The sequence below is a fragment of the Aquarana catesbeiana genome, linkage group LG03 (assembly GCF_042186555.1).
Source record: "Aquarana catesbeiana isolate 2022-GZ linkage group LG03, ASM4218655v1, whole genome shotgun sequence".
Lineage (NCBI taxonomy): Eukaryota > Metazoa > Chordata > Amphibia > Anura > Ranidae > Aquarana > Aquarana catesbeiana.
The window spans coordinates 701,260,282-701,332,370 of NC_133326.1; the positions used below are offsets into that span (position 1 = coordinate 701,260,282).

The 72,089-nt window shown below is 44.9% G+C and overlaps 1 protein-coding gene across 1 annotated transcript; it reads right to left on the reverse strand.

Annotated features, from left to right (window-relative positions):
* Positions 1 to 23,938: 23,938 nt before the first annotated feature.
* On the reverse strand, positions 23,939 to 39,898 carry LOC141134338 (proteinase-activated receptor 1-like). The gene is made up of 4 exons (XM_073623911.1): positions 39,552 to 39,898; positions 39,283 to 39,456; positions 37,001 to 37,140; positions 23,939 to 25,333 (listed from the first exon to the last, which is right to left on the reverse strand). Exons 1-4 carry the CDS (start codon positions 39,896 to 39,898, stop codon positions 24,297 to 24,299), a joined length of 1,698 nt encoding a protein of 565 aa, XP_073480012.1. The 3' UTR covers positions 23,939 to 24,296.
* Positions 39,899 to 72,089: the final 32,191 nt, after the last annotated feature.

Here is a 72,089-nt window from a genome sequence, read left to right on the forward strand (position 1 = left end):
TGCAATTAGCGGACCTCCAGCTGTTGCAAAACTACAAGTCCCATCATGCCTCTGACTCTGGGTGTCATGCTTTTGGCTGTCAGAGTCTTGCTATGCCTCATGGGACTTGTAGTTCTACAACAGCTGGAGGTCCGCTAATTGCATATCCCTGGTCTACAGCCTTGTTCATTAACTTCTTTACGAAAGGTAGAATACAACATACAATCAGGGCTAAAAGAACTAGGATTATTAATACCGTTACCCCTATCTGGGGAGCACCTTCTGCCACCCACCCATCCAGCTAAAATATTGATCCCACGGGTCTGTAATACCTGAGTTTTTCTTTAACTCCAGTGACAGATCTTCTAATTTCTTTATAGCTAGAGTAACTTTACCATTTGGGCCAGTATTATCAGGAATGTAGGTGCAACAGGTTTCCATTTTTACTATGATTTTACAGACACCTCCTTTCTCTGCTAACACCATGTCTAAGGCCATCCGGTTCTGGAATGTCATGTAGGAAGTGGGGGGCTAACTGGTCAGCAATTCCCTGGAGGGCATCTTTAGTGTAATTTACGAATCTCTGTTGGTTATAGTATATGTAGTTAATCCAATCTACATCCTTGTTGACAGTTATTATGGGGTTTAAAGACTCAAAACCAGCTTTTACCTGGTCCTTGGCTTTAAATTCATCAGGGACCCCCCTTGGAACCCCTATGGCATCTATGTACACATGAGGGTCAAAGCTTCCAGAGAGAACGGCTCGCTTCCTCTTCTGACTAGGTGCTGGGTCAGTGTATGTATCAGGGGTATCTTCTGTTAGGATATGGAGGGGCATAATGACCTTTGCAAGGGCACATTTATTTGTCTAGGTTCTTTTCAATCTGGTCCTGATTTTTAGGTCCCCGCAAATCCAATACACTTTATTAAGGGATTAGACCTTGTTTTATACCTGTTTTCTGCAAAGTCATTCTGCTTATCAGGGGCTTTCCATTTTCATCTTGTCTAATGCACTCTATGGTCGCTCAGTCTGGCCCCGTGTTCCAACCCACTGCCCCCCCAGGAACCACAACTCTGTCCCCAGTAACTGTCTGTGATACATACATATATGTCCTTACCGCCAGGCATGTCACTGTATCAATGGCATTGCCATGAAGGGTCAAACGGATAAGGTACTATGTCACAGTAATCTAAGGTAAAGGTGGTCACATGTGTACCCGAAGAGTTATACCAAAACGTAATTATGTTATCTTTTTTGTGATGGCCACCTCCTAGGCCCCTCCCCCCCTAGATCAAACAGAAAAAGGATATGCAGCACCCGAATACATGCCCCCTGCAGTAGTAAGCGTGCATTCAGGTGTTCTTCCCGGCCAACTTGACTGAGGTGGCTGTGGTCAGCAAAACTTGGAATGGACCATCATATCTTGGCTCAAGGATCTCCAGACAGTAGTTGGTGTGTTCCTGTATCTAATTCAGGATCTGTAATGGAAGAAAACACCTGGGCATGCATTCAGGTTAATTCTCGTGATAATGTGGTTACATAATTAGTCAGCACATCAGATTGCAACTGTAACTGTTGTGGAAAGTAACAGCCAAGTCTGGGGGCTGAACCAAACAAAATTTCATAAGGGGATAGGGCATGTTTCCCCCGGGGGTGTGTCTGACACTGAAAAGGGCAATGGGCAAACTATCTGGCCAACTCATGTTAGTCTCTTGGCCATCTTTAATATCCTGTTTTTTAGTGTCCCATTCATCCTTTCTACCTTCCCACTACTTTGAGGGTGGTATGGGGTGTGTAGTGCCAACTGAACCCCCAGTGCTGCCCAAATCTCTTTTGTAAGGGTTGCTGTTAAGGCTGGGCCCTGATCTCTCAATATCACCTCTGGGACTCCAAATCTACATACTATCTCACTCAGTAGTTTCTTAGCTGTGGTCCTGGCAGTCATGACCACTTCCACTAGGGCATATTCGAATCTGCCACTTCTTGGCACTTGAGAATGATCAATTTGTATCCTCTGGAAAGGGGTATAGATAATGCATGATCTGCAGAAGTTGTTGGCCAGTGGAGTAATGCCCTGTACACACGATAGGATTTTCCGATGGAAAATGTGTGATAGGAACTTGTTGTCGGAAATTCCGACCGTGTGTAGGCTCCATCACACTTTTTCCATCGGAATTTCCGACACACAAAGTTTGAGCAGGCTATAAACTTTTCCGACAACAAAATCTATTGTCGGAAATTCCGATCGTGTGTACACAAATCTGACGCACAAAGTGCCACACATGCTCAGAATAAATGAAGAAACGAAAGCTATTGGCTACTGCCCCATTTATAGTCCAGATGTACGTGTTTTACGTCACCGCGTTCAGAGCGATCAGATTTTCCGTCAACTTTGTGTGACCGTGTGTATGCAAGACAAGTTTGAGCCAACATCCGTCGGAAAAAGTCCATGGATTTTGTTGTCAGAATGTCTGATCAATGTCCGACCGTGTGTACGGGGCATAACTCTTGGTGCAACACTTGTTGATAAGAGAGTTTATAAAAGTCTTTCTCAAGTGGGCAGCTCCATGTGCCCATTGCACCACGGCTGGGTACATACTCCTGGGTAGACAAGGCTTCTTGTTGCACTCAAATAGTCCATCTCTGAGAGTTGCTCCTCTCCATTTCCAGCTTTCCTTCTCATCCGGATTTGCTGTTTCCTGTAATTCTTTTAGATAAACTCTGTCCACTGGGAGAGTCTGTAGGGTAAGCACTGGGTGGTCTTCTTCTACCACCCTGCTGTCCACTTCCCGTGGACCACTGGCTGTCTGTTTGGCAGCTGAATCGGCTAGATGATTGCCTTGAGCTTCCTTTGAGTTCAGTTTGTCGTGTGCTTTTACTCAGAATAGTCGCTTGGGTTGGGAGAAGCAAGGCATCCATCAAGTTTTTTATAGCTCAACTGTGTTTCACAGGTGTTCCTGCAGCCGTCAGGAATCCCCTGTCCTTTCAGATAACACCATAATCATGGGCAACGCTAAAAGCATATTTTGAGTCCATATGAATGTTGGCTCTTTTTCCCTCTGCCAATTTACATGCTGTAGTAAGTGCTTGCAGCTCTGCCCCCTTTGCAGACATCACCGGTGGTAAGAATTCAGCTTGTAGAACCGTGTTTTCAGTGGTGACCGCGTGTCCTGTGTGGTATTTGCCTCGTTCGTCAGCAAACAAAAATTGTTAAGTCTGGATTCTGCAGGGGTATTTCACTCACGGTGTGGAAATGCATGGTTTCCAGCCGTATTAGTTCGATGCAGTCATGGGGTGACAAGTCAAGACTCTACTCTTGCTCCTTCCCCCCCCCCGAGAAGTGGAAGAAGGGTGGTAGGGTTTGACAACCTAATAGAGTAATGCTGTCCAGTAGGAGGGAACACTGGAGTCTCAAGTGTCTGGTAGTGGACAAGTGTTTCGGCTGGATCTTGGTTGAATATTGCAGCAATGTCATGGGGAGCAAGCAGAATGAGGCAGTGTCCGAGGACCAAGTCCAAAGTTTTGTCAAGCAAGGCTTGTGCAGCAAAGCCAGCTCGCAGACACAATAGGCCTCCTCTTGCTACCGCATCCAGCAGACAGAAATAATATCCTATGGGGCGTAGGCGGATACCGTGTGATTGGGTGAGTACACCTGCAGCATGTCCCAGACGTTCGGATACAAAGAGCTCAAACGTTTTGTCGTAGTCTGGGAGCCCTAGCGCTGGGGATGGCGCACTTGAGGGCCTCAAAGTTAGATATTACTTCGGGAGACATCTGGAAGGGGTCTGATTGCAGAGCATCAGTAGGGAGGCTTCTGGAATCCATGCTCCGCACTAGGAAATTAGTCCAAGGAAGGCATGAAGGGATTTATGGCCTTGTGGCAGTGGGATGTCAGAGATTACTTTCACCCTGTCTTCAGTGAGGTGTCTTGTCCCATGGGACAAACAGTGTCCAAGGAAAATGACAGATGTTGAGCACCACTGCAATTTGGGCTTTGAGGCTTTGCAACCCTGGTTGGCAAGATAGCACAACAGGCTTTCTGAGGTGACTGCAACAGGGGGTAAGTCAGCTGCACAGAGGAGAAGGTCATCAACATATTGGAGGAGAGTCACTTCCGGTTGATCCTCTTGTCATATGTCAAGGATGATAGCCATAGCTTTTACAAACTGGCTTGGAGAGTTCTGTGCCCCTTGTGGCACAACTGTATAGGTACGTTGCCATTTCTTTCCGTGGATGAATGCAAAAAGGTACCAGCAGGAGGGGTGAGGGTGGACACCCGATCGACGTAGCACAGGGTAGACCAGAACTCCTGGACTCAAGCAATCTGATAGCCTCAGCCTCCCAAGCAGCTGGGATTAGAGACGCACGCCACCGCAGGTAGCTGGTTCTCTTTTAGGGGTTCTCTTCATCCTAGAGAACAGAGGTGTGTTGCATGGAGATGTACAGGGTATCGGGGCTCCATTTGACACAAGGGCCTTGACATGCTTCCAAATAGCTGCAGATTGGGCTAACTTTAGGGGGTATTGAGGTTTCTGGGGCAATGATGTGCCCTCTTTGAGCTTAACTGAAACTGGTGGCACCTTTAAATGACCGTTGTCTTCCAGTCCTGTGGACCATAGGCACGCAGGGATTCTGTCAAGTACTTCCTGCGGTATGGAACTTGAAGTTATTGCTTCATGAAGTGTCATCAGGAGAGGCAGAGAACACAAAGCAGATGAGTCTTTTAAGGATAGGGGGAGTATGTAACTTCATCCCCCCTTCAGGCGTGTACATGATTGAGGCCTGTAGTCTGGACAACACATCAGCTCCTAGTAGATTCAAGGGACATGTAGAGGACTCCACGAATCTGTCAAGGAAAATGTCCCCACTTGGAGTGGTTCAGTAAGTGGACTGGAGCGGGGCACCCCATCCACTCCCATGCAGAAAACATGTGTGTGTGCCTTTTCATAGTGGGAGAAGCTCAGATCATCAAAGGCCTGTATGAGTCTAGCATGATACTTCTTCACAGACTCCCCTTTATCTTGGATTGTGGTGATCTGATCCGCCAATTTCTCCTTTGCCCAGTCGCGGAGTTGTGCACAGAACTCCATGCCTGAGGTGTAGGAAGTGGCACTTGTCAGGCAGACATCATTGAAGGCCGCCTGCATGACCGGCCAAAAGACATGTCCTGCTTTGATTTGGCATAGACTGATCAAGTCTCTCCAGGCAGCTGAGTACATTTCTTGTATCTGCACTATCCTGCGGTAGAAGGGCATTGGCTGCTTCTCTGAGTCAGGCAGACCTGTCCCTAAGGTCGCTGCTTGTGATGGGGTAAAAGCGACATACATCACTGGTGCCCCTTCCGGTAACTGAGACTGTTGTTGTTGTGGGGGCTGAGAAGGGACCCTGTTCCTTATGGTTGCCAGCATGTGTTTGAGATCCTCTCGGAACTGTGAGTCCGGAACCGGATTGGGGGTTAAATCAGTGGGTGGCCTTGCTGCCTGTTGTTGGTCTTCCCACTCAGAAGCTTCTTCATCATTATTATATCCGGCCTGTGAATGTGATGCTTCCTTATTGGGGAAGACAGGTGTGTGGTAGGAACCATCCTGGTTTAAAACAGGGAGGACTGGGTATAGGCTGTGTTTGAGCCTCCTGGGTGTAGCAAGATGGCTGCCGGCAGGAAGTGCACTGGGCTGGGCAGGAAGTGAAGGCATGGGTGCACTAAGATGGCCGCCAGGCAGAGTTGTCACAGTGGGTTGTGCTTGGGCTGGGGTGGTGTGACGGGAGTGGTTGTCAGGCGGGGGGCAGGGTTATTCCTCCCCTCCTCTGTTTCAGGTCTTTGCATAGCGCGGTGGTTCCAACATATCATCAACTCTGTGATACATAATACAATTGCCAGCTTTCTTAACTTCCTTTATCCAATTTTCTTTATCACACAGGATCTTTCTCCCTGTTTCTTTAGCAACATAACTTTCGCCACTTCGTACAACTTTGTTAACTATTTCAACATCTTCTCTCCTCTTTACAATATCACATTCTAACATTCCTTTCTCTCTCTCTATTCTGTTTCTTGGCTGACGGCTTGAGAGAAGAATACGAACAACAAATGGGTTAATATTCCTCTTTCACTGTTTTCTTATCAACAAATTCCTACGGTGGGGGCACATAACGCTGTTCCTAGCTGTTACTGTCTGCTCTACCTCTGTAATGTACGGTTAATCTCAGAACAAGCAATTCAGGGGTGTTGGGGAGCAACGGGTCTTTGGGTAGCCACCTTCTCTCACCTTTCCCAGTCCCCAACCCCTCTCGTGTATAGCAAACAGTAAACCACAAATACACTCAGGACAGAACATTACACCTGCCACTCTTTGAACTGCAAAGTTTCAGCAGACTAAGATAAACAACAGGGGCAGACAACTCCCCTGAAAAACCCGTTTATAGATGTTTGCTGCAGGATAACATCTCACTCCAGAGGCCGACAGCTCATCTGGGGATGACAACACACACACATCTGCAACACTTTCAGACTGCGAAGACAGCAGCTGAGATAAACCCTCAGAGGTCCTACAAACTTCGAGTAACCCATCTATAAGTGCTTGCTGCAGGATAACATCTCACTCCAGAGGCCGACATCTCATCTGGGGATGAGATCACACACACACATCTGCAGCACTTTCAGTCTGCTGAGTTGCAGTTTTTCAGAATGACAGATAGTGAACAGATAATACAGACAGCAGAAACCCATCAGCAGGTTCGTTAAAACAGCCCCAGGCGAGGAAATTATTTTACCTGCCTCTAAAACAGTCTCAGAGTACCGACAGAATCCAGCGGCCAACCAAGAGACAAGAAAGTTGTACAGTGGTAAGAATATATTTGCTTACTGTACTGTTAGGGCTGCGCAGACCCCTTCCTTCTCTCTCAGTTTAGCCGCTCGAATCCTTATCACGGTCTTGCTTCGACTGTATATAATGAGAAAAACTAGTTGCGCTGACCCCAAAAATATACAAATGTGAACAAGTGAAAAATAGCAGCTAGCACACAAACAAACCAAGTTCCATAAATATAAAGAGCATAAGTGCAGCGCTAAAAAGTGGGTGAATCTTAGCATACAGTCAGGTGACTAAAACCAAATATGAAGTGAGATAAAACTATATATTAATAAACACTGGTGAGGTGCATGTAAATGTCCAAACAAAAAAGTGAAAAATATAAAAAATGTCCAATAACACTATGTTGTGCTCCACGGACTGCAGTCAAAGGCTGAAGTCAGTGCATACAGAAAGTCTTCTCATATAGCTGAAGTGCTTGGACCCATGGTGTAGACTAGAGACTTGGAAAGTACATCAATCATGGACAGCACGGCAAAACATCTAGAGTGAAATACTCTTACCAGAGCGAGTGGGACATGTCAGCCTTATAGCTGTACGTCTATCAGGGCTTGTGGAGGTAGCCTCCCATATAGTCTTCTCCAAGAGTTCTCCCTTCGGTCACGATCTCCGATCGACCAGGTTGTTCCTAGAGTCGCGCTCACTGGTAGCCAATACAGTCAAATGTGGGGGTGGACCGTCCTCTCACACGTTCTCAGGTTCCTGCTCCTAAACTTCAGTTGAACAGCTGTAGTGTACATGAGGCCGTACTGGGACGCAAGAAGAAAATGACCACTTCAGCCTCGGAAGGATTTACCTGACCAAGCCCTTTTTGTGATACGACACTGTGTCGCTTTAACTGAGAATTGCGCGGTCGTCCAACGCTGTACCCAAACAAAATGTACGTCTTTTTCCCACAAATGGAGCTTTCTTTTGGTGGTATTTGATCACCTCTGCGGGTTTTTAATTTTTGTGCTGATATCTGGAAGATGTATGCCGGTTTGACAGCGATGAGAAGAGATGACAGGAGCCGTGCAGTGCAGCCTATGGATGTGCTGAGAGTGGAGAAGAAGAGGCATTTTCAGAATGACAGATAGTGAACAGATAATACAGACAGCAGAAACCCATCAGCAGGTTCGTTAAAACAGCCCCAGGCGAGGAAATTATTTTACCTGCCTCTAAAACAGTCTCAGAGTACCGACAGAATCCAGCAGCCAACCAAGAGACAAGAAAGTCGTACAGTGGTAAGAATATATTTGCTTACCGTACTGTTAGGGCTGCGCAGACCCCTTCCTTCTCTCTCAGTTTAGCCGCTCGAATCCTTATCACGGTCTTGCTTCGACTGTAGCCTGAAGCTCCCGGGTTTCGGCACCAGCTGTTAAGTAGGGATGAGCCGAACACCCCCCGGTTCGGTTCGCACCAGAACCCGCGAACGGACCGAAAGTTCGCACGAACGTTAGAACCCCATTGACGTCTATGGGACTCGAACGTTCGAAATCAAAAGTGCTCATTTTAAAGGCTAATTTGCATGGTATTGTCCTAAAAAGGGTTTGGGGACCCGGGTCCTACCCCAGGGGACATGTATCAATGCAAAAAAAACTTTTAAAAACGGCCGTTTTTTCGGGAGCAGTGATTTTAATGATGCTTAAAGTAAAAAAAAAAAGTGAAATATTCCTTTAAATATCGTACCTGGGGGGTGTCTATAGTATGCCTGTAAAGTGACGCGTGTTTCCCATGTTTAGAACAGTCCCTGCACCAAATGTAATTTTTAAAGGAAAAAATCTCATTTAAAACTGCTTGCGGGTTTAATGTCATGTCGGGTCATGGCAATATGGATGAAAATCAGTGAGACAAACGGCATGGGTACCCCCCAGTCCATTACCAGGCCCTTTGGGTCTTGTATGGATATTAAGGGGAACCCCAAATTAAAATAAGGAAAGGTGTGGGGCCACCAGGCCCTATATACTCTGAACAGCAGTATACAGGCGGTGCAAACAAGACAGGGACTGTAGGTTTGTTGTTAAGTAGAATCTGTTTGTAATTTTGAACATTTTTAACGTGTTTAGCTCCAGCCAAAAAATCTTTTCTAAGCTTTTTGGAAAACATAGGGAAGGGTTATCACCCCTGTGACATTTGTTTTGCTGTCTTTCCTCCTCTTCAGAAGATTTCACCTCACTTTTTTGTCCCAATGAAAAATGTTTTTTGAAAATTTGGGTTTTTTTGTGGAACAAGGATTGGAAAGCATCAGTGGAAAGGAGAAATTGTTTTCCCATATTAACTCTTACAGGAGAGAATTTCCCTTCCTAGGGGTAGATTTCATCTCACTTCCTGTTGTCTCCTTCCGTTTGCAAGTAGGAGTCGTTTGTAAGTTAGATGTTTGAAAGTAGGGTCCTGCCCTATATACTCAGCAGAAATTTGGGCCTTAGGTGTTGCTGTGGCCACAACACTGTAAGCCCTCACAGGGCCCTGCTGTGAAATATTAGATCAAGAATTGTAATTACATGCCCCTGTTGAACAGGAGCTGAAAAATTAGGCCTTAGGCACTGGTGCTGGTGCCACAACACTGCAACCCCTCACAGACACTCTAGTTGGAACGCAGGAACGAGCCCTGCTGCAAATTATTGCTTCAAAAATTGTAATTACACGCCCCTGTTAGACAGGGGCAGAAAAATTGGGCCTTAGGCACTGGTGCTGGTGCCACAACACTGCAACCCCTCACAGACACTCTAGTTGGAACGCAGGAACGAGCCCTGCTGCAAAGTATTGCATCAAAAATTGTAATTACACGCCCCTGTTAGACAGGGGCAGAAAAATTGGGCCTTAGGCACTGGTGCTGGTGCCACAACACTGCAACCCCTCACAGACACTCTAGTTGGAACGCAGGAACGAGCCCTGCTGCAAAGTATTTCATCAAAAATTGTAATTACACGCCCCTGTTAGACAGGGGCAGAAAAATTGGGCCCTAGGCACTGGTGCTGGTGCCACAACACTGCAACCCCTCACAGACACTCTAGTTGGAATGCAGGAACGAGCCCTGCTGCAAAGTATTACATCAAAAATTGTAATTACACGCCCCTGTTAAACAGGGGCTGAAAAATTGTGCCTTAGGCACTGGTGGTGGCGCCCAGAACCAAAAATGTTCTTACAAGCTATCAGCGTGATGATTGAGGAGGAAGAGGATAATTACTCAGGGATAGTCACTCAGCATCAGCATAGGCAGTCTTTGAAGGGATCTGAGATTTCAAAAAAAATTATTCGGTTACATCAGCATCAGGTGCTTGGTAGCTGGTGGTGATCCAAGACTCATTCATTTTTATGAAGGTCAGCCGATCGACCGAGTCGGTGGACAGACGCACCCTGTGATCGGTTACCACGCCTCCAGCAGCACTGAATGTGCGTTCCGAAAGAACGCTGGATGCAGGACAGGCCAGTAGCTCAATTGCATACTGTGCAAGCTCTGGCCAGTGATCCATCCTCAAGACCCAGTAACCCAGAGGATTTTCGGTGGGAAAGGTGTCCAAGTCTGATCTTGCCCCTAGGTATTCCTGCACCATGTAAAACAGACGCTGGCGATGGTTGCTGGAACCGATCATACCTTGGGGCTGCGGACCAAAAAATTGTCTGAACGCATCCTTCAGACGGCCACCTTCTCCACCGCTCCTTCTTTGACTGACCGAAGCCTCAGCAACACGTTGTCCAGAAACAGGAGTTTGTAACCTCCCAGTCTCTGGGAACGCGTTGCACAGACCTTTCTGCAAGGCCTCCCGAAGATGTTTCATCCTCTGCTCCCTCTGCGATGGCAAGATAAGGTCTGCAACCTTACCCTTGTAACGTGGATCAAGGAGGGTTGCCAGCCAGTATTGGTCCTTCTCCTTGATACCACGAATACGAGGATCCTTACGCAGGCTTTGCAGGATCAGGGAGGCCATGCAGCGTAGGTTTGCTGAGGCATTCGGTCCGGAGTCCTCTGGGTCACTAAGAACGACATGGTCCGCAGCCACCTCCTCCCAGCCACGTACAAGTCCATGTGTTTCTTGGGACTGATCCCTTAAAGACTGCTGCTGATGCTGAGTGCCAGGCTCCACCTCCATACTGACACAATCTTCCTCCTCCTCCTCTTCCTCCTCGTCCTCTTCCTGTGTGATCGGCGGGCACGCAGGAACACTGTCTGGATAAAGGGGGCCTTGAGAGCTAAGGAAGTCCTCCTCTTCCTGCCTCTGTTCTGCCTCAAGTGCCCTGTCCATTATTCCACGCAGCGTGTGCTCCAACAGGTGGACAAGGGGGACAGTGTCACTGATGCATGCACTGTCACTGCTCACCATCCTCGTGGCCTCCTCGAATGGTGACAGGACAGTGCATGCATCCCTGATCATGGCCCACTGGCGTGGGGAAAAAAAACCAAGCTCCCCTGACCCTGTCCTGGTGCCATAGTCGCACAGGTACTCATTGATGGCCCTCTGCTGCGTGTGCAGCCGCTGCAGCATGGCCAACGTTGAGTTCCACCTGGTGGGCATGTCACAGATTAGGCGGTTCTTGGGCAGGTTAAACTCCTTTTGGAGGTCCGTCAGCCGAGCACTGGCATTATATGACCGGCGGAAATGCACACAGACTTTCCTGGCCTGCCTCAGGACATCCTGTAAGCCCGGGTACCTGCCCAAGAACCGCTGCACCACCAAGTTAAGGACGTGAGCCAAACAGGGCACATGGGTCATTTGTCCCTGTCGGAGGGCAGAGAGGAGGTTGGTGCCATTGTCGCAAACCACCATTCCTGCCTTAAGTTGGCGTGGCGTCAACCACCTCTGAACCTGCCCCTGCAGAGCTGACAGAACCTCTGCCCCAGTGTGGCTCCTGTCCCCCAAGCACACCAGCTCAAGCACCGCATGGCATCTTTTGGCCTGCGTACTTGCGTAGCCCCTTGAACGCCTACGGAGCACCGCTGGTTCCGAGGAAGAGGCCATGGAGGAAGAAGAAGAGGAGGGGGTGGAGGAGAGAGGTGTGTCACAATCAGCATTTTGGAGGCGTGGTGGCGGAACAACCTCCAACACTACTGCACCTTGTCCTGCATCCTTCCCAGCTGCCAGCAGAGTCACCCAATGCGCCGTGAAACTTAGGTAACGTCCCTGTCCATGCCTGCTGGACCATGAGTCAGCGGTAATATGCACCTTACCGCTGACCGCCCTGTCCAGCGAGGCATGGACATTGCCTTCCACATGCCGGTAGAGAGCCGGAATCGCCTTCCGTGAGAAAAAGTGGCGTTTGGGTACCTGCCACTGAGGAACCGCACATTCCACAAACTCACGGAAGGGGGCAGAGTCTACCAACTGAAAAGGCAGCAGTTGAAGTGCTAGCAATTTTGCCAAGCTAGCATTCAACCGCTGGGCATGTGGATGGCTGGGAGCAAACTTCTTTCGGCGGTGCAGCAGCTGGGGCAGGGAAATTTGCCTGGTACAATCTGACGTCGGTGTACCAAAAGCAGATTGCCCACAAGTACTTGGCTGTGACACACCTAATTTTACACCTTCATTCCTCTCACTGCAGGTCTCAGAGAGGACTGAAAGTCTAGTGGGGTTGGAAATCTCAGCTGATGAGGAGCAAGGAGAGATCCTCTTTGTTCTTTGGTGTGGGTCTTTTAGATACGCTTGCCAACGAACTGCATGGCAGGTCAACATATGTCTGGTCAAGCATGTGGTACCCAAGCGGGAGATATTTTGGCCACGCGAGATACGCTTGAGACATATGTTGCAAATAGCAGCGGTGCGATCTGATGCACTCGTCTCAAAAAAGGCCCACACCAAAGAACTTTTTGAATAACGCGCAGAGACTGCAGCGCCCTGCACATGTGGAGCTTTGGGGTGTGATGCAGTCAATGTGCTGCCCTTAGGCTGGCCCCTGGAGGGCATCCTGCCTCGTTGGTGATGTGCTGCCGCCTCCTCCTCCTCCTCCTCCTCCTCTCTCCTATCAGGCACCCACGTTGAGTCAGTGACCTCATCATCCCCTCCCTCCTCATCACTGGAGCAAACCTGGCAGTATGCTGCAGCAGGGGGAGCATGACTGCCAGATTGCTGTCCTTCTTGGGCACCCCCTCTGTCCGCGCTCATGTTACTGCCTTCATCGAGCTCAGTATCGTCATCAGAGCCTTCCAAATGCTGGGCATCCTCCTGGAGCATGTACCCAACACTGTGGTCAAACAGTTCGAGGGAATCCTCATGAGGACATGGTGGAGCTAGGGAAGGAGTCACTGATGACATTGAGCTGAGGGAAGAGGCCGCTGCTTTGCCAGACAAAGCACCCTGGGCATGGGTGAGAGAGGATGAGGAGGATGAGGACGGCTTGGTCATCCACTCGACCAAGTCTTCCGCATGTTGCGGCTCAACATGGCCAGCTGCCGAAAAAAAGGCCAAGCGTGTCCCATGGCCACGTGCTGATGAGGATGCACCGTCTCCACGACCAGCACTAGACACAGAGCCTGCTTGCCCTCTCTTATTGGCTTGTGACTGTCTGCCTCTCCTTCTTGGCCTTCCAGACATACTAATGGCCTGTAGCTGCACTAAGCTGGGATAGAACACCTGTAATTTTCTTCAAGTAGCTTTATATACTGTAACCAGACAAGCCTGCCTGTCAGTAGGAAGATAACAGGAACGGATCTAGCTGAACACTGTGAGCAGGACGCACTGTACTAAATGTAAATAGTCTAGCTGCCTGACCGTGGTACTAATAGGATCAAATAGAACACCTGTAATTTTCTTCAGGTAGCTTTATATACTGTAACCAGACAAGCCTGCCGGTCAGTAGGAATTTAACAGGAACGGATCTAGCTGAACACTGTGAGCAGGACGCACTGCACTAAATGTAAATAGCAGGAACGGATCTAGCTGAACACTGTGAGCAGGACGCACTGCACTAAATGTAAATAGTCTAGAAGATAACAGGAACGGATCTAGCTGAACACTGTGAGCAGGACGCACTGCACTAAATGTAAATAGTCTAGAAGATAACAGGAACGGATCTAGCTGAACACTGTGAGCAGGACGCACTGCACTAAATGTAAATAGCAGGAACGGATCTAGCTGAACACTGTGAGCAGGACGCACTGCACTAAATGTAAATAGTCTAGAAGATAACAGGAACGGATCTAGCTGAACACTGTGAGCAGGACGCACTGCACTAAATGTAAATAGCAGGAACGGCTCTAGCTGAACACTGTGCGCAGGACGCACTGCACTAAATGTAAATAGCAGGAACGGATCTAGCTGAACACTGTGAGCAGGACGCACTGCACTAAATGTAAATAGCAGGAACGGATCTAGCTGAACACTGTGAGCAGGACGCACTGCACTAAATGTAAATAGCAGGAACGGATCTAGCTGAACACTGTGAGCAGGACGCACTGCACTAAATGTAAATAGCAGGAACGGATCTAGCTGAACACTGTGAGCAGGACGCACTGCACTAAATGTAAATTGCAGGAACGGATCTAGCTGAACACTGTGAGCAGGACGCACTGCACTAAATGTAAATAGTCTAGAAGATAACAGGAACGGATCTAGCTGAACACTGTGAGCAGGATGCACTGCACTAAATGTAAATAGCAGGAACGGATCTAGCTGAACACTGTGAGCAGGACGCACTGCACTAAATGTAAATAGCAGGAACGGATCTAGCTGAACACTGTGAGCAGGACGCACTGCACTAAATGTAAATTGCAGGAACGGATCTAGCTGAACACTGTGAGCAGGACGCACTGCACTAAATGTAAATAGTCTAGAAGATAACAGGAACGGATCTAGCTGAACACTGTGAGCAGGACGCACTGCACTAAATGTAAATAGCAGGAACGGATCTAGCTGAACACTGTGAGCAGGACGCACTGCATTAAATGTAAATAGTCTAGATAGAAGATAACAGGAACGGATCTAGCTAAACTGAATACAGTGTATATATATATATGCAACACCTGGGATGCATATATATACACAATACACTGTAAGTGCAGCTAACTGACTGACTGTTCTGCCTAATCTATCTAACTCAAATCAAATGACACTCTCTCTCTCTCTCTCTATCTCTCAGCACACCGGAACACACACTACACAGGGCCGCCGTGCAGGCGGCCTTATATAGTGTGGGGTGTGTACTAAATCCCCTGAGCCATAATTGGCCAAAGCCACCCTGGCTTTGGCCAATTACAGCTCTCTCTACTGACGGCGCTGTGATTGGCCAAGCATGCGGGTCATAGTGCATGCTTGGCCAATCATCAGCCAGCAATGCACTGCGATGCCGCAGTGAATTATGGGCCGTGACGCGCCACACGAATTTAGCGCGAACGGCCCATAACGTTCGCAATTCGGCGAACGATCGAACAGCCGATGTTCGAGTCGAACATGGGTTCGACTCGAACACGAAGCTCATCCCTAACTGTTAAGGTTAAGAGCTTCAATCGAGCTCAAGGTTATCTGCTGCTGTTTCTAATTGAAAAGTGTGGATATGCATGCATATAAAAGTAAACACTCTGAGACACCCTCAGCTCGATTACTTGTTACACCTCTAATTTATTCAAGGGTGGTGCTAATGCTTTATACACAAAAATACGTAATTGGTATGTTAGTCTAATAGGTACATCTCATTGGTTAAAATAGAAGAAAGAGAGACTTCATGTCGAGGTTTGGTTGTTGCTGGTTCTGTCTCCAGTTCCGCATTCTTCTGATGTGTGGGATGCAGGGTGTATCATTTTGAGAAGATAAAGAAACAGAGCAAATCTGTATACTTATATAATTGAGTAAGGAGAAAAACATGTATACACATAAGAAAATAGACATTTTCAGATTATTATTATTATCTACATTACATTCCTTCACAGTGTTATGAATGCTTCCCAAAATGAATTCCAATGTTAATTTTTCATGCTGCTCAATTTATTGAGGTATAAATGCAGGATCAACTCTAACCTTAGTCCAATCAACTCTAGTAGGAAGGGCCCTTCCGAAGTGGCCATTGGTTATTTGAACCAGATGATTCTGATGGCTGGGTCGGTCTTATGGCTCGTCAGTGCATCAGCCATATTGAAACAAGTCCACACACCTCATGGCTGCCACGATCAGTTCATATAACCTTTTTTGTAAGACCCTGGATGGTTCTGCTATGACAGGACATATAATTTTGACCCACACAAAAGGGGTGAGTAATAACCTCCGGACACACACCGTCAGCATACAGGATATCGACATATGTAAATGATCTCCACATGTAAACAAAAAAAGTGCTCCAATAGTGTAATACCGTACTGAAAATTTATTAAAACCACAGCAAACTCTTCCACCATTGCACATACATAATAAAAAATCACATCAAGCAGAGAAAATTCCACAGCGAAAACACTCCAAGCAGTATAACCCGGTGTAAGACGGTCGCGGCGGACCCAAGGTGTATAGCAGTTGGTTTACAGCCTCACCTGCTCCTCGGAGCTGATCCCCCACATCCTGGTGCGGTGTTACTACGTATTGCATCACACGTAGATAATTGCCGTACAGCCACGCCCCGACATGTTTCGTCACAAGGACTTAATCATGGGATTTGCTGCACGGATAGGCAATCTATTTCTATATACTCTCCGTTCACATTACGAGCGAACATGGCTCCATTGTGCCTGCACACTCCCTGTGTCCCCGCTACCTACAAGAAACATAATCCCTCTGATCCAAGAAAGGGAGAAAAGTTTTTCCGACAACGTGGAGCCCCGTGTGTACACATTTTTTTCTTCTCTGCTGGATTTGTTTAGCCAACAAGTCTAAAGTTGTCCACCCTTTTCTGCACACAAGCCTGTAGGACCAGGGGGTTGTTAGTAGCTGGGTGTTTGTTCCTTCAATCTCCAGGCTAAAAAACTCTATATTCATATTTTAAATTGTGGACATCTATCTATTCTGTTAACATAAATATCTTTAATACCAATGATTGAAAGGACAATATCTATGAAATAATCACATTCTATATTTTAATGTCACACCCCCCTCTTCTAGATGACAGATGTCTGAGATTTAATAGGTCTTCCAGTGAGTTTGCATCATAGCTTTTCATGGCCAAGATACACCAAAATATTATATTTTTCATGGGGCCTTCAGCTGAGGAGTTGTCACTCCAGGAGAGCGCCCCCCCCCCCCCCCAACAGGGAAGGCGGATTAAATTATCCCATCCAGTGGAGAGCTGAAGTCAAGAGACAAAACTTATCTTGAAACAGAGTAACCTGAACAATGGTGCCACCTTACACAAAACCGGCTGACAATGGTCAAATTTGTGTTTTAAGATACAAATAACAAAGCATTTGAATAAAGGAAAAGCTAGGGTAAATAACCCCATTGTTTCAAAGGGTGAGATCACCGCCCTAAAAAGAAACTAATGTTGACTCAGCTTTGCTTCAGACAATGACTGAGATGCGAGGTTAATGATACATCAAAACAACAACAGTCTCAAGTATATGAACAGTCGATAATAAATATGTGTCTAAAAATGCCTAAAAGGAGGAATTGTTTGTACAGCTAAACCCTTATCTAAATCTTCATTGAGCCTGTCCAAGGTTCATTTTAAATGCTTTAGGAAAACATTTAAATTCTGTATACATGTGGTATTTTAAATATATGTTATTATAAATAATGCAAATTCTATATTAGATTCCAGCCTATAGATACAACTATGATTTTAGTATCCACTGACCCAATGAATACTCTGCTATAAGGTGGAAATATGATATTTTGATATAGAACAAATTAAGAATTATGTTAAGATACCCATCATCATTGTCATAAAGACATAGAAATCGTGACCACATCTGCATAAAAATACCCATATAGCATGTGTTGTCCCAAGATAAATAGGTCTTCACAGGATAGGCAGGAGTTATGCATTTATCCATATAGACAATCATTTTGTGTGATATTGATTAATTAGAATTATACTGAGTGCATTGTATATTGTGCAGGTTGCCGGAGTCCCTGAATAATATAGATATATATTCTTCAGCCCCAATATATAGGTAAATGCCTGTAACGAAACATCCCACACTCCGCTTAAGTGCTTTCGTCATACACCGCTTCCTCCCAGTCTGAATATAGATATCAGATGTTCCAACCGCTCACAAGCACAAAACAAGACGATACTTGTTTAGTTGCTGAACATGGACTCTTTATTAGAACCAAAATACAAGTCTTAAATACAGAAGAAGAGGAGGTCCCCCCTCCTGCTCATATTACTCTAACAATACACCTGTAACCAGAAACCTATTTAACATGAGCTAATTAACTAATCCCCTAAAGCAGCCGATGTGACTCCGTAACTACACTACACATTATCATACATCTCAACGCAGAACTCCTTCATACAATTGCAGGGTTAATTAGCACAAACAACAATGGGTGAAAGACTCTTAGAAGCTGTGGCAAGCCAGTCTAGACTCATTTACATTATAGAGGACAACAGACCAACAGGTGACTGGAGTTGATGACATTAGCATCTAACAGTATGTGTCCCAACAGTATGAATCAGTCACTATTTCTAATATGGCATATACAGGGTTCCCAGAGTCTGTGTGCCTTGGGGGGATATGAACCTGAATCCAAAGTAACACCACCTCAAGGGTCCCCAGGCATACAGCTCACAAAGAGCACCGTTCCCCCAAATGCCAGGGCCCATGATCGATAGGCAGGAGGCTAGCAGTCAGTCCCCACCAAAAGCCTCTGTCCCGGCTAGGTCTGTCGGAATGCCCATTATGAAAGAAAACATATTTTCTTTTAACAAATAGTTAAGAACACATTTTTCTGCCCTCAGACACACCTAGTGGCTGAAGATGATATTACATGAGCTCACCAGGTAAATCATTAGAGTTCTCCAACCAATGGAGAATAAGCCAAACCTTCTGGGCTGAGCTTATGATAATTTTATGAGCTTATTGTCCCAGATGGTATAAAGTATGTGTGGGCCATAGAGAGAGGATCACAGACCCACACGCCGGATACACCCCCTAGACGATCAAGAAGCTTGCTGATAATTGACCACTCCCCATCTTGCTGGACTTTGTTGCTGGAACTACTCGAAGTACTTATAATTTGTCGGATATCTTCCCCTTTTAAACTGTGGTAAGATACAGATCATATTAATACTAATTAATCTTTTCCTCTCAAAATTGTAGGGATTGTATTTTACAGTTTATGTGATAACCTTATCATGTACAGTGTGTAGGGTAGTTTTATAATTAATCATTTTCCCATATTGATTGTCTAGGTTGTGTGTATTGTAGCCGTGTTTGGGGGAATTCAGATATAGACCTGTATTACAACAATTTAAATTACTGTGATCCCAGGGAAAGTATTTATCGCCCCATTCAATTTAGTAGCTCTGTTAGATTAATATTTCTTTCAAATTGACAATATCTATCTGTTGACTCCGCGAGACATACTTTGTATTCCTTCTGGCCGGAGAAATTCAGAGGTCCATTTCCCCGAGCGACAAGGGATATTGTGTTCTTGAACGTAAGGCGCAATTACCGCAAATATTTTTCTAGCAGAACCATTTGGGGTCCCCTGAGTTATCTGTAATGTATTAAGAAATATAGTTTTATTGCCGTGTTGATGTTTTTGATAATGTGTGTGAAATATTAATCACCAGAAATCCCGGTTCTGTATGAAATTGTGTAACTATACTTGTAAATTAATAAAAAACTAATTATTTACTTATTAATTGTATTGGGAGATATTTATACTTTGGTAAGAATTCCCCATAGATTGACAAACTCAGGAAATTATTGTGGTATGTACTGATTATCTGAACAAGATTCACAACTTTACCGTAAGGTTGGAGGCACTGAAAAAAAACAAAACACTGAGATCTTAATTTGAATTCCCCATATGTATTATTAAGATTTCATACCACACTCACAACAAGCTTTTGCCTGGCAAGACAGACCATCAGCATTCCCATGCTTGCTCCCTTTCTTGTGTTGAATGGTAAATCTGTATGGGCTCCAAGGCAACAATTTTCAATTGTCCCTTGCAACTGTGTAACTTGCTAATGGGGGTTGTGGTCACTGATTACCATGAAAGTGGGACCATAGAGGTGGTGCTGCAGCTTTTGTAGGTCCTATACAATTGTCAAGCATTCCTTCTCCATGGTGGCATATAGTGGTGTCTTCTCCAGGCAGCAGCATCCAGCTAAGGTACAGCTCCTCTCCAGCTGGGTTCACCTGGCTCAGCAATGTGGCCAGACTATAGGCCACATTGTTAGTCTAGACTACAAACCTATAGTATATGTTTGAGGCCTGCAGCACTGGAGAGTTGACCAGGACATTCCTAAGGGCTATGCATGACTGTTAACAGTTGGGTGTCCAGAAGACTTGCTTTGGCAGCTTCTTCTTAGTCAGGTCCATCAAGGATTTAGTCAGGGCACTATAGAGAGTGTCATGTATCAGATAAGACCAGAACTGTGTGGACTACAACAGAGGAAACCCAAAGGTGTATAAGTGAAATATAATGATTTATTAAGATAAGTGAATAAACACAACCACCTCCAATATAATACAATGTGCAACCAACCAACCACAAACAGAAACCCACCAATAATAATAGTAACAGATAAATATATACATATAAAGGGGAATGCCAGAATCATAAACAGAGCCAGGCCAGGGTCGTCAACGGAAGGTCAGCAGCTGGGGATAGGGAACAAACAGGACAAGGAGAGGATGGATGAATCACAGGAGGGACGGGTACAGGTACAAGGCTCAGGGTTCAGGTACAGGGATCAGGTTCAGAGACGGGATCAGGATTCAGAGCTCACAGGATCAGGTCAGGGCACAAGGAAGATACCAAGGCAAAGTGTGTGTGTACTTGCCGGGTATTTATAGATATCTCCTGAAATCAGGCTCAGGTGATGCCTGATCGCAGGAGATGATGTCAGCTCCACACTGCCAGGAACCATCGGCTGGTGAGTGCCAGTACTGCGGCCCAAAGATCAAATAATACCACCAGCAGGAGAGAGCTCCCCTGACTGTCTGGAACTGTCAGGAGACACCAGCTGGTGGACATCAGTACTGCACGCCAAATGCCCGACAGAGACATCAGCGGATGGAACCTTTCCTGACAGGTGGGTATGAAGGAAGTCCTAAGTATAAAACCGGGCGGGCTGAGTCACATCAAGCTGGGCATATGGAAGGTCCATTGCTTTAAACCAGGCAATGGGCAGAGGCACCTCAGGCTGGGCAGCGGGCAGTGACACATCAAGCTGGGCAGCGAGCAGTGGTACATCAAGCCGAGCAGCGGGCACATCGATCTGAGCAGTGGGCACAGACACATCAGGCTGGGCATCGGGCACCTCAACCTGGGCAGCAGGCATGGACATAACAAGCTTGGCAGCGGGCACCGACACATCAATCTGGGCAGTAGGCAGGTCAAACTGGGTAGCAAGCACAGGAACCTCAAGCTGGACAGCAGGCACAGGCACCTCAAGCTGGGCAGCGGGCACATCAAGCTGGGCAGCAGGCACATCGAGCTGGGCAGCAGGCACAGCAAGCTGGGCAACAGGCACATCAAGCTGGGCAACAGGCACGGGCACATCAAGCTGGGCAACAGGCATGGGCACATCAAGCTGGGCAGCAGACAGAGGCACATCAAGCTGGGCAGCAGACAGAGGCACATCAGGCTGGGCAGCAGACAGAGGCACATCAGGCTGGGCAGCAGACAGGGGCACATCAGGTTGGGTAGCAGGCTCCGGGTCATCTGGCAGGGCAGCAGGCTCTGGATAATCTGGCAGGGCAGAAGTCTCCGGGTCGTCTGGCAGGGCAGCAGGCTCTGGGTCGTCTGGCAGGGCAACAGGCTCCTCAGACCGTGAAACTGGCACCGGAACCTCAGACCAGGAAACTGGCACCGGAACCTCAGAACGGGAAACTGGCACCAGAACCTCAGGCCGGAACACTGTTACCGGAACCTCAGGCCGGTGCCACTGGCATGGAACCTCAGGCCGGAACGCTGGCACTGGAACCTCAGGCCGAAACACTGGCACCGGGACTTCAGGCTGGAACACTGGCACCGGGACTTCAGGCCGGAACACTGGCACCGGGACTTCAGGCCAGAACACTGGCACCGGGACTTCAGGCCAGGACACAGGCACCGGGACTTCAGGCTGGGACACAGGCACCTGGACTTAAGGCTGGGACGCAGGCACCGGGACTTCAGGCTGTAGCAGGTTGGCTGGTATGGAGGCAGGCTGGGTTACTGGCAGGATCAAATGGGTTGAAAAGGACTTCCATCTCTTGTTTGGTTTAGCTACTAAAGTCCTGTAGGTAACTGCAGGACTATAAGTAAGGGGTGAAGCAGACTGGAGAGGAGGGTTGGAATATGGCAGGGAAGAGGTAACAGTAGCTGGGGATGTTCTTGTGGGATTGGCAGCCAAGAAGAGGCAGGTGGGTTAAAGGCAGGATAGGTGCAGGGAGTAGAAACTGGGTATTGGTATTTGGTGAGAAGCAGGGTATACTGAGCTGCGACTGAGGTTGCCATGGGTAAAGGGGAAAAAGGCATTTGGGTAGGCAGGTGTCTGATGGCAGAGGTGGTTTGTTGTGGGTTGGCTGGGGCTGATTGCAGCATATCAGACCATGCTAAGAGTAGTGGTTGCACAAACTGCAGTTTACATTCTGCCTGTGTGACAAGGGCCTGTACAGAGTCAATGCACTCTGTTATCACCTGTTGGGAACAGGCTGAGTAGTGTTCAAAAAAGTACGTGGGATCATCTTCCAAAAGCCATACCAGAGAAACAGCCGGATTCATACTGAAAGGGGGAGAAAAATCATCATGGCCCTTTGGAATACAGGGCAGGGCCAGCTCTGTACATATTTGTAACTAAAAGCTGTGCATCTCTAAACAGCATACAGCCATGATCAACCAAGGAGTGAGCCAAACAAATGATCTCTAGCAGCTGATCACTGCTCCACTCCTTCGGTATCTGGCAGAGATATTCACCACTCACTGACGCCAACAGAGCATAGTAAACAATTACATCAGAATTTATCTCACAAACGTAAACAGAACCGAGATGGTTCATCTGTGCAGCCACTTCTGGTCAGGGATGGCTTTGGTATACTGTCACATATCAGATAAGACCAGAACTGTGTGGACTGCAACAGAGGAAACCCAAAGGTGTATAAGTGAAATATAATGATTTATTAAGATAAGTGAATAAACACAACCACCTCCAATATAATACAATGTGCAACCAACCAACCACAAACAGAAACCCACCAATAATAATAGTAACAGATAAATATATACATATAAAGGGGAATACCGGAATAATAAACGGAGCCAGGCCAGGGTCGTCAACGGAAGGTCAGCAGCTGGGGATAGGGAACAAACAGGACAAGAAGAGGATGGATGGATCATGGGAGGGACGGGTACAGGTACAAGGCTCAGGGTTCAGGTACAGGGATCAGGTTCAGAGACGGGATCAGAATTCAAAGCTCACAGAATCAGGTCAGGGCACAAGGAATATACCAAGGCAAGGTGTGTGTGTGCTTGCTGGGTATTTATACATATCTCCTGCAATCAGGCTCAGGTGATGCGCCAGTACTGCGGCCCAAAGATCAAATAATACCACCAGCAGGTGAGAGCTCCCCTCTCTGTCTGGAACTGTCAGGAGAAACCCGCTGGTGTACTGCACGCCAAATGCCTGACAGAGAGATCAGCGGATGGAACCTTTCCTGACAGTGAGGAACACACTTCCAATAGGACTTTAATTTCCTTTTCTCTTTATTGCAGTTGCTGCAGATCCCAATCCTACGTCACCATACAGGTATCAGGTAGACAGATTGGCTTGTCATAGTTTTGGAAAGCAGGTTCCATTTCCTGCCTGTGCACTTCCTTTGTTGAGAAGGTAGAGGTAGAGCTGGCTTTTAAGATAGAGGAGGCATATTGTGAAATAAGGACCTTCTCTTCTGTCCATTTTACAATTTCAAATGAAATTTTCACTTCTAATAAACAGTTCTTAAATAAGGCACTTTTATAATTGATGACTTAAGCATACCCCTTTATGTTTGAAAATAAAGTGTCCTTGTTAGCCATAGAAATTAATCAACTGCCATATATTTGTTTCTTGCTAAGTGCATAGGTACATGATATCTCATTTCTGTACCATGTCTGCTTGGTGTTGCCTACTCCAAAAGAGGGCTAAGCATGCTCTTGAATGGAGGAAACAGGTTGGTGAACCAAGGCTGAAGCAGACTTTCTGGATGTAGACCACGGTCATTGGTTGCACAGGCTCAAGGTTCTTTGTAGTTGTCATTTTAAAAAAGGGTGTCTGTGCCTTATAAAGGAAACAGAGACACTTTGGTCTTTTAGCAGCTTGACAAGCAAGTTTGTTGGTGCACTTTGTACCAATATATACCTTTACTTTGTGACTATGGTCAGAAACTCTGGCTGGCTGGATATTATGGAACATTTGCCTTATTGAACTTGTTGTAATGGACATGTTTTCAAGTTTAACGCTGGGGCTACCTTATTCCTTCTATTTCTGTTTGCTCTCTTACAACATAATAAGTTGTGGATATATGTTTGACTTTGGGAAGATGCATAATAGTAGATAATAGGATTAAGACAACAGCTCATGCTACTCATACTGGCGGACAGAATGTAAGCGAAATTCAGAGAGTCATCATTGTACCTAAAAATCAGCAGGTAGGAAGTTAAAAAGAGGATATTGGTTGGGCCAAAGCAAAGGGCAAATACAAAAAGGACAACCGCTGTCAAGTAGATGGCTCGAGATCTCCGATGTCTGCATTCAACATGTGGTAGACAGAGACTGCATATGGTTCCAATGTAACATAAAGTTGTAACAATTAAAGGTATGACAAAGAAAACTATGAGATAAGGAATAAAATAGTAAAAAAAAAGGCCTTTTAAATCTTTTGAGTCCAGCACATCATAACAAGTTGTAATATTTAGTGCACTTAGCATATAGGTTTGCCTGGCAATGAGAAGAGGCACAATGCTGACCAATGAGATGATCCAGATAATACCACACACCAGCCAGGCTCGGTTCACTGTACGCCAGGCAAGAGACCGCACCGGGAACACTACTGCAATAAATCGGTCAATGCTGATACTTGTCATGAGCAGGATGGAGCAGTACATGTTGCAGAATAATACTGCCATGACAAAGCGACACATTCCTTCTCCAATGATCCAGTTGTTTCCAGAGAATCGGTAAACAATGCGAAAAGGCAAGATACAAACAAAGATGATATCTGTAGCAGCAAGGTTCAACATGTATACAATTGATGGCTTCTTCACCTTCATCTTAACGACAAAAATAAAGATTGCCACGATATTGAGAGGAAGAGCCAAAAGGACCACAACAGTATAAAATGATGGTACGAATCTGGTCAGCCACCAACTACTAGGGGAGATTATAAAGTCTTTTGAAGAAATGTTATATTCCACAGATGCATTATGGACATTTATGGTCCATACATGGTTCACACCTGGAAAGAGAAGAAAAAAAACCCATAAGGAATAACACACAAAAAAAAAATCCTGGCACTCTAATATGCAACAAAAGATACTGTATATTGCATGAAAGTTTTGGAGTTGTGAAAAATAAGAATTGGAAACAGGTGGTCTTCAACCACCTAGAACACAAGAATGACAAATGTTTAATGCCCATTGGCAGGGGTAACCAAAGGAATCCTCATACATAGGGTTGAGCTTTGGGTCAAGGCTGGGGTTCTACCAACCCATTCACAGTTCGAATGTAGCCATTTGCCATCATAGCAACCAAGTACCAATAATACACTTTCTGGATTCTGAACGTACAGTAGGTCCAAAGGCTTAGAATGCCCAATGATGGGGCATTTTTTTTTATGTGCACGAACCTTACTATAAAAAGGCAATATTACTAGCATCATATTGACTATGTGAGGGAAAGCATAGAGAGTGGTTGCTGATAAAGTGCATAGGTACAGATTAGTAGGGATGGGCAAACGGTTCGGCTCGAGCATGAGTTTGGGCCGAACATTTGTCTGTTCGGCTTTTCGCCAAACACTCAAATTTGTGTGGGCATTGCACAGTGCATTCTGCGCCTTGATTGGGCAAAGCTTTGCCCAATCAGGGCGCAGTGTAAGCTGGTTATTAAGGAGCGGGGCTGTGAAGCTGGCTGCTGCCTCCTTAACAACCGATGAGTCACAAGGGGGCCCCCAAATCCCACCCCCCCATGTGAATGGGTATCGAGTACATCGTACCCCTACCCATTCACCAAAAATGTGTACAAATGTAATAACCATAAGAAACAGTTTTTGACAAGTCCTTTATTAAAAAATAAAAAAATAGTGTCTCTCGATGTACATCCATTGTCAATCACGTCACCCTCCAGACCCAAACAATAAAAAATTAAAAACGTTCTCGCCTCTTGGGAGGCCTCCCGCCGTATGCTCGCTCTGTGGTTTGACAGTTCTTATATGGGCAAGGGGCGGGGCCACCCGGTGGCAACACCCCCTTTTGACATCACGTGACGTCATGTAATGTCCGAAGGGGGCAGTGCCACCTGGTGACGTAGCCAGGTGACCCTGTCCCTTGCCTATATAAGAACTGTCAAAGCGCATGGTGAATGGGTAGGGGTATAATGTACCCGATACCCATTCACATGGGGGGGCGGGATCTGGGGGCCCCCTTGGTAAAGGGGGCTTCCAAATTCTGATAAGCCCCCTCCAGCAGACCCAGACAATCACAGCCCAGGGTTGTCAGGAAAAGGCCCTTGTTCCCATCAACATGGGGACATGGTGCTTTAGGATGGGAGGGCAGAGCCAAGCACCCACCCCCCATGTTGAGGGCATGTGGCCTGGTATGGATTTTTTTGGGGGGGGGGCACGCTGTTTTTTTCCAGCACTTTTTTTTAATTCAGCTGTCAGCGGGGATACCCATTGATAGCCGATGACTCATCCGTTGTTAAGGACGTGGCGGCCAGCTCCTTAACAACCAGCTTACACTGCGCCCTGATTGGGCAAAGCTTTGCCCAATCGTGGCGCAGAATGTAATGTGCAGCACCACAGGGTGTTTATCAGGGGGAAAAACACCCGGTGAACACCCTGAAAATTTGGGTGTTTGACGAACGGCTTAACAGGCAAATGTTCGGCCCAAATTAATGCGCGGTGTAGGGCCTGTGTCTTACTGTAAATGTAGACCCCTACTGAATGCCCTTTGGGTAGCAAAATGCTATATATCTTAAGCCTCGTACACACAATTAGAATATCGGACAGATGATCGTCCATTTTTTTTGCATGCTAGTCTCATATCGAAAAGGAAGAGGTTACCAAATTTGCGAAAATTCTGCGACAGAATACAACTTCGGAAGTGATGTAATGTGTTATTGTATTATAATGTATTCTTTCGTTTCCGAGCATGCGTGGTCTTGCTCTTCCAACTTTTTTCGGATGAATATTGTACTGATTAAATGAAAATCGTACGATCTGGTATCGTAGGAGAACGTTTTTTGTGTTTGTCCCTTCGGATAATATCGGACGAAGTGTCGTGATTGGCTCTCGAAGCTGTGTACTAATGATTAGATTTTCGTACGATCGCTTCAAAAGAGGTATTTTTCATTCGATTTTCTGATTGTGTGTACTAAGGTTTAAGGAATTTGGGAGTGGGGGAACAGAAGGATTTTTACATCTTAATGTTGCTGACTGTTGATGTTTATCCTGCTGGTACTTTACAGCCTCTCCACATGCACTATTTACTGCCATTACAGTCTGAACGTTTGGTTTTTAAAGGGCATATTTCCTAATTGTTGCTGACTGCAATTTTTTAACGTGTCCTTCTCAAGGGCCTTTTTTTGAAAAAAAGAAAAAACAACAAAACAGTGTAATATTTCTGCACAAAACCTTAAATTTTACTTTGGAAAGGCATAGTTTCACAAATTATGCATGAATTGTTTGGATTGCAGTAATGGTGTACATTTTTCTATGTGCCTTGCCTGTGTGCACTGATATGAACACCATAAAATTCTTTTGTTGACCAATACAGTGCCTTGAAAAAGTATTCATACCCCTTGACATTTTCCAGATTTTGTCATGTTAAAACCAAAAAGGTAAATGTATTTTATTGGGATTTTATGTGATGGACCAACACAAAAGGGCACATAATTGTGAAGTGGAAGGAAATGATAAATGTTTAAAAAAAAACAAAAAAAAACAAATATGTGCAAAGTGCGGCGTGCATTTGTATGGCGCCCCCCTGAGTCAATACTTTGTATAACCACCTTTTGCTGCAATTACAGCTGCAAGTCTTTTTGGGGATGTCTCTACCAGCTTTGCACATCTAGAGAGCATAAATTTTGCCCATTCTGCCATTCTGCAAAATAGCTCAAGCTCTGTCAGATTGGATGGAGAGCGTCTGTGAACAGCAATTTTCCAGTCTTGCCACAGATTCTCAATTGCATTTAGGTCTGGACTTTGACTGGGCCATTCTAACACATGAATATGCTTTTGATCTAAACCATTCCATTGTAGCTCTGGCTGTATGTTTAGAGTTGTTGTCCTGTTGGAAGGTGAACCTCCGCCCCAGTCTCAAGTCTTTTGCAGTCTCTAACAGGTTTTCTTCTAAGATTGCCCTGTATTTGGCTCCATGCATCTTACCACCAAGTCTGACCAGCTTCCCTGTCCCTGCCAAAGAAAAGCATCCCCTCAACATGATGCCGCCACCACCATGTTTCACGGTGGGGATGGTGTGTTCAGAGTGTTGTGCAGTGTTAGTTTTCCACCACACATAGAGTTTTGCTTTTAGGCTAAAAAGTTCAATTTTGGTATTGTCTGACCAGAGCACCTTCTTTAACATGTTTGCTGTGTCCCCCACATGGCTTCTCACAAACTGCAAACGGGACTTATTATGACTTTCTTTCACCAATGTCTTTCTTCTTGCCACTCTTCCATAAAGACCAGATTTGTGGAGTAAATGACTAATAGTTGTCCTGTGGACAGATTCTCCCACCTGAGCTGTGGATCTCTGCAGCTCCCCCAGAGTTACCATGGGCCTCTTGGCTGCTTCTATGATTAATGCTCTCCTTGCCCAGCCTGTCAGTTTAGGTGGACGGCCATGTCTTAGTAGGTTTGTGCAATACTGTTTCCATTTTCAGATGATGGATTAAACAGTGCTCCGGGAGATGTTCAGCTTGGGATATTTTTTTTTATAACCTAACCCTGGTTTAAACTTCTCCACAACTTTATCCCTGACCTGTGTGGTGTGTTCCTTGGCCTTCATGATGCTGTCTTTTCTCTAAGATTCTCTAACAATCCTCTGAGGGCTTCACAGAACAGTATTTATACTGAGATTAAACTTTATTTACTAATCAGGTGACTTCTGAAGGCAATTGGTTCCACTAGATTTTAGTTATCTTATTTTAGGGCTATCAGGGTAAAGGGGGCTGAATAAAAATGCATGCCACACTTTTCAGGTATTTATTTGTAAAAAAAAATTGAAAACCATTTATCATTTTCTTTCCACTTCACTATAATGTGTTATGTTTGTGTTGGTCTATCACATAAAATACATTTACAATTTTGGTTGTAACATGACAAAATGTGGAAAATTTCAAGGGGTATGAATACTTTTTCAAAGCACTGTATCTGACAGCTGATTGATAGCTAGATCTTCAATTGCCTACACCTTAGCTAGATTTTTTTCTATTACATTGGGTCTTTCCCTTTAATTTTCTAGACGATAACTTTAACATCTTCAGTACTGGGTTCTTTCACCTCCTTCCTGCCAAGGCCAAAACCTAATACTATCTAGGAAGTTTGGCATCTTCATGATTCGGCACTTCTTTAGATTTTGAATTTTATATTTAGTTGGGCTACTGCTAGGTCCCGACTATGCTGGACTAGGGCTCTGTAACTCTTTATTTATCTTGTTTTTGTCTTTTCCTTTCTGAATTTCTCTCTGTTATACCTTTTTTTTTGTTTTTTTTCCCTCTCATTTCACCAGTGGCGGAACTACCAGGGTCGCAGCAGTCGCCCCTGTGACTGGGCCCTGCCATTCCACCACTGTGGGGGGGCCCCAGGATGGTCAAATAGTGCTCTGGTTTTGACAGACTTGGGGATGGGACAGCTGCGTGGTGACGTTTCATGGAGGAGGATGATAGGTCAGCACACACTAATCCTGCAGCCGCACTCTGGCTGGCCTGGACGGGACAAGTCCCCCTCAGCTCTCCATCAGCTGAAGCCCGCCCCCCTGCCAAGCTAATGTCTCCACTGCCGGCGCCATTTTGTTTACGTTTGCCCATATACACAGAGTGGAGTTGGTCTTCAACAAAATGTCACCCAAATCCACAACTATGGGACAAATGTTATTTGTGAATGAGACACTGAACGGGCAGGTGATATGAAGAGGGGGAGTGGGAGAGTGGGGAGGAGAAGAGAAGAGGATCAAAGATCAAAGCCGAGGTCTGCCTGAGCCTGTCCTGCATATGGGGTGGGTCACTGTGGTCACCAGAGCCTCCCCTTTACATCAAAGTCTGAAGGATTTCCTCCCAGTGTAAGGGGAGAACTCTGAGGACCCTGATGTAAAGAGGAACTCTTATGTAAAGGGGAACTCTGATGTAAAGGAGACCATGGTCACCAGAGCCCCCCTTACATCAGAGTCTACAGCATTCCCCTTTACATCATGGTCTGCCACATTTCCCTTTACACCAGATTTCCATTTACATCAGGATCCACAGAGCTCTCCTCTTCATTGGGATACACTTTTAAGGAGGAACCCTGTGGGCTGTGATGGAAGGGAAAACTTTGTGGACTGTGATGTAAAGGGAAATTATGGAATCTGATGTAAAAGGGAACTCTGTATGGAAAAAAGTTTTAAAAAAGATTTAAAGGTTTTCAAAGCAGTGATTTTAATGATGCTTAACCACTTAAGGGCCGGAAGAATTTGCCCCCTTCCTGACCAGGTCATTTTTTGCGATACGGCACTGCGTCTCTTTAACTGACAATTGCGTGGTCGTGCGACGTTGTACCCAAACAAAACTGATGTCCTTTTTTTTCCCCACAAACAGAGCTTTCTTTTGGTGGTATTTGATCACCTCTGCAGTTTTTATTTTTTGCGCTATAAACAAAAAAAGACTGGCAATTTTGAAAAAAAAAAACATTCTGCTATAATACATTTAAAAAAAATATTTATAAAAAAAATATGTATTCATCAGTTTAGGCCAATGTATATTCTTCTACATATTTTTGGTAAAAAAAAAACGCAATAGGCGTATATTGAATGGTCTACAAACTATGGGATAGATTTAGGGAGTTTTATTTTTTTTAATTGTTTTTACTGGTAATGGCGGTGATCTGCGATTTTACGCAGGACTGCAACATGGCGGCGGACAAATCTGACCCCAAATGTCACTTTTTAGGGACCAGTGACTTTATTACATTGATCAGTGCAATAGAAATGTACTGATCAATGTAAAAATGACACTGGCAGGGAAGGGGTTAACACTAAGGGTGATCAAGGGGTAAACTATGTTCTCTGGGTGTGTTCTAACTGTAGGGGGGATGGGCTGCCAAGGACATGACAGAGATCACTGTTCCCGATCACTGGGAACAGTAGATCTCTGACATATCCCCTGTCAGAACGGGGATCCGCCTTGTTTACAAAGGCAGATCCCCATTCTGCCTCTGTACTAGGCAATCGTGGATCGGCTGCCAAGGACATGACAGAGATCACTGTTCCCGATCACTGGGAACAGTAGATCTCTGACATATCCCCTGTCAGAACGGGGATCCGCCTTGTTTACAAAGGCAGATCCCCATTCTGCCTCTGTACTAGGCAATCGTGGATCGCCAGCAGACATCTAGTCCCCCCGACCTGCGGGCACGCTCCCACAGCGTGCACCGCATGCAACTGTACCTGCACAAGCCGCCACATAGCTACGGCGATTCACGCAGGAGAGCCAACCTGTTACCGTAAAACGGCGGTGGCTGGTCGGCAACTAGTTAACGTGAAACAATAAAAATAAACAATTCCTTTAAATATAGTGCCTGGGGGTCCCCTTAGTCTGCCTGTAAAGTGGCACATCTGTACCATGCTGTCCATGCCCACCGTTCCATCTTGTCTTGTTTGCACTGCTGGGCCCTTTGAATCCCACATCCACAGTTCCCGGGTCAGACATTTCCAGGCGACTACCATTAGGTCATGAGCATGTGATGTCTTGCAAATTTGTAAGTATGGGTCCCCTTTTGGTTGACATCAAATCTTTACAGTAACAGATTACATTATATTATTTGTCATATCTTTCTAAACTATTTCTACTTTATAGACAATTGTGTGTGCATCAACCCCTGAGGAAGTGACGCTATGTCATGAAACACGTTGGGTTACATAGATGCAAGTTCACACCTATTATGGATTGATCTTTGAAACACTGCACCTGGCTACAGAATGAATATGTATATATTGACCTATCTGCTAGACAATATCGCAATTACGTCACTGTTGATCTGTTGGAAATTGTATTTACCAATAAATCTTTACTTTATTAATTTTATTATTGAGTGTGTTGCGCCACATCTAAAGTCCCACGGGCAATTGATGTTTCTTTGTATATTGTATGGGGATGGAGGCGTTTTCCGGGGCACATCCAACCATATTTTGTTAACCACTTGCCGACCGCCGCACACACATATACGTCGGCAGAATGGCACAGGCAGGCAAATGGGCGTACCTGTACGTACCTTCAAATTTGCGGAGAGTGCGCCCGCTGGTCTTGCGAACCTGATGTTCACCGGCGGCCCGTGATTGTGGTGAGGAGAGACAGAACGGGGAGATGCCTATTTCCCTGTTCTGCCTAGCAAAATGACAGGGATATACTGCTCCCTGTCATTGGGAGCAGTGATCTCTGTCAGGTTGTAGTGAGCCCATCCCCCCTACAGTTAGAATCACTCCATAGGACACACTTAACTCCTTGATCGCCCCCTAGTGTTTAACCCCTTCCCTGCCAGTATCATTTATACAGTAATCAGTGGCTATTTGTAGCTCTGATCGCTTTATAAATGACAACGGTCCCAAAATAGTGTCAAAAGTGTCCGATGTGTCGTTCATAATGTCGCAGTCCTGCTAAAAATCGCAGCTCGCTGCTATTACTAGTAAAAAAAAAATAAAAAAATAAAAATGCCATAAATCTATCCCCTATTTTGTAGACGCTATAACTTTTGCGCAAACCAATCAATATACACTTATTGGGATTTTTTTTACCAAAAATATGTAGAAGAATACATATCAGCCTAAACAGTGGAAGAAATTTGTTTTTTCATATTTTTTTGAGGGATATTTATTATAGCAAAAAGTAAAAAAATATTGCTTTTTTTTCAAAATTGTCGCTGCTTTTTTGTTTATAGCGCAAAAAAATAAAAACCACAAAGGTGATCAAATTCCACCAAAAGAAAGCTCTATTTGAGGGAAAAAAGGACGTCAATTTTGTTTGGGTACAGCATTGCATGACCGCGCAATTGTCAGCTAAAGCGACGCAGTACAGAATCGCAAAAAATGCTCTGGTTGGAAAGGGGGTAAATCCTTCCGGGGGGGAAAGCGGTTAATGGTAAACTTTCATCTTCAAATAAAAATAAAAATAAATTACAACATAATCTAGTCCAGTCCCATCTGTGTAGATCTTGTGTACATGCGTATAACAAATCCTCAGGGCAAGTCAGAAAAAATTCAGAAGCTTCCCATGACACTCGTTCCGTGGAAAAAAAAAATCACACCTCATAGCTGCAGCAATGAGCTTGTTTTAACCACTTAAAATTCAGGCCTAAGGATGTGAAGTGATTGTTTCTTATATTATTTCTTATTTCTGAACCTAGAGAAAAATAGAAAAACAAAGCACAAAATATATGGCTGCTACATATTAATTACAGTTTATTAAAAAGTAACACAGGCATAAGACTCAATTCACAAAGCTTTACCATCAGCTTAAAGCTTAATCTGATTGTATAATCTCCTTTAGATCTCCTTTAGTACAAGAGCCTGCCAGGTTAGATACAAATTGATTGGATACAAGTGATAGATAAGTTAAATCTTCATATTAAATATTTTCATATTCATATTCATATTTATATATATATATATATATATATATATATATATATATATATATATATATTATATTCATATTTAGTTAAATCTAAAGTTGATTGTACAAAGATTACATGGTCAGGTTGTAACGTGTATGGTGACCCTAATGCCGTGTACACACGAGCGGAATGTCCAACAGAAAAAGTCCGACGGGAGCTTTTCATCGTATATTCCAATCGTGTGTATGCCCCATCGGACTTTTTACGTTGAAAATTCTGACTAACCTAGAAAGAGAACATGTTCTAAATTTTTAAGACGGAACCAATTCCTATCGGGAAAACCGCTCGTCTGTATGCTGTTCCGACGTACCCAAAACGATGCATGCTCTGAAGCAAGTACGAGACGGAAGCTATTGGCTACTGGCTATTGAACTTCCGTTTTCTTCACAGTTAAAATCTCAGTTTATTTATAAAAAGAACAAACATGGTATAAAACAGAAAAAGCAAATGGTAGTTGTTACAATACATAAAATGTTAGAAGCGGTTACAGAAACCTAGACATTAAATATAATCACAATTGCGGTAGGATTTCAGATCTTAAGCAACAATCTTCAGTTTCAAGGAATCAGAGCGGTATTTCGACAAAACACTCCAGACACAATAAGGGGGATAAAGAGGGAGGGGGGGGGGGAGGGGGGAAGGGAAAGCGGAGGGCAGCCCAGGCAAAAGGAAGGGAAGAACCCCTCCGTGTTGTTTTAGTAATACATCTAAAGCCTTCAAGCCGTCCAGGGTAACCATATATCTTCAAACTTTTTGGAACACTTTCTATTCAGATAAGTCATTTTATACAGTGGAAGAGCCTTATTAGTAGTGTCTTCCCAAAGAGTCAGAGTGGGGGAAGTAGAGTTCCATCTAAGAAGAATAGTTTTTTTTGCATAATACAATAAGAATGCAATCAGGAGTTTAGTATATCGTGGCATTTGGTTGTCATCCTGTATGCCAAGCAGTGCTAGCTCCGGAGACTGGATCAATGACATACCGAGGCGCTCATTAATAGCTTCAAACACCACAGCCCAAAATTGGGCCACTCCAGGGCAGCTCCAGAACATATGATAATATGTCCCGACCTCCTGTCTACATCTACCACACAGGGGGTCCCTCAGGGGGTATAGTCTGTGCAGCCGCTGTGGGGTGTAGTACACCCTATGAAGAAACTTGGCCTGTATCACCTTATCCCTAGAGGAGATAACCAACCCAAAGCGGTCCTCAAAACAGTCATTCCAATCTTCCCTCTAGTGTGGGGATGTCAGTCCTCCAAGCCTCCCACAGCCTCTCCAGCCCGGGAGAGTCCAGACTGAGGAGCGACAAATATAGGGAGGAGAGAGGCTTGGAAAGCAATTCTTGGGCCAAAAGCTCCTCTATGGGATCCATGGAAAGGATAATAACTTGGGAACTGTGCTCTTGTTGCGTGTCTCAACTGCTGATAATGAAAATACATCCAGCCCAGCAAATTAAATTTGGTGGATAGGTCTTTGTAGGTCATTAGCGTACCTGCTGGCATGATATCTCGAAGTGACTTCACCCCATATCTCGCTCAGACCTGAGGGTCTGGGATTGTACGGAAGTGTGGAAGACTAGGATTACCCCATAGAGGTTGAAAGGGTGACCACTGGTTTGGCTTATGAAACCTCTTCCTGGCAGCCACCCACACCCTGAGCGTCATCCTAGTCTGAAGCGGGAGATCAGTGTAAGCCCCAGGACCCCTATACACTAGGTTCCCAAGGTCACCGAGGGATCCCAAAAGAGCTGCCTCGAGGCACACAGCAGCATTGGCCCTGGAGCGGACAAACCACCAGCGGACCGAAACCAGCATGGCCACCCAATAGTATACCTTAAAATTGGGCAACGCCAATCCCCCGCACCTCACAGGAAGACATAGGGTGAATCGTGACAATCGGGGGATGGAGCCTCCCCAAATAAAGGTCCCAATACAGCTATTAAGTTCTTTAAAGAATATGCTGGGAATCCACACTGGAGAATTTCTAAATATATAGTTAAACTTGGGGAGAAAGACCATCTTGATTAAGTGGATACGCCCTAACAAATTAAGTGGAAGATTCCCCCAAGAGGCACATCTAGCTTTCAACTGTAGTAACACGGGTCGCAAATTGAGTTCATAAAAATCCGACGTATCTCTGCCCACCTGTATTCCCAGGCATTTAAAACTAGTAACCCACTGTAGTTGGGTGATGGCCGCATTGGCCCACGACCCGGGGTCTAGTGGAAAAAATACAGACTTAGCTCAATTTATTCGAACCCCCGAGAAGCGGCCAAACTCATCAAAGAGCTTCAGAGCAGCCGGCAGAGAGGAGTCTGCATCGTGTAAGTACAACAGGGCATCATCAGCGTATAATGACACCTTCTCCTCCAAGGGGCCAATCTGCAGACCCTCCACCCCCCGAGATGCCCTTAGCAGGATGGCCAGGGGTTCCAGCACCAAAGCAAAAAGGGAGGGTGAGAGGGGGCAGCCTTGGTGCGAACAACGCTGCAGCGGAAACCGCTCTGAAATCGCACCATTGGTCCGTATACAAGCTGAGGGCTTTTGATAGAGTAACTGCAGCCAGAGCAAAAATTATGGGCCAAACCCATATCTACCCAGCACCTCCAAAAGGTAGCCCCACTCAACCGAGTCAAATGCCTTCTCTGCATCTAGAGAGACAATGACTCTGGTACCAGCATTATCATGGGGAATAGACAGGTTGAGGTGAAGCCTTCTCAAATTGATATCAGTGCCCTTGCTGGGCATGAACACCGTCTGATCTACATGAATGAGCTCATCCAGGACCTGTGCCAGACGATTGGCGAAAATCTTGGCCTACAGTTTTGCGTCAACATTAATTAAAGAAATGGGCTGATATGATGCACAGTCCTCAGGGTCCCTACTCGGCTTGGGCACCAACACAATTACAGCCTCGGACATGGAATCTGGCAATTACCCTATCTTGGTGAACTGAGCAAACAACATGGTAAGCCTAGGAGCCAGAAGCTCTTGATAAGTCGAATAGAATTTGATCGGTATGCCATCTGTACCGGAGGTTTTACCAGGTTGCATCTGGGCCATAGCTAACTGGACCTCCTCAAGGGTAATATCTTTTTCTAGATTCTCACAGGCACCCTGGGGCAGGGTAGCAAAGTCCACCCCATCCAAGTACGCCCGGAGGTCTGATAGTTCATAATCCACCCTAGTGGAATAGAGGGAACTATAATAGTGCACAAATCTAGCAAGGATTTCATCCGAGTTCGTAAGGGGTACACCTCCCTTTTCCCGGACACACCCAATATGTGTACTGGCAAACTGCCCCCGAGACAACCATGACAACAATTTGCCATTTTTATCTCCATATTCGAAAACTCGTTGGGCCGTACTGAGCATAGATTTCTTAGTCATTTCTATCCTATATAGTTCAACCGCCCTAAGCGCATGCTGCCAGGCCCCATAGTTGAGGGGAGTAGGAGCATCAGCATATCGAGCCTCCTTATCCCCAAGCACATCCTCCAACTCCCCCAGTGACCGTACAAACTGCTTCCGGCTGTTAGCAATGCGGGAAATATATTCCCCCCTCAGCCATCCCTTAAAGGCGTCCCAAACCATCAAGGGCTCTGTAAGGTCGGTGTTTTCAATCCAAAAATGACACAATGCCTCCGGCATATCTTCCTGAACCCTAGGGTCCACTATCCAGTGCCCCGACAGTCTCCACAGCAGTGGGCCCCAACAGTGCAGTAATCATGAGAGGGGCATGATCGGAGATGCCTCTAGGGATGATCTGCACCTTCGACACCCGCTGCAGCACCGCCCGAGTAACAAACCCCAGGTCAATGCGGGAGAGGGTTCGATAAGTGGATGAATGGCAAGTATATCTTCTCTCAGATGGATTATAATGCCGCCAGTCATCAATTAGTTCAAATGTATCAGCCCACTGCATGAGATCAGGTGTCCTTCGGGTTGACTGGTGGAGTCTGTCTAGGGCCGGACACGGAGCCAAATTAAAATCCCCCAATATTATGACATGAGACGTTCCATATTGTATGACTAATCTCATAATATCATACAAGAGGGGAGTATCCGCAGGAGGTGGGAGATAAAGTCCCACAATCACACACTCGATATTAGCAATTGTAGCGTGCATAATAATACATCTTCCGCCTGGGTCAGTTTTAATATTATGGGGCTGAAAGGGGAGAGATCTGTGAACCAATATCACTCCCCCGGGAATAACTAGAATATGTAGCGTGGTAGTGTGAACTCACCCATGCTCTCCTGAGTCCAAGAACCCATGAGCCCACAAGGTGAGTCTCCTGTAATATGCAAATTTGGGAAGCATACTTTTTTAAATAATTAAATACCAGGGAACGTTTAACTGCTGAATTTAATCCCCGGACATTCCAGGAGAGTACTGAAAAACTAGCCATAATATATATAAGTAGGGTAGGTGTCCTAGGAACCAACACACCGATACCCCCTCCCTGGGAGCAAGGTATCTACCCGAGCGGAAGACCAATCACCACTGCTAACAGCAACGTAAATACCTGAAATTCCCATGATGCATTGTCTTTTACCATATCTGAGTACATTGAACAGTATTACAGAAAAAAGAACCGTGAAAAACAAAAGAAAAAACCAAAACAAAATCAACAAGGGCCAGCAACGGCTGCCCACCCCTCCCCCCACCCCGCAGACCCCCAAACTTGGATCATGCATAGTTCCCCAAACCCCCATTTCTTAGAGTAACCTACTCAGGGAGGTGTGCCTTAGTCAACAAGGGAGAGCCAGCCACCCCTCTACATCAATTGCACAGAGGGGGGACCACAAACCAAGCTAACAAGGACACCTAGCTTCCCATTGGAGATGCTAGGGAACTAGTTAATAACCAGTCATATAGTAACACATTAGTTCAAATCACCTGGACTAGCCAGGGGCACAAAACTTAAAAGGGTAGATATGTAGAAACCTGGAACTGTGCAGGATAGTAGTCATAGTAGGGCTTGTCTTCCAGTCACTTATGGGAACAGTTACCAACCACTGCGGTGTGTCAGAGCGTTTGCAGCAGGTAAACCTGTAGACCCTGGTAACCCGGGGCTCCCTCATGCATCGGGGAGGCGATACCAAAAGGTCTGGGGTCCTCATGGAAAACAGTGCATAGAAAACAGCACAACTTCAGCTCCCCAGAACTAAAGACACAGGGCAATTAGGTGTCGCCAGCAAAGAGACATTAAAAGATCAGGATCCACTCATTTCAGGGAAGGCAGCGACTCCAACCATGCGGTAGCCTCCCTGGGATTGGTAAAAAAATCGCACTCTCCCCATCAACCACTCTCAGCTTTGCCTGGAAAAGGATGCTGTATTAATTCCTTTCGCCCTCATGGCCGCCTTGACCGCTTTGAAGGATCTTCTCTGTTTCTGGGTCTCCACCGTATAGTCAGGGAACAGGAACATTCTTGAATTTTGATAGGAGATCTCCTTCATCACCCGTGCAGCCTGCAGAAGCTCATCCCGGTCCCTGAAGTTTAATAGTCGCAGGATCAATGTGCGGGGGAGGAACCAGCCGGTCCCCGCTGCGGCGGGACTCTGTGCGCTGTCTCAACAGTGAATTACGGGGACAACTGGGCTCCGGGAAGCAGGGATCGCAGGAGATCCTCCACAAAAGTAGCTGGATTCTGTCCCTCTGCTCCCTCCGCAAACCCCACTATCCGCAGATTGTTTCGCCTGCTGCGATTTTCGGCATCATCGGCGTGATATTCAAGGACCTTAACTTTATTTTGCAGGGTCCGAATCGCCACCGAGTGCTCCTCCGTAACGTCTTCCACCCGACCTACCTTCTGTTCAGCAGCCCCCAACCGGGCACGTTTCTTATCTAAGTCCTGCCTGATCAATCCGACATCCATCTGGACAGCCTCTATTTTCCCAGACAGGGCAGCCTGGCATGCTGATATTGCCGCCATCACCTCAGGGATGCCAGGGAGGGATGGAGAGGCAGTCTACTCATGTGCCGTCTGAGTAGCCATATTGGAATGGCCACGTGGGGTTCCCGCTCTGTGCACTACGGGATCGTCAGGCACTGGAATGGCCGCTCTTCGGTCCGGCGGAGGATCGGGACGGCATAGAGGGTCAAATCACCCAGCTTAGGGCCAGTTAGTCCAGGTAGGAGAAGGTATTCGGATAAATCTCTAACAGAGCTCCGGGAAGCACGTCTGCTCACGCCGACATCTTGGACACGGCGAACTTCCATTTTCTAGTCCCGTTGTACGTGTTGTACGTCACCGCTTTCTCGACGGTCGGAATTTGGTGTGACCGTGTGTATGCAAGACAGCATGAGCGGAATTCCATCAGAACTTCGTCGGAAAAACCTTTGGAGTTTATTCCGACGGGAAAAACCAGTCGTGTGTACAGGGCATTATGCTTTCTATGTGCTTTAGAGTTTACTGTGGTGGAGGATGTTGACAAGCAGCTGGGAGGCAGTATATTCCTATCTGAACACTTGTTTGAAAGCCCCTTGCACTGCAAGTTTAGTGTAAAAAAGTGATAAGTCCAAGTGGTCCATTGAGCCTGCCCATTTTTTTAGTATAGATCTAGGGTTGTCCCATGCATGTTTGAAACCATTTACTGTTGACTGACTCACTACCTCTGCTGGAAGTTTATTCCATGCATCAACTACCCTTTCAGTAAAATAATACTTTCTAATAATAGTTTTGAACTTTCCTCCAGTTAGTTTGAGGTCATGTCCCCGTGTTCTTGATCTTGGCTTCATATTGAAAATACTGCCGTCTTGAACCTTATTCACCCCCTTGATGCGTTTGAAAGTTTCAGTCATGTCTCTCCTTTCCCTTCTTTCCTACAGACTGTACATATTAGGTTCCTGAAGTTGCACCTGATATGTTTTATCCCCCAGACCTTTCACCATCATTGTTAGCTGTCTTTGGCCTTGTTCTATCTTATCAATATCCTTTTTGCAGGTGAGGTCTCCAGAACTGGACACATTATTCTAAATTAGGTACCACTAAAGATATATATTGGGAAATCAGGACCTCCTTCTCCCTGCTGGTAATCCCTCTAGTGATATAAAGGTCTATATAGAGGAATCAGCACCTCCTTCCTCCTGCTGGTGATCCCTCTAGTGATATAAAGAAACAAGATATTTGGGGGGCACACCCTCTCATTAAAGCTGGTGCAGCCATAAGACCATACAGTAGAAGAAAATTTTACAGCGCACACATGGAAAAAAACATTCACCTGCAGCAAGGCTAGTTTAAAAACACCTAAACATTTTCAAAAATACATTAAAAAAAATATGGAGATTTGGTCACACCATATTGCTATATGGTGCTAAGCCCACTTACTGCGACAAAGTACCCCATTATTAGTGGGTCCTGCACTATCCATAGATTTGAGAGATCCTGCTTCTCTGAACCATGAGAGCTACACTCTTCTAAATGGGAGAAGAGTATATACAAGTCCCATCATACCTCTGGGTGTCATTCTTGTGGCTGTCAGAGTCTTGCTATGTCTCATAGGACTTGTAGTTCTGCAACAGCTGGAGGTCCGCTAATTGCATATCCCTGATCTATATAGAGGAATCAGGACCTCCTTCCTCCTGCTGGTGACCCCTCTAGTCTAATTATATTCCCTTTCTCCACTGCCTGGTCACACTGTTTGCTCATTTTGCAATCATCTGAAATAAGTACCCCTAAATCTTTTTCCTCTTTAGTGCTGGCCAACACTGTAGTCTACCAAATTCAGAGCAATAAAACAGGAACTGGACATTTCTTGGGATTTTTACACATTGCTTGGTACTCCTTGCCTTGTAGGTGGAATTTTTAAGCCATCTGATCACCTGTTCTCATCATTGTGGAGAACCTTTCCAAATAATCATGGCTATGCTCTGCCAAATTTAATTTTAGATTCTACCTGTGAGGGCAACAACATTTGCCAACCATTGAGTAGCATGTTCTTGGTTGGATATGATGTGCATGGATTTCTTAGATAGGTGCTCATTCTACATAGCTATTGGAAATTTTTGGTGATCTGTTGCAGTCAGATCGATTAGATCAGTACTTACCTTCCGTTTCATTGTCACCACTCACTGGACAGAACAAGATGACCGCGTGTAGAAGGAAGAGGGGTAAAAGCAGACGGCCTTCCATCTCTGTAAGTGCTGAGTAAAATAAGAAGCATCAACTGATGCAGATAATGACTTTTTCAGTAGCAGGGTGTGTGCAGTTATTCAAACCAAAGGAATCCTCTACGTAAGGTCTTCAGGCGATATATATGATTATTTCAACATTACACTTGTAACAATGGGTGCGGTGTCTGTCTATAGGTACAGTCTCTAAACTCACAACACATGTCCATATCATTTTTTCACTGTAGCCATTGTGAGACCCCCCAAAACACGCTGGTAAGATTTATGTTTGCTTTACATAAAAGGACTATAATATGAAGCATTCTTTCTCAAGACTTTTTACACTTTGGTGTTTTGGCACCTCAGAAAAAATTCTTATCATTTTACAATAAAAATAATAAAATGAAATACAGATGCAGCAACCTCACGATAAAAGACATCACATACCTTTCATAAAAACACTATCTTCATAAAAACAATACATACATCACACAATAAACACATACTGCACATTCAATTGAGCCCTGGTTCACACTAGTGCAGCTTTGAAATCGCGCTACTTCAGCATGATTTCAAGGCCACAGATCAGTGCAATTTGGATCTCTGATATCATTGCGGCTTCATTTAACGGAAGTCAATGCAAGTTAGACAGGTGCGATTCGTTTCGTTCCTTGCTGTTTTGGCACTATCATTGAGCTAAGAAACCTCAACGTGTCACAATAAATATACTATATATATGTGTGTTTGGGGTTTTTATTGCTTTAGAGGTGGTGTTTGGGGTTTTGGTTATTTTTTTGAGGTAGATATATTTAATTTTTATTAATATTATTTTGATCATTAACATTTTTTTATTCAAAGTCATCAGCAAGAACTTGGTTGGTAGTTTAGCGCACACAATCACCACAGTGTCAAGTGCAAAAAAGCACCACATCCTCAACCTGCCTTTTGCCATATATTGCTAGAGACGCAAATAAAATAAGGCAATCCCCTACTGTTATCATGCCTGGGAGGCATAAAGGGAGAGGCAGAGGTTCTTCGTGTGCAGTTAGTAGGGGGTTAACAGGTTGTGCATCCACAGGCCAAAGTGGGGGTTGGGCCACACCTTTTGAGAGGCAGGGCATGTCTAATTTTCTTTTCTGGAGGTGGGAGTGCTTTACAGCCAAAGCACGTGAAGGAGGTGGTGAAGTGAATAACCAAGCCTTCATCACCATCCTTATGCTTCTCCCACTCACAGATTAGCATAATGTCATCAGTAGCTGAGAATGCCTCCTCTTCTTCCTCTTCTTGAACATCTAATACCACTATACTATAGCCCTGAAAACTGGCATTAAGGGGTTGGATGAATTATATGGCCATATCACCAGTCAACTACTGTAGGAGGATGTGCAGCACTTCATTTTATCAGATGTTGAAGAAGAGAACACAAGTAGCATAGAGGGAAGGGGCCACAGTCAGGGAGAATCAATTTCCATGAATGTTCCTTCACAGCTCAAGCCATGAGCAAGGTGAGGATGATGAGGTGTCAGACCATACCTGGGTGCCTGAAAATGAAAAGGAAGAAAGTAAAGGACAGGCTCAACATCAGCTAAGCAGGATGTCACCCAGGGGCTTGCAGATGAGAGGAGGGAACCATCACTTCCACTGAGAACTTCTCAGGTGTTACCGTTGGTGGGACCATTTAGAGGGTTCTTCCTTGAGATTACCATAGGCAGGACAATTATTAACTAATTATGCTGTTACTGATTATTAACTAAAACTCCCATATTAATCTACTCTACTGGCCAAATAAGGGTTTTATTAAGTTTCCCATGCATTTAAGATGGCTATATCATCAGATATACCATATTGTTTCATGTTTCAAGTATTTATTATGTGTCACAGAGATCACAGTACTATCCCTAACAATGCCTCCAGCTGGTTTTCTTCCCAGAAGGATGGTGCCATTTTTCTTCAGGTGTCATCCAGGGTCACATCTGCTGTACATTCTGGATTGAAAAGCTTGGAAAGGTAGGTAGAAAAAGGGAAAAAAAATAAAATACTGCGCTAACAAACAAAAAAATGTATAAGCTGCAACTAGAGTGGTATACAGCACAATCAAATAAACAATAAATAATAAAACTTAGCGCAACTTTTTTATTGTTTAGGTAGAAAAAGGGGCCTTTTACCTTCATTACCTTTGTAGCAAGCAGTGGCGGCTGGTTCTCCATTTTCTTTGGGGGGAGGTGGTGGCAAAACCGCACACCACCCCCCCCGGTCAGTAGGTGAGTCAGTTGGTCGCACCACCCCCTCCCTCGTTGCTTGATTGTCAGCCCACCAGTCCCACACTTACCCTTTTAGGTGCTTCCTCTTTGTCGGCTTCACCCTGCATCTCCTCCTTGGCTTCACGACGGCTTCCCCTGCATCTTCTCCTCCTCGGCGGCCAATTGGATCCTTTCTCCTCTCGGCCAATCAGGTCTCAGGACCCACTTCCTGATTGGCTGGGAGAAGAATCATGAAGACAATAGCGAATATTAATTTGCTAATGTCACACAACTGGGCGGGCTCAAGGCGCAGTGCTCTGCGCCCCGAGCCCACCCTTTTTTGAAGCCAATTAGAGCCTCAGGCTCTATTCAAGTGCTTCTAAAACAAAGAAAAACCCCATTGGAATCCATGCATCCGGTGCCCTGCATGTAGATTAGGGGCTGGACGCATAGATTAGGGGGGTTGCGCCCCTTATGGACGGACCGCCACTGGTAGCAAGTCACAAGGTGGAAGGCTGCAGCAGGGACTGCCACAGCCAAATAATGGCACAGGTACCAGGAGTTACATGAATGTGTCATCTCTGGGTCAGCATTTTAGTCCACTTGTTGGAGCTGGAGACCGCGCTGGACTGACTCAATCAGTCACTGGTCGTGAGCATACCTCACAACTTTTTGAGATGGGAACGAGGGACACCTATTAGCGAAAGTATGAAGTCATAGGACACACCCCCTGCCATGCCCCCTTAAAGGGGAATTAAACTAAAAAAACATTAGTTAAACCCACAAATGCTTTTTTTTTTACCACTAATATTTCTTTATACTGGTTTTTAAATTTACAAATGCAGCAATTTAAAAATTAGATGAAAGGTTTAGCACTGGGAAACACTTTTTTAAGGATAAATAGTGCATTTTATATACAACTATATAGAACAGACCGAAATGAGGGACAAATGAGGAGGAGAGAGGGGCAGAGGAACTTTGTTCCAAATCAGGGACAGTTGGGAGCTATGGCCATGGGTGGGTGATGGTGTGGGTGAGCAGGAAGAAGCCTCTTTCCAGTGGTTTGTGCCCAGTTTGTGGATGGTGGCAGTGAGCTGTTTTGGGGCTTAGGCTGCTGCCTTTTGGGGCAGCCTTAAGGTCATTTGCGCATGTGGATTCAGAAAGGTTAATTAGAAAAAGGAACGTCCTGTGTCCAATAATATGCAATTTGAAAGTTGCGTTAGAATGACATCAAGCCAACACTGTTCAGGGAAACAAGGACTCCCCCTTCTTCTGGCCTGTTACTGCATGCTAAAAGATGGTAAAGGTTCCAAACCAGGTGTGTTAATAACAAAAACCCAAAAGATCACTGTCAGAGTGTTGGCTTTGGTTGTAGATGCAGCATTGAGCTCAATGCTTGCTCCACAACCAAAGCTGACACTCTGACACTGATCGTTCGGATTTTTGCTGTTAACACACCTGGTTTGGAACCTTTACCATCTTTCAGCATGCAGCAACAGCCCTGAGGAAGGTCTTTGTTCCCCAAAAATGCATTGGCTCGATGTACTTGCTTCTATTTTCAATAAACGCCTTCTAATTAACCTTTCAACTTGCTTAATATTTGACGCCGGGTGCTCCTTTTTTCTATCTATCTATCTATAGTATTTTTCCAAGCCTACATGTGCAAAACGTCCTTAAGGCTGTCCCAAAAAAACAGCAGCTCAAGCTCCGAGAGGGCTCACTGCCACCATCTGCAAATAGGGTGCAAACCACTGGAAAGGGACTTCTTCCTGCTTGCACTCGCTATTCCCCAGCCACGACCAGTGACTGATCGAGTCAGTCCAGCGCGGTCTCCAGCCTCAACTGATGACCTATAGGGGGCTTTTGAAGCTTCGCCTATAGAAAATATAGGGTACTAAAGTTTGTGTGTGTGGAATTAGATAATAGAGGAATCAGGACCTCCTTGATCCTGCTGGTGACCCCTCCAGTGATATAAAGATCTATATAGAGGAATCAGGACCTCCTTCCTCCTGCTGTGTGACCCCTCTAATGATATAAAGATCTCTATAGAGGAATCGGGACCTCCTTCCTCCTGCTGGTGACCCCTCTAATTATAAATAAAGATCTATATAGAGGAATCAGGTCCTCCTTCCTCCTGCTGGTGACCCTTCTAATGATAAATAAAAATCTAGATAGGGGAATCAGGACCTCCTTCCTTCTGCTGGTGACCCCTCCATTGATTACTAAAGATCTATATAGAGGAATCAGGACCCCCTTCCTCCTGATGGTGAACCCTCTAATAATATAAAGATCTATATAGAGTAATCAGGTCCTCCTTTCTCCTGATTATGACCCCTCTAGTGATATAAAGGTCTATATAGAGGAATCAGCACCTTCTTGCCCTGCTGGTGATACCTCTAGACATAAAGATCTATATGAAAGAATCAGGACCTCCTTCCTCTTACTGGCGACCCCTCTAGTAATATAAAGATCTATATAGAGGAATCAGGACCTCCTTCCTCCTGCTGTTGAACCCTCTAGTGATATATAGATCTATATAGAGGAATCAGGACCTCCTTCCTCCTGATGGTGACCTCTCTAGTGATATAAAGATCTATATAGATAATTTAGGACCTCCTTCCTTCTGCTGTTGACCCCTCTAGTCATATTAAAATCTATATATGGGAAACAGGACCTCCTTGCTCCTGCTGGTGATCCCTTTAGTCATATAAAATCTATATGAAAGAATCAGGACCTCCTTCCTTCTGCTGGCGGCCCCTCTAGTAATATAAAGTTCTATATAGAGGAATCAGGACCTCCTTCCTCCTGATGGTGACCTCTCTAGTGATATAAAGATCTATATAGATAATTTAGGACCTCCTTCCCTCTGCTGTTGACCCCTCTAGTGATATTAAAATCTATATATGGGAAACAGGACATCCTTGCTCCTGCTGGTGATCCCTCTAGTCATATAAAATCTATATGAAAGAATCAGGACCTCCTTCCTCCTGCTGGCAGTCCCTCTAGTAATATAAAGTTCTATATAGAGGAATTAGGACCTCCTTCCTCCTGCTGGTGACCCCTTTAGTGATGCATCCTAGAATTATATTCCCTTTCTCCACTGCCTGGTCACACTGTTTGCTCATTTTGCAATCATCTGGAATAAGTACCCCTAAATCTTTTTCCTCTTTAGTGCTGGCCAACACTGTAGTCTACCAAATTCAGAGCAATAAAACAGGAACTGGACATTTCTTGGCATTTTTACACATTGCTTGGTACTCCTTGCCTTGTAGGTGGAATTTTTAAGCCATCTGATCACCTGTTCTCATCATTGTGGAGAACCTTTCTAAATAATCATGGCTATGCTCTGCCAAATTTAATTTTAGATTCAACCTGTGAGGGCAACAACATTTGCCAACCATTGAGTAGCATGTTCTTGGTTGGATATGATGTGCATGGATTTCTTAGATAGGTGCTCATTCTACATAGCTATTGGAAATTTTTGGTGATCTGTTGCAGTCAGAACGATTAGATCAGTTATGGGTACTTACCTTCCGTTTCATTGTCACCACTCACAGGACAGAACAAGATGACCGTGTATAGAAGGAAGAGAGGTAAAGGTAGATGGACTTCCATCTCTGTAAGTGCTGAGTAAAATAAGAAGCATCAACTGATGCAGATAATGACTGGAGAGTTTTTCAGTAGGGTGTGTGCTGTTATTCAAACCGGAGGAATCCTCTACGTAAGGTATTCAGGCCATCTATATGTATATTTCAACACTACACTTGTAACAATGGATGAGGTGTCTGTCTATTGGTACAGTCTATATTTTTACAATAAAAATAATAAAATGAAATACAGATGCAGCCACCTCACAATAAAAGACATCACATAACTTTCATAAAAATACTATCTTTATAAAAACAATACATACATCACACAATAAACACATACTGCACATTCAATTGAGCCCTGGTTCACACTAGTGCAGCTTTGAAATCACGCTACTTCAGCACGATTTCAAGGCTGCAGATCAGTGCAATCTGGACCTCCGATTTAATTGCTGCTTTGTTTAACAGAAGTCGATGCAAGTTAGACATGTGCGGTTCATTTCGGTCCTTGTTGTTTTGGCACTATCATTGAGCTAAGAAACCCCGGTGTGTCACAATAAATATACTATATATGTTTGGGGTTTTTGTTGCTTTAGAGGTGGTGTTTGGGATTTTAGTTATTTTTTTCGAGGTAGATATAGGGACATACTAAAACATTTAATGTGAAAATGGCTTAATGTAGCTTAACGTGTAATAAAGTGCCAAAACCTCAATCAATTGCCCTGAAACTTTGCGCAGCCTAAGTTTTTACTGTTCCAAACATATCCAAGAAGTTTCATGCGATTCGGTGTTCCACAAGGCAAATTAGGGACATTAACCACCTCAATACAGTGCATTTTCACCCCCTTCCCGCCCAAGCCATTTTTCAGCTTTCAGCGCTGTCACATTTTGAATGACAATTGCGCGGTCATACAACAGTGTACCCAAATTAAATTGATATAATTTTTTCCCCACAAATAGAGCTTTCTTTTGGTGGTATTTGATCACCTCTGAGGTTTTTATTTTTTGCGCTATAAACAAAAAAAGAGTGACAAGTTTTAAAAAAAAACACAATGTTTTTTACTTTAGGCTATAATAAATAACAAATTTTTTCCTCAGTTTACGCCGATATGTATTCTTCTACATATTTTTGGTAAAAAAAATCGCAATAAGCGTATATTGCGCAAAAGTTATAGCGTCTACAAAATAGGGGATAGATTTATAGCATTTTTATTATTTTTTTTTTTTTTTTACTAGTAATGGCGGCGATCTGCGATTTTTATCATGACTGCGATATTGCGGCGGACATATCGGACACTTTTGACACATTTTTGGGACCATTCACATTTATACAGCGATCCGTGCTATAAAAATGCATTGATTACTCTATAAATGTGACTGGCAGGGAAGGGGTTAACACTAGGGGGTGATGGAGGGGTTAATTATGTTCCTAGGGAGTGTTTCTAAGTGTAAGGGGCGGGGACTCACAAGGGGAGGAGACTGATCGGTGTTCCTCTGTACTGGGAACACACCATCGTCACCTCTCACCTGACAGGTCCTGCTGTACTACCGGGCAATCAAGGGAGCCCGGCAGCCATCGCGGCTGCCGGGCAAGCGCACCGGGTGCCCAGTGACACGTCAGGCACGCGATAGCCGACGGCAGTGCGCGCGCCCCCTGGTGGGCCGGGAAAGTAAGGGCATCATATGATGCCCTCCCGCAATGAGAGCTGCGCCGCCTGGCCGTCAATTGACAGCCAGCGGTCGGCAAGCAGTTAGGTTGTTTTTTGGGGAGCTTAATGTGACTTAACGTACAAAAAGACCTTAAATGTTAACTAATTTTCCCCAAACTTTACACAATAGAAGACTCTATCCATGCCAACATATTCTGAAAATTTCAGCTCATTTGGTTAATCACACCAAAAGTTATTCAAGTTAAGCTATATTTTACAATGCTAAAACATTTAATGTAAAAATGGCTTAATGTAGCTTAACGTTCAATAAAGTGCCTAAACCACAATCAATTGCCCTGAAACGTTGCATAGCCTAAGTTTTTACCTTTCCAAACCTATCCAATAAGTTTCATGCGATTTGGTGTTCCACAAGGCAAACTAGGGACATTAAGCTTGTTTTTTGGGAGCTTAATGTGGCTTAACGTACAAAAAAGACCTTAAATGGTATCCAATTTCCCCCCAAACTTCACACAATAGAAGACTCTATCCATGCCAACATATTTTGAAATATTCAGCTCATTTGGTTAATCACACCAAAAGTTTTTCACGTTAAGCTATATTTTACAATGCTAAAACATTTATTGTAAAAATGGCTTAATGTAGCTTAACGTGTAATAAAGTGCCTAATCCTCAATCAATTGCCCTGAAACTTTGCACAGCCTTTACTTTTCCAAACCTATCCAAGAAGTTTCATGCGATTCGGTGTTCCACAAGGCAAACTAGGGACATTAAGCTTGTTTTTTGGGGAGCTTAATGTGGCTTAACGTACAAAAAAGAGCTGAAATGTTGACCAATTTCCCCCAAACTTCGCTCAATAGAAGACACTGTCTATGTCAACATATTCTGAAAATTTCAGAATATTTGGTAAATCACACCAAAAGTTTTTCACATTAAGCTATATTTTACAATCCCAAAACATGTGGCTTAGTGTAAAAGGAGCCTAATGTACCATAATGTGCCTAAACTAATAAATTGTCTTGAAACTTTGCACAACCTAAGTTTTCAACTTCCCAAACCTATCCTAGAAGAGTCATGGATTTTGGTCTCCCACAAAGAAAATGAGGGTGTTAAGCTTGTTTTTTTGGGGAGCTTAATGGGGCTTAATTTACAATAAAGTGCCTAAACCTTAATCAGTTGCCTTGAAACTTTGCACAACCCAAGCTTTCAGCTTCCCCAAACCTATCCTAGATGTTTCAAGGATTTTTGTCGTGACATTAAGCTTGTGTAGCCCCTGTCACCTTTTGTGTAGTGGCCATAGTGTGGGACAGCCAATGGTGGAATATTATGCATGTGTGTGTGTGTGTGTCAGCCAATCACTAGGAGTTTCTTGGCCAGTGGTGCATGCTGGGGAAGTGCATATATACTTAGGAGAATAGCCATGTGCTTAGTATTCGTACAGCCTACATCCAGGCTTGTCCTGGAGATGGGAATCCTCAAGTGTGGGAAAGGTTTGACTAGGCCTCAAGCCTAGAAGAGGCCTCACATGCTGATTGAGGAGGAGAACCAGAGACCCTGGATGGCTACTGGAGGTACCTGTTACTGGAAAGGACCTAAGGAGCAAGTCTGGTGTCCCTCCTACTGAAGATCTTATGTCTATTCCCTATTCAGCTGTTGCTCTAAAACCCAGTGTCAGCCTGTGCTCCTATTGATTCTGCCCTGTGGAATACTGAAAGGGACTGGAGCTCTGTTCTAATCTAGTTTTGCCATGGATGTTCTCAGCCCTATACCGTCTCTGTCAGTTATTGGGTTCTCCAATAAAGCATTCAAAAACGTACTTTAAATGACTGGCCAAACTTTTCTTTAATCGCACAGCCCTTCACTGGCCTAGGATCTGCCCAAGATCAAAATATCAGCCTTCCCTGCCTTTGGGTGTCCATGTTATGCCTCTAGGTGTCAGGGGGATGCTGTACTTGTATTTTTTGGGGAGTTTAATGTGGCTTAATGTACAAAAAAGAACTTGAATGTTGTCCAATTTCCCGAAAATTCACACAATAGAAGACTGTATCTATGTCAGCATATTCTAAAAATCTCAGGTTGTTTGGTAAAACAGACCAAAGGTTATTCACGTTTAACAATTTTATTATATTTCTGAAACATTTAATTGGAATAGATTAAAGGGTAAGTTCACCTTTACAGAAAATCTGTAAGGTGAATTTACACTGGACCCCCTCCCCATCCCCCCGGGTCCAGCTGACCTGGAGCCCCGCAGTCACCCGCTGTGACACATCGGGTCGCCGCTTCACTGGTCAGGGGATTTGGTATCCCCGTGGCTTGATCTCCTATACGTACCTCATAAATGTACGTATAGGAGGCGTTCTAATTGGTTGGCACCATCACATGGATGGCACCGGCCAACCAGGACCTGCCTAGCTCATCTTGTCAGTGCTGGAGAAGAGGAGAGAAAGCCGTGGGGATTTCAAATCCCTGTACCTGGTAAAGCAGCGACCTGATGTGTCATAGCGGGTGATCACGGGACTCCAGGTTAGCGGGACCGGGGGGGGATGGGGAGGGGGTCCAGTGTAAGTTCACCTTACAGATTTTCTGTCAAGGTGAACTTAAACTTTAATGTAAAAGGGGCTCTATGTGTAAGAAAATGCCTAAATTAGAGCTGCACGATTAATCGTTAAGAATCAAAATCACAATCTTTTCCCCTTCCCGATCTTCAAAATAGCATGTCACGATTTTTTCTAACAAGCGCAGAGTTCTCACAGCTGGAAAAAAAATTTAAAATCCAGGCAGCCTACCAAGTTTTATCACAACACCATGAATAAGTAGAAACGAAGTATCTTTTCGTTCTTTTATCAAAGGATCAAATCATTATTTTCTGCTAGAAAATTACGTAGAACACTCACACATGATATATTTCTTTTTAGCAGAGACCCTAGAGAACAAAATGGTGGTTGTTGTAATATTTTATGTCACACACTGTGCAGCGGTTTTTCTAATGCAATTTTTTTGCAAAAAGTACACTTTAACCACTTGACAACTGGGCACTTAAACTTCCTAACCAGACCAATTTTCAGCTTCCGGTGCTCTCACACTTTAAATGACAATTACTCAGTCATGCAACACTGTACCCATATGAAATTTTTGTCCTTTTTTTTCACACAAATAGAGCTTTCTTTTGGTGGCATTTAATCACCGCTGGGTTTTTTATTTTTTGCGCTATAAATCAAAAAAGACTGAAAATTCGATTAAAAAAAAAATTCTGAGTTTCTGTTAAAATTTATTGCAGAATATTGGCAAGTATTTGCAGAGTATTGGCGAGTATTGGTAGAGTATTGGCGAGTATTGGTAGAGTATTGGCGAGTATTGGCAGAGTATTGGCGAGTATTGCAGAGTATTGGCAGAGTATTGCAGTGTTGCAGAGTATTGGCAGAGTATTGCAGTGTTGCAGAGTATTGGCACAGTATTGCACAGTGTTGCAGAGTATTGCACAATGTTGCAGAGTACTGCACAGTGTTGCAGAGTATTGCAGTTTTGCAGAGTATTGCAGTTTTGCAGAGTATTGCAATGTTGCAGAGTATTGCAGTTTTGCAGAGTATTGGCACAGTATTGCACAATGTTGCAGAGTACTGCACAGTGTTGCAGAGTATTGCAGTTTTGCAGAGTATTGGCAGAGTATTGCAGTGTTGCAGAGTATTGGCACAGTATTGCACAATGTTGCAGAGTACTGCACAGTGTTGCAGAGTATTGCAGTTTTGCAGAGTATTGCAGTTTTGCAGAGTATTGCAATGTTGCAGAGTATTGCAGTTTTGCAGAGTATTGCAGAGTATTGTCATTGAGCAGCGCTGTGGGCACTAAACATCCAGCCCACAGCGCTGCTGCCATCTCTCCCCCTCTCCCCTCGCACTATACTGATCGGTACACAGAGGGGAGGGAGGAACCGGCGTCATGACTGGTTTGTTTACAAGTGATCGCTCGGTAATTTGACGGAACGATCACGTGGTAAACGGCCGCGATCACGGGCTATTTACCATGATCCGTGATGCGCTGGGTCCTCAGGACCCGGCGGTCACGGATGTTCCCGGAGACGCGCGGGAGCAACATTCTGGAATGGCGTCCCACGGACGTCCACCCAGAATAAGCCGACCGCACTGTAGCCGCCTTTCGGCTATGGCTTGGTCGGCAAGCGGTTAATGTATTAAAAAGAACTAAACTAAACAGTAAAGTTTGCCCAATTTTTTTTGTATGATGTGAAAGAAGATGTTACACCGCGAGAATCGTGATCTGTATTCTAAGCAAAAAAATTGTGACTCTCATTTTAGCCAGAATTGTGCAGCTCTAGCCTAAATCTCAATCAATTGCCTTGTAACTTTGCACAAAACTTTGCACAAGTTCTTTTGTGTACATTAAACCACATTAAGCTCCCAAAAAATGAAAGTTGTAAACCCTCAATGTTTTTCACCTTAATGCATTCTATGCATTAAGGTGAAAAACCTCCTGTGATGCAGCAGCCCCCCAGAGACCCCCTTTTCCTTACCTGAACCCGGTCTTTCCAGCGACGAGGGCAAGCACACCAGCTCCAGCCGCTGTCTCGGGTCCTGATTGAATAGATTGATAGCAGCGCAGCCATTGGCTCCTCCTGCTGTCAATCAAATCCAATGACGCGGGAGCCAGGGGCGGGGCTGAGTCCTGCTGTCTGTGTCAATGGACGCAGCAGCAGGACACGGCAGCGTGCCTGCACGAGTTCCCCCCGAGGGAGAGCGGCTCTCCAATGGGTCACTCGAGAAGAGGAGGAGCCAGGAGCACCGATGAGGGACCCCAGAAGAGGAGGATTGGGGCCACTTTGTGCAAAACCAACTGAACAGAGGAGGCATGACATGTTTGTTTTAAAAACAAAAATGAACCTTTACATATTCTTTAAGCTAAATGTCACTCATTTGCCTTGTGGAAAACCAAAATCCATAAACTTTTCAGGATAGGGCTGGGAAGAGAAAAACTTTGGTTGTGCAAAGTTTCAAGGCTATTGATTAACCACTTCAGCCCTGGAAGGATTTGCCCCCTTAATGACCAGGCCATTTTTTGTGATACAGCACTGCGTCGTTTTAACTGACAATTGTACGGTCATGTGACGTTTTACTCAAACAAAATTTACGTCCTTTTTTTCCCCCACAAATAGATCTTTCTTTTGGGGGTATTTGCTCTTAGCTGCCGGTTTTCTTTTTTGCACTATAAGCAAAAAAAGAGCGACAATTTTGAAAAACAATATTTTTAACTTTTTTGCTATAATAAATATCCCAAAAAAATGTAAAAAAAAATAATTTCTTTATCATTTTAGGCCAATATGTATTCTTCTACAAATTTTTGGTAAAAAAAATCGCAATAAGCATATATATTGATTGTTTGCGCAAAAGTTATAGCGTCTGCAAAATAGGGAATAGATTTATGGCATATTTATTTATTTTTTACTAGTAATGGCAGCGATCTGCAATTTTTAGTGGGACTGCGACATTGTGGCAGACAGATTGGACACTTTTGATACATTTTTGGGACCATTGACATTTATACATCAATCAGTGCTATAAAAATGCACTGATTACTGTGTAAATGTCACTGGCAGGGAAGGGGTTAACACTAGGAGGCGATCAAAGGGGTTAAATGTGTTTCCTAGGTATGTTTCTAACTGTGAGGGGATGGGACTGACTAGAGGAGGAGCCAGATCGCTGTTCCTACATAGTAGGAACAGACGATCTGGCTCCCCTCCCCTGTCAGAACAGGGATTTATGTGTTTTTACACACAAATCCCTGTTCTGGCTCTCGCGATTGCAAGTGGCTGGTGGCAATCTTGCCTGCTGACCACGAGCATTGTGTCCCCCACCGTGCAGTGGGCACGCTCCTGCTATGACTCTTAAAGGACACTTCTTCAGTGTTGTCACATGAAAAGAAATAATAAAATATTAACAAAAATGTGAGGGGTGTACTCACTCTTGTGAGATACCATACCTCCTCTGTGCAGTGGTTTTTCACAGAGCAGCCCTGATCCTCCGCTTCTCAGTTCCCTCCCTGGCGCTCCTGGCTGCTCTCCCCTGCCAAGTGCCCCCACAGTAAGCAGCTTGCTATGGGGCACTCGAGCCAAGTCGCAGCTCTGTGTGTCCACTTAGGCACAGAGCCATGGTTCAACCCCGCCCCCTCTCTCTCCTGATTGGCTACCTGACTTTGATTGACATCAGCGGGAGTCAATGGCGCCACTGCTGTGTCTCAGCCAATCAGGAGGGAGAGTCCCAGACGGCCGAGGCACTCATGCAGATCGCTGGATAGAGAGGGGGCTCAGGTAAGTATTGGGGGAGCTGAGGGAAGTTGCTGCACACAGAAGGTTTTTTTATATTTTTATTTTAATGCATAGAATGCACCTTCTGCCTTTACAATCACTTTAAAGCACAAAAACAAGCTTAAAGGGATTGTAAAGTCAGAAGGTTTATTTATCTTAATGCATTCTATGCATTAAGATAAAAAGCCTTCTGTGTGCAGCAGCCCCCCTCAGCCCCCCTAACATACCCTGAGTCCCATCTAGAACCAGCGATGACATTGCAAGACCCTGACAATCACAGGCATGACTCCTAGAGGCAAAGGCATGATGGGATTTGTAGTTTCACCACAGCTGGAGTGCTGAGCTTGCCTAACCCCTGACTTAAGATAACAACATAATACATGCATTTTTTTTAAGGACACACAAGGCTTTTTTTTGTGTGAATATTGTCCTGCAACAATCATTTTTTTTTTTGCAATCCTTATGCCACGTACACACGGTCGGACTTTACGGCAGACTTTGCCCGGCGGACTTTTCGATGTACTTTACAACGGACTTTCTGAATGAACTGACTTGCCTACACACAATCCACCAAAGTCTGTCGAATTCGTACGTGATGACATACGACCGGACTAAAATAAGGAAGTTCATAGCCAGTAGCCAATAGCTGCCCTAGCGTGGCTTTTTGTCCGCTGAACTAGCATACAGACGAGCTGACTTTTCGACCGGACTTGAGTTCGACTGATAGATTTAAAACATGTTTCAAATCTAAGTCCGTTCAACTTTTGAGCAAACAAAGTCCGCTGGAGCCCACACGCGATCGAATTGTCCGACGAAATCCCGTCCGCCGGGCAAAGTCTGCCGTAAAGTCCGCTCGTGTGTACGCGGCATAAGACAATTAAATGTAATAAAACGAAACAAAAGACATTTTTTTCTTTTTTTCAGCAGTAAATATATGTAAAAAGGTGTAAAAAAAATATTAATAAGCAGAGCAAACAAAAACAGAAAAAAAGTTTAACTATAAGTTAATAAAATAGAAAAGAAAAAATCACCGGGAAAAGGAGAGATGGAGAATATAGAGTTAATCAGTATGATTATAGAAAACTAAGGGGTTAATAAGGGGTTCAACAGAAGAACATTTAATTAGGAACAAAATATATATTTTTTTTACTTGTCAAGGTTGCTTTAACTCCCTTCACCTGCAAATTGAAGTTCATCCCTTTGATCTGTAGATGCAAAACACAGAAAGTTACAATTGATACAATGTTTCAATGTAACTTTCTGTGATGTGGTTGTTGATAAACATTGCCAGCCTGCTTCTTTTTTTTGACAGCTCCTGCTGAATTGTTGGGTACTGAGTCAGGGAAGGGTCCCAGTAGCAGAGCAGAAGGCCTGGATGTACTAGACACACCCTGTGTACACTGATGACATGTTTTTGGGCGTGTCTAGTACGCCCAAAGTCTGCAACTGGTTAAGGATTGTAAAAAAATGGTTAAATGTGAATAACTTTTGGGGTAATTTATCAAATGATCTGAGATTTTCAGAATATGTTGGCACAGATAGAGTCTTCTTTCTTGTGAAGTTTGGGGGAAATTGGTTAACATCTAAGCTCTTTTTTGTACGTTAAGCCACATTAAGCTCCCCAAAAAACAACCTTAATGTCCCTAGTTCCTTGTAGGGGACTAAAACCCATGAAACTTCTTGGATAGGTTTGGGAAGTTGGGAACTTAGGCTGTGTAAAGTTTCAAGACAATTGATTGAGGTTTAGGCACATTATGGTTCATTAACTGCTTGCTGACTGCGGCTCTCGTTGCGGGAGGGCGTCATATGACGCCCTCGCTTTCCCGGCCCACCAGGGGGCGCGCGCACCGCCGATGGCAATCGTGCGCGCCCACCATGTCACTGGGCACCCGGTGCGTGTGCCCGGCGGCCGCAATGTTCGCCGGGCACCCATGATGGCCTGGTAACACAGCAGGACCATAGATCTGTGTGTGTAAACACACAGATCCACGTCCTGTCAGGTGAGAGGAGAACGATCTGTGTGTTCCCAGTACAGAGGAACACCGATCGGTCTCCTCCCCTTGTGAGTCCTGCCATCTACAGTTAGAAACACTCCCTAGAAACATAATTAACCCCTTCCCTGCCCCCTAGTGTTAACCCCTTCTCTGCCAGTCACATTTATACAGTAATCAATGCATTTTTATAGCACGGATTGCTGTATAAATGTGACTGGTCTCAAAAATGTGTCAAAAGTGTCCGATATGTCCGCCACAATATCGCAGTCACAATAAAAATCGCAGATCGCCGCCATTACTAGTAAAAAAAAAAAATATTAAAAATGCTGTAAATCTATCCCCTATTTTATAGACACTATAACTTTTGCACAAACCAATCAATATACGCTTATTGCGATTTTTTTTTTTTACCTAAAATATGTAGAAGAATACATATTGGCCTAAACTGAAAAAGAATTGTTTTAAAGAAAAAAAAATGGATATTTATTATAGCAAAAAGTAAAAAATTTGTTTTTTTTTTCAAACTTGTCACTCTTCTTTTGTTTATAGCGCAAAAAGTAAAAACCGCATTGGCGATCAAATACCACCAAAAGAAAGCTCTATTTGTGGGGAAACAATAAAGTTTTTAGCATTGTAAAATATAGCTTAATGTGAATAACTTTTAGTGTGATTAACCAAATGAGCTGAAATTTTCAGAATATATTGGCATAGATAGAGCCTTCTATTGTGTGAAGTTTGGGGGAAATTGGTTAATATTTAAGGTCTTTTATGTAAATGAAGCTACATTAAGCTCCCCAAAAAACAAGCTTAATGTACCTAGTTTGCCTTGTGGAACTCCAAATCGCATGAAACTTATAGGATAGGTTTGGGAACTTAAGATCTAAGATGTTTTAGCATTTTAAAATATAGCTTAATGTGAATAACTTTTAGTGTGATTAACCAAATGAGCTGAAATTTTCAGAATATATTGGCAAATTAGTTAATATTTAAGGTCTTTTTTGTATGTTAAGCCACATTAAGCTCCCCAAAAAACAAGCTTAATGTCCCTAGTTTGCTTTGTGGAACACCGAAATGCATATAATTTATAGGATAGGTTTGGCTGTGAAAAGTTTCAGGGCAATTGATTGAGGTTTAGGCACTTTATTACACGTTAAGCTACATTAAGCCATTTTCACATTAAATGTTTTATCATTGTAAAATATAGCTTAACGTGAATAACTTTTGGTGTGATTTACCAAATGAGCTGAAATTTTCAGAATATGTTGGCATGGATAGAGTCTCCTATTGTGTGAAGTTTGGGGAAATTGGTTAACATTTAAAGTCTTTTTTGTACGTTAAGCTCCCCAAAAAACAAGCTTAATGTCCCTAGTTTGCCTTGCAGAAAACTGAATCGCATGAAACTTCTTGGATAGGTTTGGAAAGGTAAAAACTTAGGCTGTGCAAAGTTTCATGGCAATTGATTGAGGTTTAGGCACTTTATTACACGTTAAGCTACATTAAGCCATTTTCACATTAAATGTTTAGTATGTCCCGTAGATATAGTTCATTTTTATTATTATTATTTTGATCATTAACATTTTTTTTTCAAAGTCATCAGCAAGAACTTGATTGGTAACACTGGCAAAGCTGCCCTTTGTGGTCTAGTTTATTGCACACAATCACCACAGTGTCAAGTGCAAAAAAGCACCACATTCTCAACGTGCCTTTTGCCATATATTGCTAGAGACGTGAATAAAATAAGGCAATCTCCTACTGTTATCATGCCTGGGAGGCCTGAAGGGAGAGGCAGAGGTTCTTCATGTGCAGTTAGTAGGGGGTTAACAGGTTTTGTATCCACAAGCCAAAGTGGGGGTTGGGCCACACCTTTTGAGAGGCAGGGCATGTCTGATTTTCTTTTCTGGAGGTGGGCGTGCTTTACAGCCAAAGCATGTGAAGTAGGTGGTGAAGTGAATAACCAAGCCTTCATCACCATCCTTATGCTTCTCCCACTCACAGATTAGCACAATGACATCAACAGCTGAAAATGCATACTCTTGTTCCTCTTCTTGAACATCTAATACCACTATATTATAACCCTGCAAACTGGCATTGAGGGGTTGGATGAATTATATGGCCATACCACCAGTCAACTACTGTAGGTGGAAGTGCAGCACTCCATTTTATCAGATGTTGAAGAACAGAGGGAAGGGACCACAGTCAGGGAGAATCAATTTCCATGAATATTCCTTCACAGCTCAAGCCATGAGCAAGGTGGGGATGATGAGGTGTCAGACCATACCTGGGTGCCTGAAAATGAAAAGGAAGAAAGTAAAGGACAGGTTCAACATCAGCTAAGCAGGATGTCACCCAGGGGCTTGCAGATGAGAGGAGGGAACCATCACTTCCACTGAGAACTTCTCAGGTGTTACCGTTGGTGGGACCATTTAGAGGGTTCTTCCTTGAGATTACCATAGGCAGGACAATTATTAACTAATTATGCTGTTACTGATTATTAACTAAAACTCCCATATTAATCTACTGGCCAAATAAGGTTTTTTTTAAGTTTCCCATGCATTTAAGATGGTTCTATCATCAGATATATTGTTTCATGTTTCAAGTATTTACTACGTGCCACAGAGATCACAGTACTATCCCTGACAATGCCTCCAGCTGGTTTTCTTCCCAGAAGGATGGAGCCGTTTTTCTTCAGGTATCATCCAGGGTCACATCTACTGTACATTCTGGATTCAAAAGCTTGGAAAGGTTGGTAAAAAAAGGGGCCTTGTAGCAAGTGGTGCCTGGTTCTCCATTTTTGAGGGGGGGGGTGGTGGCAAAACCGCACGCCACCCCCCCACCAGTCAGTAGGTCAGTCAGTTGGTCGCACCACTCTCCTCCCCCCGTCGCTCGATTGTCAGCCCACCAGTCCCGCACTTGCCCCATCTAGGTCATGGGCAGTGCTTCTTCTTTGTCGGCTTCACCCTGCATCTCCTCCTTGACTTCACAGCGGCTTCCCCTGCATCTTCTCCTCCTCGGCGGCCAATAGGATCGCTTCTCCTCTCAGTCAATCGGGTCTCAGGACCCACTTCCTGATTGGCTGGGAGGAGAATCAGAAAGACAATAGCAAATATTAATTCGCTAATGTCACACAACTGGGCGGGCTCAGGGTGCAGTACTCTGCGCCCCGAGCCCACCCTTTTTTGAAGCCAATTAGAGCCTCAGGCTCTAATCAAGTGCTTCTAAAAAAATGAAACAGCCCATTGGAATCCATGCATCCCGCGCCCTGCATGTAGATTAGGGGCTGGACGCATGGATTAGGGGGTCCCCCTTATGGACGGACCGCCACTGGTAGCAAGTCACAAGGTGGAAGGCTGCAGCAGGGACTGCCACAGCCAAATAATGGCACAGGTACCAGAATTTACATGAATGTGTCATCTCTGGGTCAGCATTTCAGTTCACTCGTTGGAGCTGGAGACCGCGCTGGACTGACTCAATCAGTCACTGGTCGTGGGCATACCTCCCAACTTTTTGAGATGGGAACGAGGGACACCTATTAGCAAAAGTATGTAGTCATAGGACACACCCCCTGCCACACCCCCTTAAAGGGAATTAAACAAAAAAAAATTATTTATACCCACAACCACTACTATTCCTTTATACTGGCTTCTGAAATTTACAAATGCAGCAATTTAAAAATTGGATGAAAGGTATAGCACTGGGAAACGCTTTTTGAAGGATAAATAGAGCATTTTATATACAACTAAGCCCGAAATGAGGAACAAATGAGGATGAAAGAGAGGCAGAGGAACTTTGTTCCAAATCAGGGACAGTTGGGAGCTATGGCCATGGGTGGGTAATGGCGTGGGTGAGCAGGAAGAAGTCTCTTTCCAGTGGTTTGTGCCCAATTTGTGAATGGTGGCACTGAGCCCTTTTGGGGCTTGGGCTGCTGCCTTTTGAGGCAGCCTTAAGGTCATTTGGGCATTTAGATTCAGAAAGGTAGGTAGAAAAAGGAGCGTCCTGTGTCCAATAATATGCAATTTGAAAGATGCGTTAGAATGACATTAAGCCTACGCTGTTCAGAGAAACAAGGACTCCCCCTTCTTTGGGCCTGTTACTGCATGCTAAAAAAATAGAAGCAAGTACATCGAGCCAATGCATTTTGGGGGAACAAGGACCTTACTCAGAGCTGTTGCTGCATGCTAAAGGATGGTAAAGGTTCCAAACCAAGTGTGTTAATAGCAAAAACCCAAAAGATCACTGTCAGAGTGTTGGCTTTGGTTGTAGATGCAGCATTGAGCTCAATGCTTGCTCTACAAGCAAAATTGACACTGATCGTTCAGATTTTTGCTATTAACCCACCTGGTTTGGAACCTTTACCATCTTTTAGCATGCAGCAACAGCTCTGAGTAAGGTCCTTGTTCCCCCAAAATGCATTGGCTCGATGTACTTGCTTCTATTTTCAATAAACGCCTTCTAATTAACCTTTCAACTTGCATAATATTTGACGCTGGGTGCTCCTTTTATCTATCTATCTATCTATCTATCTATCTATCTATCTATCTATCTATCTATCTATCTATCTATCCAAACCTACATGTGCAAAACGACCTTAAGGCTGTCCCAAAAAACAGCAGCCCAAGCTCCAAGAGGGCTCACCGCCACCATCTGCAAAAAGGGCACAAACCACTGGAAAGGGACTTCTTCCTGCTTGCACATGCTGTCACCCACCCACGACCAGTGACTGATCGAGTCAGTCCAGCGTGGTCTCCAGCCTAAACTGATGACCAATAGGGGGCTTTTGAAGTTTCGCATATAGAAAATAAAGGGTACTGAAGTTTGTCCCCATTTCGCACACACATTTAAGGTTTGACATGTTGGGTATCTATTTACTCGTTGCAACCTCGCTGTTTATATTTTACTAAAAACGTGGGTATTTACACAATTTACTAAATTGTGTTTGTTTGCCCTAAAATTCACTTTAGTGTGTTTTTTACTGACATTTTGCATTTCCTAGATTTTTTAGGTAATTTATCAAGAAGAAAAGTCAGTCTTACTGTCTTTTTCTTGGGGGTGGGGGGTGTTGGGTGCTCCAGAATTCTCAGCCTATAGGCCCCTGAGATGTAAATCCTGCCCTGCTTGCTGTATATTGTAACATGTTGGGAGTTTTTTTTTAAACAGACATCCAGTATAACGTTACTGACAGGTTAATTTAAACAATCCAGTTGTAGAATCTTTGTATAAATTGACCAAAACACATGCAAGGACCTGCCTAAAATGTTGGTGAGCCCAGCGAGAGGACTCTCATTGGAGATTACCATCAGCAGGAAAAGAAGATTATCATACTGATTACCTCATTATTCACTGTCATCCCCACAGATATGTGCAGTTAGTCAGGGACACTATCAAAACTAACTGACTAATTGCTTTTTTCTGGGGAATTAGGAGGGTCAATATATTACATAGCTAGATTGGCAGCAGTCATGTAGCTTAAACGTCACACATTGCATCTATGTCTTTGAATTTTGTATAAATGGTTCTGGTTTGCAAATTATTTGCCCAGTAGCAACAACCTCATCAAGAATGTGGTATGCAGTGTAAACAATATTATATTCAATGATAAACCAGAAAAACCTGTTTGTTATAACACAGATAAAAAAAAATAGATACATTTTGTTACAGTGGAGTCCTGTTGTATATCTTCCTCCGTGTAGACGTCCAAATGGTCTAATGTCCCATCAGTGTCCAGTAATGGGTGGAAATAGGAGAACACCTTTCTCATCCCTCTCCTTAAAATGTTCAGTAGTAGTTGTGTTGTTCAAGAGGAACTCCAGCCAAACTTTTTGTTTTGTTTTTAAGCAAGTCTTATACCAGTGGTCTCCAAACGGCAGCTCGGGGGCCACATGCGGCCTTTTGCTGGCCTTTATCCAGCCCTTGGGGCACCATTCCTCCTACTGACACCAGCAATTAGGGCATAGTTCTTGCCACTCCACTGGCCCCAACAATGGAGCAATCTTCCTCCCACTAATACTATCAATGGGGCACTATTCAGCCCACTAACACCAATGTTGGGGCACTGTTCCTCCCACTGACACCTATAATAGGACACTATTCCTTCGACTGAGACCACCAATAGGGGCATAATTCCTGACACCGACACCAACAAATGGGCACTATTCCTCCCAATGACTCCATTGATGGGGCATATTCCTCTCACTGACACCAATGTTGGGGCACTGTTCCTCCCACTGACACCTATAATAGGACACTATTCCTTCGACTGAGACCACCAATAGGGGCATAATTCCTGACACCGACACCAACAAATGGGCACTATTCCTCCCAATGATGGGGCATATTCCTCTCACTGACACCAATGATGGGGCACTGTTGATCTTTTATTAAAAGAATCAAGCAACCAATTTTATACAAAAGTAAAAAACAAAACCATAGTACAAAACTTCAACAGAAATCCAAGGAATACACATCCATGTTCAGAATATATACAATATATATATAATCCACTACCAAAACATTTTTAGAAAACTATTTACATAAAGCAGCAGAGAGGGCCTAAGAGGCACAACCCATCACCTATGTATGCAGCCATTTATCAAAAATTAATCCAAAATAATAATAATCTATGGTGATAAGAGACAGACAGCCACACCCGGGAAAGAGACTCCTGGCAGTCAGGCAGGCTTGAAACCCCTCCACGCCTTCAACCAAGCCCCCTGACTCCTCTTGTCTCTCTCAAGCACCCGAATCTTCTCCACCTCATGCAAAATGTCATACACCACCACCTGAACAGGAAGGATTTTACGCCGAATGCTGACCTGACACCGTGCGTTCCAAGTGAAATAACGGACTACTAGGCTAACTAGAAAAAGTGTATCCAAACAAAAAACACCACCGGTATTGAATGCTCCGTACACCCACTCAGCATAACTCAGCCTGGAGAGGAAAGGGACACCGAGGGCCCGACCCACCTGTTTGTACACCTCTATGTTAAAAGGGCAATGAAGCAGAAAATGGTCCATAGTCTCCTCCTCACCTGCACACTCCTCCCGAGGACAGCTACGATCCATCCCACTGCGGAATTTCAAATTGCCCCTAACATAGAGCCTCCCATGGAAGCACAACCAGGCCAGATCCCTGAATTTAGGGGGTACTCTGTCCAAATTAATAAGTCTTAACCCTGCCCTCAAAACTGGGCCTGGGCAATCCCTTAAGGCCAGTGGGTCATGAAAGACTTCGCTCAAGACTCGACTCATAAGGACTTTCCTCGGAACCGATCTGAGATCTTCAGCCGACAATCGCCACTGCCGTAGTAACTTCAGGCACGGAGCGACATAGGCTGGTAGCTGACCACGATGACCCCTGAGATTCTTCACTTGGCCACCTTCTTCCCAAAGTCGTAGAAAAGGCCTAAACCAAGATCTAAATATGCCTACCCATCCAGGAGGTTCCACTGCAAGCATATTACCAATGTTAAACTTGAGAAAAAGCAGTGAAAAGAAAAGAACTGGGTTGACCATACCTAAGCCACCCTCCCTCCTGGATAGATAGGTGACATTCCTCTTGATGGGGTTCAGTCTGTTCCCCCACAACATCTGGAAGAACACACTACTGACCCTAGCATAGAGAGACACTGGCAAGATGCAGACAAAGCTGACATACAAGAAGATTGGAATCAGGTAAGTCTTAATCAGATCAACCCTTTCCCTCATAGATAACTTCCATCTCTTCCAGCTGACCACCTTAGTATTGGCAATTTCCAGTCTGCCTTCCCAGTTTTTGAGGCCATAATCGCCGGGTCCAAATTCAATGCCTAAAATCTTAATTCTTTCCTGGGGCACTGGAAAGGTGTCCGGGAGATCAAAACCCTCACCTTCCTTTCCCATCCAGAAAACTTCACTCTTTTCCTGATTGATCTTGGAGCCTGATGCTTCAGAATACCGTGATGTCAGAGAGACCACCTCCTCTGCTTCATCCGCCCCGGTGACAATCACCGACACATCGTCCGCATAGGCAACAACCCTCAAAGGCGGCTCACCCGGGAGCCCCACTGGCACCCCACACAAAATGCTGCTCTCTAGCCTCCTGATGAAAGGGTCGATTGCAAACACATAGAGCAGGGGACTCAGGGGACAACCCTGGCGCACCCCGGAGCCAACCTCAAAGGACTGCCCAACCCAACCATTAACAAGAGGAAAGCTCTCTGCCCTCTTATACAAGACTTTTAACCAATCGACAAAACCACCCGGCAGACCGTACTTACTAAGGAGCAACCACAGGTACTCATGGTTAACGCGATCAAAAGCCTTTGCCTGATCCAATGTCAGCAAATACTTTCCCCAGCCTGCAGCCCTGCACCGCTCCAAGGCCTCCCGGACAGCTAAAACTGCTGTGAAGGTGCACCTACCCTGGACCGAACAGTGCTGATTGCGAGAAAGCAAAGACTCTGCTACTGACGATAGGCGCCAGAAAATGATCTTTGCCAGTATCTTTCTATCGACATTAAGAAGGCTGATGGGGCGCCAATTCTCAACCATCAAAGGATCTTTACCCTTTGAAAGAAGAATCACAGCTGAGTGCCTCATGGAAGGGGGAAGTACCCCTTCTGCAAGGCAACTGTTAAAAACCTCTACCAAATGTGGGGCCAGAATAGGCTTAAAAGCTTTGTAAAACTCAGCCGTCAAGCCATCCGGTCCAGGTGACTTTTTGATGGCAAGCTGTTCAATTGCCCTTATCACCTCTTCAACTGTGATCTCCTCTGTCAAATTCATCAATGGGACATCTTCATCATTTAGACCTGGAGTAGAGTCCAAAAAGCTTTCCATCTTGTCACGATCAAGCTCTTTCCTCCCAAGAAGGTTAGCATAAAAGGACCTCACGACCTCCAGAATCCCTGACCTGGACTTTGTCAAGGAACCTGTACTGTCCTTAAGGCCAACGACCGTTTTAACTGCTACACCTTGTTTGCAGTTCTGGTAAGGGTCAGGCGAGTGGTACTTCCCATAGTCCCTCTCCAGAACCAAAGAGGCATGCCGGTCATATTGACACTTCCTGAGAAGGAGTTTCACTTCGGAGATTGCCCCAGGATCTCCTCCTCTCGAGACAAGAATATCCAGCTTCCTCCGTAAACGTTGGTAGGTCATGTATTTATTAAACTGCTTTCTATTGGCTAGGCCCCTGAAGAATCCAGCAATCCTCTTTTTGGTCAGCTCCCACCACTCAGCCTTGCTGCTACAAAAGTCCAGGATGGTCACCTGTGCCTGAAAGAATTCCTCAAAGGATTGTCTAACATGTTCTTCCTTGAGTAGAGTCGAATTCAGTCTTCAGATGCCCTTACCCCTCTGAGGGGCGTCTGAAGCATTCAGGACCACAGATAGCATACAGTGATCAGAGAACTCTACTGCCTGCACCACTGGGGGTGAGAAAGCAGAGGTCTCCTTCAAAAAAAACCTATCTATCCTACTCTGACTATTACCTCGATGAAAGGTGAACCCAATGTCATCCGGGAGGTGCTTAATGTGCACATCCACAAGACCAGCATCCCTAACCATACTATTTAAAAAAACGCTATCATATCCCAGCCTGTCCTTGAAGTCCTTCCTGTCCTTGGGCCTAGTTACTGTATTAAAGTCACCTCCAAAGACCACTTGCCGGGATGTAAAAAGAAATGGCTTGATCCTTGTAAAAAGGCATTTCCTGTCCCACTTTGTGTGCGGCCCATAGACATTAATTAGGCGCAGGTCCTGCCCTCCCACAAGGACGTCTAAGACCATACATCTCCCAATCTCCACCTCAATAACCCGCCGGACAGTTACCATGCCGGTTTTAAACAACACCGCCACACCGCCGTAAGGCTCGGCCGCAAGAGACCAGTCCACTCTCTCTTGGCCATATGAATATCTGCCAAGGAGGTGAGCCTAGTCTCTTGCAAAAATAAAATTTCAGCATCTAATTGGCTGAACAAAAAGAAGGCCATAGAACGAGCTCTTACTGACTTAATGCTGGCGACATTTATTGTCACCACTTTTAACGGAGGGGGAACCGCCATTTGGGTTATTGGGTGGATTGCTTCTTAGCTCCCCTCTGCTGCTCATCACCAGATGCCTCTCTCTTTCTTGAGGCCGCCTCAAATTCCATTTGGGAATCAGAACTTTGCTCAGAAGAAGCTCCAGATGAAGATATATCCCAATTAGAGGACCTATAACGGTTGGAGACAGGCACTGGAGCCCGTTCCGTCCTCACCACCTGCTTCTTCCGCTTCCCAACCTTCCTTCTCTCCTCCAGGTACTGCAGGTCAGCTTTAGAGATCTCTTACTTTTTTCTGTGAAGTCTTTCAACAAGACTTCTTTACAGAGGAAGAAGCAACCTTTTTAGTACATGTTACCACTCCTGGTGGGGGGGGTGCTCCCTTTGAGTCAGACTTAGGAGGGGTAGACTCCTGGGGGGGAACTGACTCGGGGGGCACAGACTTGGAAGGTTCTGATACAAGAGGAGGGGATACAGTAGGCGGGGGGGACACAGAGACAGATATAGAAGGAATACTTACAGATACAGGAGGGGTGGCCACAGGAACTGGAGAGGGATCCTGAACAGGACCAGGGGAGTCGGTCACCGCAGAGGAGGATGGTACACCAGGGGCCTCACCCTCCATCCTGTCCAGCCTTGACAAGTCATCTAGTACCTCCTTCGCCATACTGTGCCAGGCTTCAGGACATCTGCTGTAGGGGTGGCCAAGGCGCAGGCACAGGTTGCACCTGATCATCTCGGTGCAGTCCTTGGCCATATGACCCTGACCCCGACACACTGAACATATCAAGGCTGAACAGGAGGAGCTCAAATGCCCCTTTTCTCCACAGCGGTGACACAGCTTCGGCTGACCGGGGTAGAAAATAGTCATCCTATCCCTCCCTATAAAAGCTGAGGAGGGCAGGTGACGGACAACATTCCCATCCCTGGCCAACCTGACTGTAACCGACCAACCCCCAGTCCAGATGTTACGCTCATCAAGTATTTTATCGGGCTTAGTCAATACCTCACCATAATTCTTTAACCAGACCTCTAAATCTCGAGCAGGAACACTCTCATTAGTGAGAATAATTGTGATTTTTTTCACTGTAGACCTTTGTGAAACCGCCACTGGGGCCAGACCTTCCCATTCGGGTCTTGACCTGCACCGAGCCTCATATCTCTCCCAGAACAGGTCAAGACCCTCTGGCCTGGTGAAACTAATAGTATATTCCCGGCTCCCAGCAACATGTATTAGGGCATACAGATCGTTTGCCCCAAAACCCATCTCAAAAATCATGTCCACCACCACACGCCGTGCTGGAGGGATTGCACCACCTTCCCATTTAAGAATCACTACATTTCGTCTCGGACCCCCAGCAGAAACCAGAGACCCAAGACCAGATCCTGGGGTGCTCAAGGTGGTAGGTCGCAGGGGGAAAACCCTCTTGGGGGCGGAGCTACCAGGAGCAGAGCGTACCACCTGGGCAAATGTAGGCTTATCAGGGCCAAGGCCCCACACTGATGTAACATTAGTCTGTACATTACAATTATTATTATTATCTGCTGGAATGGAGTTGGTAGGACTGTCCATCACACTTGTGCTGGGAAGATTCTTATCAGTCACACAAACATTCACATTCCCATCAGGAATAGTCACAGTTTCTGATGTAATACCAGCTGTCTCCTGAAGCTGTGCTGTAGAGTCCTCAGCAGCTGTGGGGCAAACAACTTTAGACTCAGCTAAAGGGGGGTTAATTGGTTCTGTTGAATCTTGTAGTTCCTCTGCAGGAATGTCATTTTTTAAATGCATTTTTTGCTGCACTGCAGCATCAGCAGGTACAGCATTGCTACACATGGGATTAGCAGCCTGATTGTCACTGGGCACATTGTCAGTATCAGTCACAGTGTTCACAAAAACAGTTTTATGCACCACATGAGGCTTGACAGGCTTTACCTTGTCAGGCACATTATCAGTAATGTCCTCCTCATGGAACACCAACTGATCACCCCGCATAGGAGACTCCATTGCTTGGATTACCCTGAGCATGCCTCCTGAGTCCTGGGAAGGCATGGGGCTGCTTACCTCTTCCTGAGGGGGCAGGGGGTCTGAACTGGGGGTCTCCTCCTCCACCTCCATTTTTGTCATCCTGGCAAACCTTCGGTCATTGCAGAATTTTTCCTTAAAGGGCCCATCTCTGCCTTCCATCATGGCCACAATGGTCTCCTGGTGTTCAACCCGGACCTTGGCCAGTTGGATCTCCGGATCCATGGACCCACGTGTCTGGCTATGCAAGCCCTCACGCTGCCTTCTCAAGCGCTTCACCTCCGCTCTCAGTTTATAGAGTTTGTCTCTCTCCCTATTCAGGACCTTAATCCCGGCCACCACTCGCTCCTGAATTGCCTCTGAGCCTTCATTCTCACCAGGGGCAGAGAGATCACAAGCCATGGTTTGCACAGGGGCAGGCATGTCACCTGATGGCCCAGGAGATGGCTGAGAGCTTCCAGCAGGAGAGGCCCTGCTGGCCTCCATGGCTTCCCCAGAAAGGAGCCAGGAGAGCTGGGAGAGATTTCACCACCACTCCCCTCTCACACGGATCACCTGCAGCAGCTCCAGACAGCTTCCCCCTGACACACCTGTGCTCCAATGATGGGTGGGGCACTATTCCTCCCACTGATACCAATGATGGAGCACTATTCCTCCCACTGATACCAATGATGGGGCACTGTTCCTCCCACTGACACCAGTGACGGGGCACTAATATTTCCACTGACACCAATAATGGGGCATATTCCTTTCACTGACACCAAGGATGGGGCATAGTTTACTCTCACTGATGCCAGGACATTTTCTACTCCCACTAGTAGTCACAGTGCATCCCCCTAAAGTCTGAAGGACAGTAAACTGGCCTCTTGTTTAGAAAGTTTGGAGACCCCTGGATTATACTGTAACCTTTGTCAGGTTCTAAATGCTGTCTGTGTCCCCACTGCCTTTCTTTTTTGTCATATTTTAGATCAGGTGTTTGTAAACTATGGCCTGTGGGCAACATCAGGCTGGTACAAGATCAGGCTGGTACAAGATCTGGCCCCTGGCTAGGGTCAGTGGAATATCGTACAGGTTTCTTGCTCCTGGCTGATTTTTCAGTAATGAATGGATATGTTTTTTTTTTTATCAAACCCATTCAGTGATTTAATTTAGTGCAAAATGAGCACAATATATTCTCTCTCCCAGTGGCGGCTGGAGGTATATTTTTTTGGGGGGGGCGGCAAACACCCACAGCCACCCCCCCTTGGTCGGGTCACCCGCCCCCCCTTCCGGTCGGTTCCCAACACTTACCCTATCTATGGTGTGGGCGGCAGCTCACCCTTGCTTCTTTTACTCGACATCATGGCGTCTCCTCCCTCCTAGGCCAATTGGAACAAAAATGTCATACGACATTCTTGACTTTGTGCAGGGATATCTGAATGATGCCTGCAGCTACAGGCATCATTCAAATATCAGCTTTTTCAGTCGGCGATTCCCTACACCATAAGAATGATCATAGCGGCCGTTCCCCCCCTCCCATTGCCCTCAGGTGCTTCTACCGACTCACCGCTAGGATCAAAGCTAGGATCGCTTTTTTTTTTTATTCCAGGTTTCCCAGCCTAGAGGTGAGATGTAGGGTCTTATTGACCCCATATCTCACTGTAAAGAGGACCTGTCATGCCATTGTAATAGGAATAAAAGTGGTCAAAAAATTTATTTTTGGGGAAAAAAGTGTAAAACTAAAATAAATAAAGTAAAATGAACAATAAAAAAAAAAAAAAAAATTTAAAGCGCCCCTGTCCCCGTGTGCTCGCATGCAGAAGCGAACGCATATGTAAGTCCAGCCCACATATGAAAACGGTGTTTAAACCACACATGTGAGGTATCGCTGAGATCAGTAGAGCGAGAGCAATAATTTTGGCCCTACACCTCCTCTGTAACTCAAAAGATGTAACCAGTAAAACACTTTAAAGCTTTGCCTATGGGGACTTCTAAGTAGCAAAGTTTGGCGCCATTCCACGAGCGTGTGCAATTTTAAAGGGTGACATGTTAGGTATCTATTTACTCGGCATAACTTCCTCTTTCACATTATGCAAAAACATTGTGCTAACTTTACTGTTTTGTTTTTTTTAAAGCACAAAACTGTTTTTTTTAAAAAAAAACGCTTTAGAAAAATTGCTGCGCAAAT

Excerpts from the sequence above, each read along its gene's own strand:
- LOC141134338 (XM_073623911.1), bottom strand. The coding sequence starts at position 39,898 with ATGGCGGCAATATCAGCATGCCAGGCTGCCCTGTCTGGGAAAATAGAG. Across the intron at positions 39,457-39,551 it reads CCCGGAGCCCAGTTGTCCCC|GGACCGGGATGAGCTTCTGC; the intron begins GTAATTCACTGT and ends ATTAAACTTCAG. Across the intron at positions 25,334-37,000 it reads TATGGCCCAGATGCAACCTG|GTGTGAACCATGTATGGACC; the intron begins GTAAAACCTCCG and ends TTCTCTTTCCAG.